Here is a 60,948-nt window from a genome sequence, read left to right on the forward strand (position 1 = left end):
CATTCAGTGCAGAACCAAACACACGCATATACGTATGTGTATATTTCCATGTGTTCACACTTCTTAAGGGTATTTTTATATATAGACCTTACCCTTGAAGTGTTGGTAAATTATTATGTGGCCCTTGCGTCAGATAAGGAAACAGTAAAAAAGTAAAAGTAAAAAACCCCATGAGAAGCAACAGAGCACGACTCGCAGGCCGGCAACAAATGGAAATACACACATACTTTTCCCATAGGATTTTCTATAAGCTGTATTATGAAACCAAAGAAGGTTTATTAAAATTAACTATAATGCACAGGAGCAAAGTTGTATCCGATACATCTCAACATTACAATGATACGTGCCATACGTGCCATTGTTTCTGGTGTTTCATGGAGCATTTTTTACTGGACTTGTTGATCCAAAGGTATCATTTAAAACATATATATATATAAATATTGTGCTCTCAATCCACGGCTATTGGGAGCTCCTATATTCTTTATCGATTTGTTTACTTTCCCATTGGCTGATGCAAAACCAAAGAGACATGGACACAAATCAAGCGTGTTCAAGGGGCAGAATGTTGCTGAGCTCACTTCCAGACTGTGGTTTGTTTTGATGAGTCTGACTTGCTGGGTATGTGGCTTTAATGGCTCTCGCATTTGAAGCATCTCCTTTCGGAGTTGCCAGAAAGTATAATGTGTCTGGCTCACGTCCCCGTGGTTAACACTCTCAGTCATTCAAACAGCCAGTGTGCTCAAAGGAGAGTAGTGTCAGGCACGAGAGCCCCGAGGTCGGCGTCGATGTGGAATCGGTTAAGATTATCTCAGGTAGAGTTATAAGAGGAGCCGACCTTTTGTCTGAGAGTCTGGGCCTAAAGCCAAGAGCTGGGCCTCAGTGCGGAGGGAACAACTTCCTTTATGACCCTCTCGCCTATAAATAAGCACAGCGCTAATGGACCAACTAGAAGACAACTATAAAGACAACCATTTAAAACCATTTATTCTGATCTATAAAATGCTGACTAAGTCTATTCAATGGCTCAACGTGATACACAGGTACATTGTACTGGTGCAAGGAGACGTATCACCTCAATATACAGTATATGGCCGTTACCTTTGGCATTCTAAAAATAATAAGTTATGATTTAAAAAGGTATTCTTCACAAACCGTTCACCTTATTTTGGGAACAACAACAACAACAACAACAACAACATTCCACCCGTCTCCCGACATCACAATGAAGCCACAACAATGAACCATAATAAAGGAGCCATAACAACGGCTTCTTGCTTGGAGCATCTCGTACTGAACCAACAGAAGCTGCCTTCCACAGCAAGTGTCCTCACAGACTGCGACGCAGGGAGGGGGGGGGGGGGGGGAGACATTGGGGGAGGGGTCCACAGACGTCGTCCCCGAATCATGCTTCCCCTGCTCCTCTTTTGGGAATTTTCACCAGAAAAACAAGGTGTGGTGCATCGAGGCGCCTCTTCCACGAACCGCTGCGTGTTTCGGCGTAATGACAGGCGGCTTAAACACGCTCATGCTCGCATACCCTGTCACCTTGAGTCAAGACACCATCTTCCGGAACACCCCCCCCCCCCAAAACAGGGGCCAACGTGCCTCGGTAGTGCACGTTAACTTAACGTTAACTGACTCCTAGTCATGCTACTGTTGTACCGTTAATTGTTCGCTTCATTTCGTCGAGGCTCTCTCGGCGTAGTAAACAGCTAGCTAGCGTTAAGTTAACCAGAAACAAACGGGACGAACACAGATGCCTTACCTTTGCCTTTCTTGAACTCGTTATTTAGGGACCTGGAGGTTTTCATTAAAGGTGCTCGGGACCTCGTAAACAGGATTAACGCCATGAGCTTTTCGGGTTGCACCAACGTTATCGTTAATAGTTAACGGTAGGTTACACGCTAAGATAGCCTGTTAGCTAGCTACTGTTTGTTCAAGATGTCGAAACGAAACGAGCCGTTGCACATAGAAATATCCAAAACCCGGGGAAAAACAAATCCTGGTGTACCTTTAGGACGCTACGACGCATGTATAACTGTATAAATGTAGCTCCATGCCCTTCCTTACTACGTAGCTGACAGCTAACCGGACCAGGCTCCCGAGTGACGTCGTACCGGTGTTGCGTTTTGTTAGGCAGCTTGCGATCGTGTGATGACTGACAGCTTCCGGTGTGTTTATAAAATAAAAGCCCGTGTTTCCGAGTCGGTGGGCGCTGCAATGAAGTTTTTCAACGTTTTGGTCTGTATGGAAGTAAAAATAAAACCGCAAAAAATTCAGAAACCAATATTGCAAGAAAAGAAAATGCCAATGCTTATTTCCAAAAGTATGGTGCTTTTATGTTTTCTCTGTATTATGTCATGAAATGTATACATTGTGTGTGTTTTTAATACACATAAGTATTACTTTCACCTTATTTAAAAATGAGCCCACCATTTTATGTTGAGAGACTGTTGGAAAAATTCAAATAAGGTTCAGAGTGAGTGGAAAGAATGCCTGTGACCTCTTGGGGGACATCGTTCAAATCAGTTCAGGATCAGGATAGTATCCTAGGAAGTCATTTTACAAAGCATACAAATCCTCGAAAGGAGGGGACACAGACACTTGTGACACCTTTGGATAAAAGCGTCAGCAATGTAATGTAACCCAAGAGTATATAAATCAAAGCCAAAGAAAGAATAATTTGAGTAAGCTTGAATCGTGACATGTATGTGTTACAATTTTGCTCAAAGCTTGCAAGCATTTAAGAAATGTCCTGTTCAAAGATTTCACGGTGGCGAATACATTTTTCTAACAGACACTAACAGGAGCCACACTCTTCACATATGTGAAAGGATGTTGTAACAATAGTTAGTAATAAGGGTCTAAATCCTATCAAAGAAGATAACTCTACTTTGAAAATATATTATTCATTATAAGCAACATATTCTAGAGTTTAACATATTAATCAATACGTGAGTAAATGAAAAATATGATCCTTTTATTGTTACAAACGCAATAACAACGGACATTTAACGATTTACACTGTGGCAATGCTTAAAGAGACTTAACAATGGTACTGTATTCGCAAACTAAATCAATCACTATTTTCCCCTTTCCTCATTACCACAACTGAAGGCCTTTGAAGCCCAACTGAGCAAGTAGAGCTCTCCAGCCACCATCAGCAACAGATAAGACTGCCTGCACTTAATCTATTGAGGTCACAAGAGGCCGCTTCTGATTAGGATTGTGGTGTAAGCAGATAGATAAAGGAATTGTAACTGATGAGTTTCCAACACTTTTTGGCGTGATCAAGAGCACTACTTGGAATTTGGGCCGGCTTTTATTTTGAAATACAAACGTGTGCAGGAAGTGGTTTGTTTCTGGTCTCAGGCTCCTCAGCGACCTCTGGTGGCAATGCAGCTCTTACTGTAATGTAATATGCATCATGCCTCGGATCAATGCTGATTCCGATCTTTTAAACGTAAGTACGGATCCTCAACACCGGTTCGGCCTCTGGTTGATTATGACCAGCGGATGTCACATCATCGAGGCCACAGAAGTCGTGACTATTTCCCCAGCTCAACAGTAAAAACCAAATAACTTGCCTAAAATAAACATAATAACTTGCTTAAAAGGAACATAATAACTTGCCTAAAATGACACAGATTGGACTGACTTATGGTTTAGGTTATAGGTATACTTGTAATTATATCATGCTTTCTCGGTACTTGTACCCCACTCCATTCGAAGATCAACTCCAATCAATCAATCACACTTTTATTTCAAAGTCCGGGTCGCATTTATTCAAAGGACAACATAAAATATGTTTTATTTTAGCGTTAAAACGTTATTCGTTCGATGACATCAGAAGTCACAGGTCGTGTACACGGTCGGAAACACATACATAGTGTTAGCGCGATGTGAACGGGACACACCGGGTCAGCTACTTCCTACGGTTGGGTTTTCTTTTTTTTTTTTTTGAAAGGACCGGTTGGAGCCTCTCTGAGCTCCCGACCAATCGGAAGTGAGTATTTTTCGCGCTGGTCCGCAGCAGAGTTTGAGTTTCCCGCAAGCTTTTGATTCGGCTTGAATGAAATCCTCCGCTTTTGCAGGATGAATACGGACTTAATCCCCCTTTAACGACCGAGAGGAGAGCCAACAGGTAACTACGGGAAAACGGTCTTTCATGTTATTGTCATCCTCGCGGATATTTGCCGGCGCGAGTTTTTTTCATGTGGTTGCAAATACACTTGTTCGCCCCGACCGACCATTTTAGCGAGAGAAGACCTGCTAGCTAGCAAGAGAGGTCGTGCTAACGCAAGCTAACTAGCTAGCAAGCTAGCAGCCTGTGCTAACGGTAGATGTTTTTGACTTGGCCTCACCGAGCTTGGGCTAGCATGGTTAGCTTCTTTTAAAACGGGCTGTCATGGCGCCTGCAAATCGAATGTGTATCAGCGAAACAACAGCACAACCATTTTAACACAACGCCGGCCCTCGCGACCATTGCTTTATTTATTCACGTAGTCATTTGTTTTTGTCGGGTAGTGTATAATAACTGCAGTTAGGTAGCTTTAGGGTGGCGGCCCGGGCTATTTGCTGGAGTGCGGCGTAATGGCTGACTGTATGACAGAGATGCGATTGTACGGTATAGGATAATGCTGGTCGGTCGATCCACGGCAGGCATCTGCGAGATTCCCACAACGTGGCTTCCGCCTCGCACATGAGTCGCAGCCCGTTTTGATGAGTTATAACCCGATTTGTCACGCTTCGGGCTTGAGTTGTTGTTACACAGCTGAAGTTAACGAGAATTACAAAGTAAAGCCCGTTACTCCCGTTACTTCAGAGCCGTCGGTAGGCTAATCGGCGTTTGCCCCGTGAACTGTACCACAGTGCGACCCGTTGGGCGTTTAACTCAAGTGGGATGCGTTCAATTCCACGAATGAATCGCCCTCCCAATTGGCATTACCCCCGACTCGTCAGCTGCTTCCATTTCCGCGGCTTTTCTAGCGGGTGATGTGTCGGTTCCGCAGCGCGGCTCAGCCACCCACTCGTCGGGCTGATCGCTGCATGCGGTGCAGCTCGCAGACGGACCTCCCGCATTCCCAAACTGCGCTTTCCCCACCCGTCTGCAGCCAGTCCTTCTTTTTCTAGTTTTCCCCGGGAGGAGGAAGAGGAGGAGGACTTATTAACCGTCTCGGTAAGAGGTTTTCGTCCTCCTTGAGTTAACCAAAGACGTTGTGCTGTGATGTCGTTGACGTCAGTTGTGATGAACTTGCATTGTTTTAGTGTGCGGAGACTTCGCTGCTTCCGACGGCTGGTCAGTTGGGTCTGGACTTTCTTGTTAGAAGCATCCCTGAGCTGGGGGGCAAGAGGGGGGGGGGGGGCACCGTGACAGGTGCATTTTTCTCTCTCTCGCCTCCGAGCTCTCTGTCCACGCTCCACTGGGGCAAGTGAGTGAGAGCCATTTTGTAGAAGGGGTAACGTTGTGCCTGTGTCCAATCATGCCCCACAAAAAATGCACTGCATTCAACAGTTAACTGGTGGAACCTGTGGAATAAGAAGTGTCTGTCCTTCCCTGCAGCTCAGTGAGCCTGGAGGGGGGGTTAAATGGGATGGAAAGCAAAGGTAGCTCCCTGCCTACGATGCCCGAACCAGCCAACCCGATCAGCATGAAGCAGCCACCGGAGTCCCTCAGTGTGCGGAAGGGCGGGGGGGACATGAGCAGTGACCCTGCGCTACTCATAATGGACAAAGCTGCTGCCCAGCTGGCCGCCACGCTGCAAGACGGCGTCCTCCAGAAGATGGCCGGCCACAGTCATAACAGCCACGGCCACGAGAGGCTCAAGGACCTCACCTCCCGGGTGCTCAACGGGGACCAAGACGCGCTGCCCACGCTGTGCGGCCCAGAGCCGCCCATGTTTAAGGGAGCCGAAGCCCCGGCTGCTAACGGCACCCATCAGCACAACGGCACTCCTCACGCCGACCATGAACTGAAAGCCACGGTACCGCAGGTGGTCCAGCAGCCCTCGTTTGAGCCACGCTGCGCCAATGGGACCAGTTTGTCCACAGCCACCGAAGATGCCGCGTCTGCACCGGAGGAGGAGGAGGAGAGGAAGAAGAGGAGGAAGAGGGCGGCACCTCACAAACCAAATGTTGGCTCTCCTGCTGTTCCCGTGGAGCCTCTTGACCACTCCAGTGCTGTAGATGGAACCAGAGCAGCTGACAAGGTTTTGCTTTTATTTCTACTTTTAAGAAACAAAGGTTCTGTATTTTTAAGCAAGCTCAGTGTCAGATGTATAAACTGCAATTATTCCAGCTCATACTGGTTTAAACAACAGCAACCCAATAGTGTGCTAAACTTACGCTGAGAAGTGGTCTTAAGACCGAAGGACCAGTTAATGTTGCAGTCTCAATATATTGTGTTTGATTCATTATTAACAAATACTTGCCGGTGTAAAATACTGGTATTGCACTGTGGGTGTGGGAACATAATAATTTCAGGAAGAAAGCGAGTTTGATCCTTGATGAGTTTCTATTTTCAGCCATTGATTGACAGATTGTCCTTTCTCTTTTCCAGCCCGATTTCCGCCCACAGTTGAAAGAGGAGGATCCCCGTCAAGCGTCTCCTCTGCTGATCAGTTTTTCTGTTGGCGATCTGGTTTGGACCAAGGTGGCAGGATACCCCTGGTGGCCCTGCATGGTGACCACAGACCCCGAATTTAACAATCACGTCAAACAGAAACAGAAAGGTGATCACCTGCATACGTTTGCATGAAGTGATGCGCTAAACTGTTCTATTGAGTCACTTTGATTTCTTCATTGTTTTGATCCATCTTTTTTTTTTCCTCTTCCAACAGTAAACAGCAGGATGGGCCCACTTTACCATGTGCAGTATTTTGGAGACGCCCCCGAGAGGGGCTACATCTTTGAGAAGAACATGGTGACCTTCACCGGGGAGGATCAGTACCAGGAGCTTCGCCAGGGCAGACAACAGCCGGCCTCTCGCGTCTTCCTCAAACGGGTAACTGGGCTTCTTCTGTCTTCCTGGGTTATGTGATGCGGGAGGATGTGGTTTACCGCTTAGAAAGACGCACTATTGGTCACGCCAGAAGGCACTTCCTTAAAGTGATTCCTGCAACGTTCTCCCGTAAACTTGAAGCAAGTGGAAAAATCAGGAATTACTGCAGAGGTTCTCGTTGCACAGTTATTGAAATATATAACATTAAAAGGTAAATCTGTGTAATTGTTTTGTTATCAAGTTCTCTCACACACAACGGTCACATGTTTTGAATTATCATTAAGTGTTGGTTTTTGACGCTCTCCTGGTAGCAACATGTGTTCCCCAGTTGAAAACAACGATGAAACCTTGCAACTTGTAGTAAAACGTTGCCGCTTTCTGCCCCCACCGTTCAGACGGCTCCCTCCGTGCCCCGAAAGCTGCAGGCTCAGTGGAACATGGGCGTCATCCAGGCCCAGGAGGCCTCCGGCATGTCCGTGGACGAGCGCTTGGGGAACTTTGCCTTTCTGTACGACGACGACGGGCCTCGCCTGAATCCCTGCATCCTGGAGAAGCTCAGGCCCAAAGGGAGCGAGGAGACGGGCCGGGGAACAGAGTCCAGGCTCTGCCCGGACCCGCCCCCACCGCCGGGGGCCGCCGCCGCCGCCGCCTCTCCGTCCCACGACATCGCTTCAACGGGGAAAAAGACACAAGCACGCAGAACAAAACTCGGCTCGGGAGAATGTCAAAGAAGAGGCAAAGGCCATGTAAATAATCTCATGTCCAATAAACGAGTGAAAGACGCAGTTTCCTCCAAAGAAACGATTCATCCACAGGAAGCCTCACAGGTTTGGACAAATTACTGTAATGTTCCATCTTGTTGTGTGCTGAGTTGTAGAGGAGAGCAGGAAATTGTATGAAATTATATTATTGATCATACTGGACCTGAAAGTTCTGAAATCAGTCAGTGGAACGTAAAACGGAGCAAAACAAACAAATGGTTCATCTTGTCATTTGGTTGTGTTCTTCATAGGATCCCACCACTTGTGCAGCTGTTCTTCAAGCTGAAGCAGTCGTACCTGAGAAGAAAAAGAGGAGAGCGCGACAGGCGCAGTCTCCCACGAAGACGGTTCGGAGGAGGAAAAACGCCTCTGAACCCGTGAAGAAAAGGAAACCAAAGCTGGCGTCTTTGACGGTCGATGTAACGGAACCCGTCCCACTTCCACTTTCAGGTTGGTTTCAAGTCCGGTCCCGGCGGGGGGGTGAGAATGCGGCCATGGCTGGTGTTTGTCTGCTGCTTTAAAGTGGTCAGGTCGTTGAGGAGTTGGCTTCATGTGACCAGTGTATTTAATAGAACCCTTTTGTTATGAGCTAAGAAAAACCAAAACAATGTGTTTGAGTACTTGATTTTTACTTTATAAATGATCATCTGTCATTAATCTACGTGTTTCAACATAAGTCACTTTTCTTTCATTTAATATGAAACAGGGGTTTTCATTCTAGTGAATCCAAAGCATAGAAAAGGCCTTTGTATGAAAATGTATTTCAGGAGCTCAGTTGGGTGCTTGGCCCATACTCTAAATATTATTCTGTGCTTTAACTATTAACAGCAAATCCAATGTCAATCTGGATCCAAATCATGGAGTTCTTAATGTTTTTTTTTTTTTTTAACTTTTGTTTTTAGTCAAGAGGCAACGGAAGAAGGCGGCTTCAGGGGACAAAGATGAGCAGCCTAAAAAGAGGCGTAAAACAAGCAAAGAAGCTGAAAAACAGGTGAGGTTCACCTCTAGTGAAACGTTGCTTCTGGGTCCAAATCCAAAAGAATCGGCGACATAATTAAAAAAAATGTTTTACCTACTAGATATCAGCACCAAATGGACAATAAACACATTGTTGTTGATTTCCTTGCTCACCTCCCCAGGACTCGGCTTCAGAGGCAACCGACAAAAAGCAGAGGAGGAAGAAACCGGACGGAGACTCAAAGGAACCCAAGAAGAGAACCGCCAAACCCAAAGCTCTCGTCCCCGGTAAACCACCGCGCCGAGGATCGGGGGGGGGGGGGGGGGTCAGACTGCGCTTCTAAACCCACATCTGAAGCCTTGGCCCCCACTTCATCTTCCAAACTCTTTAACTCCACAGAACACCAAGACGCAGAGAAACCAAAGCACAGTGGGAAGAGGGAGCAGGAAGGAGGGAACGAGAGCGCCGCCTCCAAGGCGAAGAGGAGGCGGCTCGCGCCCTGTCCCGAACCCGAGGTGAGTGACCCGAATGACCCCCAAATACGAGCACATTTAACTCGAGGAATGTTTGAAAGGTCACTGATGTTGCTGAACGGTTATTTTAAAACAAAGCCTTAATTGATATCATTTCCATGCTTATTACCCGAGTCGTCTTCCAGCGGGATCTCTGAACACGGTGAATTTAAGTTGCAATGACCGACGTGTCACTTACTGAAAGCGGCCGTTGTGTTGTTGGCTGCAGGGTTCTGGCAGCGAAGGACGTCCGGATTCTCCGAGCGACAGCCTGGACGGGACGAAGAAGGGCGAACGGAAGAAAGAGTTTGTCTGCCAGGTTCGTCTGTATTTGAATGTTGCTCAAGACAAATATGTTGGATCCCACAGTTCTGCACCAATGTGTCTACATCTGTGGAATGTGGACCTATTTTCAGCTGTAATGTGTGTTTTGAGGTTCCGTGTTTCTTCTCCCCTGCAGACGTGCGAGCAGGCCGGGGAGGACCTGGTGGCCTGTGAAGGCCAATGCTGTGGCATGTTTCACCTCCAGTGTCTGGGCCTGTCACTCAAACCTGACGACAAGCTGCTGTGTCAGGAGTGCAGCAGCGGTGAGGACCCCCCCCCTCCCCCCTTTTTATATTCCGACCCAAAGCGATCACCAGGATCATAGAAAAACTCAACATTTCTCCTCTCAGGAGTTCACTCGTGTTTCACCTGCAAGAAGACGGAGGGCGCCGCGCGCCGCTGCCACGTGCCGCACTGCGGCCGCTTCTACCACGAGGCGTGCGTCCGCCTCAGCCCGCTCACCGTGTTCGACAACAAGGGCTTCCGCTGCCCGCTGCACGCCTGCCTGAGCTGCCACTACGGCTGCCACAGCAAGCAGAGGGCCGCCAAAGGGCGGCTGACGCGCTGCCTGCGCTGCCCCGTGGCGTACCACGCCGGCGACCCGTGCGTGGCGGCGGGCAGCGAGGTGGTCACCAACACCGCCATCATCTGCACCAACCACTTCAACGCCAAGAAGGGCTACAGCCACCACAGCCACGTCAACGTCAGCTGGTGCTTCGTCTGCTCCAAAGGTTCGCCACCTCCGTCTCACCGAGAGCTGACCGTCCTTTTTTTAGCGCCGGAGGTTTGGTTCGTTCGCCGCTATCGAATTCTTACTCGTACGTCCGGACCCTTTTTCACGGGGTCAGGTTGAATGATGGAAGCGGGTCGCGATGCTATCGGATGTGTTTCATTCCCAGTAAATGACCCTTTCTTTTAATTTGGAAGGGCACCTTAAAGACACCGTATATGTCAATCAGTGTAAACCCCGCCCTGAAACGTCCCCTGCCTTACGGCCTGTTTGAGTCTCGGTGGGCCGTCATTTAGCGTCATGCGGTATTGAAGGAGACCTGGAACTAGAGGTGACCTCGTGGCGGCTCTGGTGACCAAGCGTCTCTCGTGTTGCAGGGGGGCAGCTGCTGTGCTGCGAGTCTTGTCCTGCAGCCTTTCACCCCGACTGCTTGAACATCGCCATGCCCGACGGGAGCTGGTTCTGCAACGACTGCCGGGCCGGAAAGAAACCGAAATACAGAGACATCATCTGGGTCAAGCTTGGAAAATACAGGTTGGAGAACCGATCCCCGGTGGGCCGCTGCATCCTTTTGTGAACTGGACTCATTGCTCTTATTCCATCCTCCCCAGGTGGTGGCCTGCAGAGATCCACCACCCCAGAAACATCCCCACCAACATCCAGCACCTTCGCCACGAGATCGGAGAGTTCCCCGTCTTCTTCTTCGGCTCCAAGGACTACTTCTGGACCCACCAGGGCAGAGTGTTCCCCTACATGGAGGGGGACCGGGGCAGCAAGCACCAGAAGACCGGCATCGGCAAAGTCTTCAAGAACGGTGAAGCTCTAGACATCTAGTCGTTCGCCACGACAGCCATTTTTAGGGTGTGTGGAGCTAACGAGCGTCTGGTTTCCTCAGCTCTGCTGGAGGCCGAAGCTCGATTCAAGCAGATCAAATTGAAACGAGAGGCCAAGGAAGCTCAAGAGAACAGCCGCAAGCCGCCAGCGTACAAGTTCATCAAGGTGGGGAACGGCAGAGAGAGCCTGTTCGTACCTTTTTTATGCCCCCGCGTGGATGAAGGTCCTCCTCACCCCGTTCCTCTCTCCTGCCCAGGTGAACAAACCCTTTGGTAAAGTCCAGGTCTACACCGCCGACGTCTCCGAGATCCCGAAGTGCAACTGCAAGCCGGCGGACGAGAGGCCCTGCGGCTTCGAGTCCGAGTGTCTGAACCGCATGCTGCAGTACGAGTGCCACCCCCAGGTGTGTCCCAGCGGGGCGCGCTGCTGCAACCGGGACTTCACCAAGCGCCTCTACCCGGAGACCAAGATCATCAAGACGCCGGGCAAAGGCTGGGGCCTGATCGCCCTGCGGGACATCAAGAAGGTGATTAAGAGCATTCCAATCGTTTGTGATCAAGGCTGATTTCTTCATTTTCATATCAAACGTAAGCATGTAAATAATAATGATGATGATGATGATGTCGTCGACGCCCACAGGGCGAGTTTGTGAACGAGTACATCGGGGAGCTGGTCGACGAGGAGGAGTGCCGGGCGAGGATCAAGTACGCCCACGAGAACAACATCAGCGACTTCTACATGCTCACCATCGACAAGGTGAGGCCCCGCCCCCTCGCCCGGGGAACCTGGGGGGATATCACACGGGGAGGGGAGGAGGGCTCCCGGTGTGTCGGGGATGCTGTTTGCCTGTCAGCAGTGCCGTTTCCACGGGAGCCAGAGCAACGCTGGTATTGCATTGGGAACGTTACACGGGAGGCGGGTGTAGCGTTACAGGAGTCAATACTACAACCCTGCAACGCCGTCACGCTGCATCATCACGCCGTGTCGCTACGAGACGTTTAACCCGCAGGCTCCTCTGCTTTTGTCTCTTTTTTTTTTTTTTTTTTCTTATCCATTTCGCTCGACCCGGGTCGGAAAAGGACCGGATCATCGACGCGGGCCCGAAGGGGAACTACTCCCGCTTCATGAACCACAGCTGTCAGCCCAACTGTGAGACGCAGAAGTGGACGGTGAACGGGGACACGCGGGTCGGGCTGTTTGCCGTCCGCGACATCCCGGCAGGTGAGTGTGTGTGTGTGTGGGGGGGGGGGGGGGGGGCGGGCTCTGACGGGTCGGACGAACGCGGTTCTGACCAACTGTTTTGGTGTTTGATTCCAGGGACGGAGCTGACCTTTAATTACAACCTGGACTGCCTCGGCAACGAGAAGACGGTCTGCCGCTGCGGCGCTCCCAACTGCAGCGGCTTCCTGGGCGACCGGCCCAAGGTGAGTGGGGGTGGGGGGAGGGGGGGGGGGGGGGTGTGGAAGGGGGGGGGCGGGGCTACGTCCGCAGTGCGCCGCTTACTAAACGCAGGAGGACATTCGCACCCGCGGCGCTCATAAAGTCGACGTCTCCACTCCGCAGAACTCGAACTTGGCCGAGGCCAAAGCCAAGAGGAAGAGGAAGTACCGGAGGAAGAAGTCCGAGGGGCAGAAGAAGTCCGACGACGACTGCTTCCGCTGCGGCGACGGCGGGCAGCTGGTGCTCTGCGGCAAGAAGACGTGCAGCAAAGCGTATCACCTGTTCTGCCTGAACCTCAACAAGAGGCCCTTTGGTGAGAGACCTCTTGTGTGTCTCAATTAGGGAGAGGAAGTCCCGCCTTTTTTATTCTTCCCCTCTGCATACCATTCTTTCCTCACGATGTAATCTCTCTTCCCCCCCCCTCCCCCGCAGGGCGCTGGGACTGCCCCTGGCACCACTGTGACGTCTGCGGGAAGAACTCTGAGGCTTTCTGCCAGCTCTGCCCCAACTCCTTCTGCAAGGCTCACCAAGAGGGGGCGCTGCGCTCCTGGCCCCCCACGGGGCAGCTGTGCTGCCTGGAGCACGAGGAGCCGCCGGAGGGGCCCAACGGCCCGGAACAAGGCGCCGTCAGCGCCGCGGCAAAGACCCCCCAGCCCGCTCCGCCCGCCCCCCCCCACCGGCAGCCGTCCGGCCAAAAGCTCCAAGAAGCCTGGAGGGGTCGAAGCGAAAACCAAACGCTCCAAAAGGAAAGCGGCAGAGGCCTGAAAGTGGCCTTTGAGCCCCCCCCCCCCCCCCACCACAGAGAGCCAAAGCCAAACTAGACTCTGACACACAAACCAGTAAAACCACCATCAGGGAAAGTCCTCCTTTGTTTCTCTTTCCTGCAACGAGCTGTTTTTCCACCAAACAAACTGCCTTTTTTCAGTTTTATTTCATGATTCTAGGAACCAAAAGAACTGTTTTTTCTGAGCCCCCCCCCCCCCCCAACACAAACCTAATATACGAGTGCATCAAAGACCACATCTATGGTGACTGCTACAGTGTAGGACATCAAGCCGGTTGTTTTTATTTGTGTATATATATCCTGTACATGTCAGAGTGAATATGGAAGCACTATGAAGGGCCTCAGGAGGCCGTAGGTTCACTTGACCTTTAGACCTTTGTTTTAGCTCAGTCTTGGTGTTTTAGGTTCAAATGATGTTTTGTTTGGTATCTGCAGTGCGTCCAGAGAACGAGGGGCTACACAGCGCTTTAAAAACACTACTGGGGGGTCCGGAGCTCCTTGGTTCCCTCTGGAAGCCGTCAATGAAGGAAAAAGGGCCCTTTTTTATCATGTTGAATTTGGGTCTTTGCCTTTTTTCTTTTTTTTTTTAATAGAGGTTTTTTCACTGAAGTGTCAAGATCTGAGGGACAAAGGTTTCTGGAGATTAAATCCAGATTCTATGTTCCTTAAAATCACTGAATACGGACCGCCGCTCCATCTGCTGCCAGCCTGCATCCTGTTGGTTGTTTACGACCCAAACAAAAGGTCAGCAGCACGAGGTGACCTTTGACCTCCTGCTGCACTTCTGTAAGTCAAAGTGCTCGCGCTGCTCCCGTGTCCACCTGCAGTAACCATGACCCAGTCGCCTCTCGTCGCCGCGGTTACGCTTCTAGCGGTTCTGCTGTCGGCCTTTTTGGGGTCCGTCTGTTTTTTTCGGCAGCGCGGAGGCTTCGTCGGTTCTGAATTTAAGTGCTAAAATTGACAAAACTGTTTTTGATTTTACGTTTTGAATCACTCCAGACGGACATCGTTCTCGTTTTGAAGCCACTATCTTTGCGTTTTCGCCCCAGAGGTCGAGGGGCCGTCGTGGTTCGCGTGCAGCAGGTCTACCAGTGTTTTTCGCCCTTTGTATCCTAACCTTGACGTGAATGTAGTCGAGCCGGTTTTGTGCACACTGAGAAGCCCCCGTAGAGCTTGACGTGTGAGTAGAGGTTTGATTCTGTAACTACTGTCCTAGTAAAACCAGAGACTAATATGTACATAATGTATAAGTGCTAATAGTGATACATCTATTGTAAATAACATGCAATGTTTTCCTTTTTTTGACGCAGTTCCGAAACACTTTTCTGCAGGATCTCACCTCTGTTGAATCATGCAATAAAGTGAACAAACTAATGTCTGCTGCACTTCTTTATCAAACTCTACAGCCAGCGTGCACACAGCAGGGCCCACAAGTCATCTTATTAACCTTCATGGCCAGAAACACGCATTGCTTAAATATTTAACAATTATTCCAAAAGTTAAGGTAACATGAGGACATCTTATTCAAACAATTCAGCGTATCAATAAAAAATGTTAAATGGTGCGTCAGAGACGTCACTCATTAACTTTATCAGAGATTGGAAAAGCAACATTTGGCACAGATTGTACAAATATTACCTGCTATATAATGCATGTGTCAAAAGCACAAATAGACTATTTGTAACATGTTTTTAATGTTTTAACCCCATTGCCCTCTATGGACCAGCCGCCACGGATAAACTGCTCATATTGAGAACTGACATCTATTTATGTATTTTTTGGCAACCATGATTAATCCAATTGTTGAAACGTCACTATTTCCCCGAGCTGCATGTTTATTTTCAGCCCAAAAACTGTTAAATAGTAGTTTGATGTACTAGCAAATTTGATTTGCTTGAAATATCACTTCACTTATTAAACAGATACCAAAAAAAGGTTGAGATGTAGAAAGTCGAGCTTTATTTCATCGTTAAGTTCCTGAAACAACATCAAGTACAGATCCCAGACCAGTTTTTATTCCTCTTTAAGACGACAAAAACAGGGTTCATTTTGCATAACAGTAGTACAGCAGCGGCCGAGGGTACAAAATGCTTTTTTTCCTTTTTTCAGTGTAAAAATAACTCTTCTCGTAGCTCCCACCTGTGCCGTCCTCTCGTAGTGCAAACGCTTCAAATCAAAGTTTAGGCACGTGATGGATACGATACGATCGCTGTTCAATTACACTTAAGTGCTGATGACGTCATTCTGAATTCCTTTTTTATTTGGGGGGGGGGGGTGTGTTTCCTCCAGTTCGTAAAGTTCAACAGTCGCAGACTGAAGGACGACGGCTGGAGTTTAAATAGCGATAAAAAAAGGCCAGTTTGACTGTCGCTGTTAATGTCGGATGAAGCTTGATTTTAAAAAGAGACCTAAAATTTATTTTTTTTTTAAATCCTATTTGGCCGACTATCTGCGTCAGCTTTGTATGTCCAAGTGCAACTATGTAAAAATAAAAACTCCATTTCAAGCTTATGGTCCCGAGCAACATTCTCCGCGCGAATCTGAGCGAGCGTTTCCGTGGCAACTTGACATCATTCTACATTTAAGAAAAACAAAAGCTAGCTCAAAATAAAAGTAAAGTATTTCCCAGATTTACATATGATACAAGTAAAAAATAAATATCAGCTCTGTTTTAACGTAGGCATTTTATCAGCTCATCAGGAGGCCAGCACGCCACGGCGGATGATGTCAGAGCCGTAGCGCCGGCCCAGCGGCGCGTCGCCCCTCAGCTGGCAGCGCTTCAGGCGCCGCTCGCCGTCGCTCGCCTGGGAGTCGGAGGCGTAGCGGTCGCCCACCGGCCCGGCGCGGAGGCGGGTCTTAGGGTACAGGGGCTCAGGCGCCTTGGTCAGGGGCCTCAGCTGAGGCGCCTCCTCCTCCTCCTCCTCCTCGTCATCATCTTCCTCCTCCTCCTCCTCGTCCTCCTCTGCCGTCAGAGGCCTCTCGCTCCTCTTGGGGATCCTGAACTTCCCCCAGCCTCGGAGATGTCCTCCTGCTTGTCTGCCGGGGGCGTGCGAGCCGCTCGGGGCTTTCCGAGGCCACCCGTCTGAACTGTGGTTGGCCCGCTGGGGTTTGGTCTTGGCCGACGCCTCCAGGGAGGCGGGGCTTCTCCTGGCCGCCGCCTCGCCCAGGAAGAAGTCGTCGCGGTCGGAGTTCCTGATGTCGACCAGCCGGATGGACACGGTTTTCTCCAGGTGCTTCAAGCCGAAGCGGTTCTTGGCCTGGCTGGGGAAGCTCTCCGTCGCCTCGCGACTCCTCTTCCTCTTCCTCTCCTCTGGCTCGGGCCCCGGGGCCTCCCTCCTGGGGCCCTTCCTGCAGTCGGCCCTGGGCAGCTTGGCGGTGACCGTCTCCTGGACGGCCTCCTGCCTGTGGGGCTTCGGCGGCTGGAGGTCCCGCCCGGCGTCGGCGGTCTGGATCTCGTCGGGTTCTTTGACTCGGGAGCTTCTGGAATCCTTCGTCTGCGGTGGCTTGCTGCCATTTTCCTTCCTGTGAGGGTCAGCGAGGCCCTTCCTGTCGCCGCTCTTCACCTTCTCCTGCCCGGACGCCGGCGGTTTGGTCTTCAGGCCGCAGCGACTCTGGGAGCCCGGAGGGGACAAGAGGCCCAGCGAGGAGAGCTCCTCCAAATCCTTCTCTGGAGGATCGCCTGCAACACACAGATGAGCCTTTATGTCCTCGGCACCGATGTTCAGGGTGATGACCTCACATGTATGCAAAAGTAACACATTTGTTTGAAGAACATAATTCTTTACTTTGAACATCATTACATTTGATCTTTCACACGTTTCGTCCTCTCAACCATCTCACATAACTCCATTTTGATTTGAAAACCAGGCGCTTTATTAAATGAGTCACCGGAGAGCAGCTGGTGGTCGAGCAGTAGGACTTGGTGCTGGAAGATCTGCTCCTGGACTCTCCACGACGAGCGCTTCATCTTCTCCCTCCGAGTCACCATGTAGGTCAGGTTACGGACCTGAGGAGCAATATCAACAACCTTTGACCCCAAAGACACAACGCCTTCAACTCTGCTTAAAATTGGGATGATCCGATGAAACTAAATCCTTGTGCATCTTCTATTAAACATGTGTTGCAGTAACTATAAATACGTATACCTATATTTATGTACAGTATATACACTATAATGTGGTAAAACCATGTAGCTCAAATCACCACTTCACAAGGACAAGTGCTACTAACTGCATCAACAGATAAACATGAACAAAGTGTGTCTTTCTAACCTTAAAGGCCAAGAGAAGTCAAATGAACATAGAATGTTTATGAGCAGTGGCCGTTGCCATGGTGACGTCACCAAATGGTTTCTAGAGGTTTTGGAATACGGAAAAGTGACTGAAGCTTGCTCTGCTTTATGTTCTATGAATGGACCTTAATTCACTAAATGAACATCATGCTGTATTGAATAAGACCATAAACTCATGTTTACTGAGCGAATAGGCACTTCAAGACCGAAGTGGACTTCTATGGGTCCAGATGATTTTAACATGACTTCCTGTCTCACCTGCAGCAGAACGTTTCTAATCTATTTCATTGTGGTTAAATGGCATCTACAAAAGCAAAAAACAAACTTCTCCATAATACATTCATATTTATTTTAACTCGAGCGGTTCCCCCTCCCTCCTCCTGGGGTCTCTCTTGTCAGGGTGCAGGTGAAGTGGAGACCTACCCTCTCCAGGTCCTGGCGCAGGTGGGTGAAGAGCTGCAGGCGGCGCAGCAGCACCTCGTGCTCGCGCCGCGCCAGGCTCTCCTCCTCGTCCTTCTTGGGCGTGAGGAGCGGCTGGTTGAAGTTGGCTTTGCGCTTCAGCTTCCAGTACTGGAACAGGAAGTCCACCGCCTCCGGCTGCAGCTTCAGGTGGTCGGCCACCTCCTCCGCCTCCACGAACTGGTAGAACTCCTCCTCCATCTCCTGCAGCTTCAGCTTGCGGAGGCTGACCCTCTTCTCCTGCTGGCGGCTGGCGAGCAGCTCCCGCTCGCTGGGCGCCTTGTCGGCGCGCCGAGGAGCCGCTTGGGTCAGGGGGCGGGGGGAGGCGACGGCGGCCTCCTCCTCCTCCCCCCCGCCTCTCACCCTGCCTCTCCTCCGGCCCTTCTTGTCTCTGGCGCTCTCCTTCTCCTCCTCGCCTCCCGAATCCCGCTCCCTGGACTCGGCGCCCTCCAGCCCGGAGTGCCGGGGGCAGTAGGACTTGAACTTGACCTCGTCCTCCTCCGTGAGGATGGTGTTCATCTCCAGGCTGGCGTGGAGGCCACACGTCACGTGGAAGGCGGTGCGGCAGTTGTTCGCCGAGCACTGCAGCAGCAAACACAAAATGTTCCTTCCATGGATTGTGTAGGTTTCTAGCATTCTAACACACACGTTATTTAATGCTGACATCACTACTATTAAAACACAACTTCGAAAGCACTTTAAAGCAAGTTAGATGCACCAATCTGGTGAAATCAAGAGGCTGGATGTATAAAAACTCTGCAGCAGTGCAGAGATGGTCGTCTGATTGAAGGTGGGACGGCCGGGCTGCCAACCTACATCTTCCCCCTTTTCTCATTTTGCTTGTTATTGTTGTCAAAGCAGCTTGTAAACACGCTCCACGCCATCACAGCTCAGCGAATCTACCTTAAGATTTATCCATGTCATTAGAGCTTTTCGGAGCGCTTGTAGTTGTGTCATTAGATCACTTATTAACAGTCCACATGCATCTCCGTGTGAGGGACATGTGAGGCTGTACCTGGATGCAGGCTCCCGCCTTCTCTTTACACAGGCAGCAGATCAGTGCCCAGCGGTTGCCGGGGATGTGCGACACGTTGGTGATCGGCTCCATTTTCTCAGGATTGCCGATGCTCACCTGCAGAGAGACGTGGGATTAGAGGCCTGTAGAGATCGTGGCGGCGACATCGCCGGTCACTGGGAAACTTCTTATTGAACCAACAGGAGGAAGCTTTCTGATGCTTTTCAGCACCTTCTAATTCTGATACATTACCAGTTACCAATTTTAAGAAGAAAAAAAATATTAGTAATTAAGTTCAATGTCAGAAGTAACATTTGAGAAAATGTTTTTTTCTTTTTAAATGGAGAATAAAGGCTGGAAACACATTTCCATTTGCTGAGTTGCTGTTTATGGGTTAGGGTTAAATTAGCCTAATAATCCAAAATCCAAACGAAAGAGTGACCTGCACCTAAAACATGTGACATAATAAATAACGACTATAAACGGGTAGATTTGAGCTTCACCTCTGGGATCCACAAGGCGCAGCTGACGTGCACCCACTTGGTTCCGCTGCGCGTGGGCTTCATGGCCCCCCCCTTCTTCGGACACAACTGGCACTTTGGCAGGATGCCCAGGGCACAGATGCGACACAGCCAGCTGCCCTTTGGGACCTTCTGGATGCCGTAGCACGCCTGGGCGAGGGATGCAGAGGGAGGACCGCTCAGCTCCAGCAAGCCGAAATCAATACAGCACCAACAGGAGAACGTGTGTGTGTGTGTGTGTGTGTGTTGACCTCTGACCTGGTGAACGCAGATGTTGCACTTGTCGCAGAACACCATCTCGTTGTTGTCCTCCCCGTCGGGGGACCGGCAGACGTCACACACCACGTCCTCGTCGTACTCGATGCCGAGCCCCTCCTCCGTCTCCATGGCGTGCGTCATGTTGTCGTGGCAGCGCCGCTCAAACTCCTCCATCACCCGCTCCATGGTGATCTCGTCGAGCGGCGGCATGGCTGGGAAGAAGGGAGCGAAAAGATGACCATTTGCAAAACATTAAACCAGTTATTTTGTTTCCATAGTTTTGTCCCATTTTAAGTTCCAGATGCTGCTCTGAGGATTAAAGTCCATTTCTCTCTGAATAACCAGCTGACATTTTACTACCAGCTTTGTGACTCACCCATCTCAGCGAACTCCTTGTTGGCGGTTTGCAGCCAGGCGACGTCCTCCTCGTTCAGGTCGTAGCGGCACATCCCCTCCGCTAGCGTCCGGATGTCCACGTAGCCCAGGGCCTCGACGCCCGACGTCCGGATGAGCTTCTTCGGCTTCACGAACATGACCTCTTTTCCTTTCTCAACCAGCACCCTGCAAGGGACACGTCAGGGGGGACACGTCAGGGGGGACACGTCAGGGGGGACACGTCAGGGGGGACACGTCAGGGGGACATTTGCATTTACAGTGCAACACTTTCGGGTTACATCAGTTTCTTTTGGAAACTCTTTTCTGAGACATTCTGTCGTAACATTAAAAGACTAATCAAAGAGCAAATGGGACCAAAAGAAAATGTAAAAAAATATTTGGCTGTCAGATTTACTTTGAGCATTTTTTAGGACCAGTCAGCTTACATCAAAATGAAAACATTTCACATTAGGAATATTGCTTTATTGCTAAATATATTTGAATGATTAGTCCACATCCATGTTTCGTTTCAATCGCTCTAATTTAGTGTTTGGCGGATCCCAAACTTTCCGACTGTGAACCCGTTGGTAGAAACTGAAAGTAGACAAAGTCTCTCTTTTTAAATTGGGCAACACACAAAGCGGGGGCATCACAACTCTCCTGCATTCTTCCTCGAGGACGATACGAGACTGAACAGGCGACCCTTCTGGTGCGGCTGCGTCTCGTCCTACCTGGTGACGGGCTGTGGGATGGACTGGGGGCTGACAGGAACCTGGACGCCCTTCTCCCACTCCTGCCGCCACTGGTCGGCGAGGATGTAGTAGTCCTCGGGGGTCAGCTGGTACGAGTCGTGCACCTTCATGGCGGTGATGAGGTCGGTCCTGAAAACCTGCATGAGAACTGGAGTCAGTGCGGTTTACAGAATGACCTTATGGTTGTTTCAGACACAAGTTATCAGACTCTTTAGTGCAAATATTCACTAAATACGTTGGGCTTCTGAAAATATCAGTGAGGAAAAAATAGAAATGCAGTGAAACCATCGCATAGGATCTTACAGGCCCTATTAAGCCTTTGTGGCTTCCACAACACTGGCACATGAACGTTGATTTCATCTGGAAGACGTATCGTCCTAAAGCTGACATGAGTCTAAAATACTGTGCAAAGAGGACTTGTGAAGTGTAAATAGTGTTTCTAACCACAGAGATAGTGGATCTCAGGGTTTACACGGGCTAAAGAAACATCCACGATGTCAAAACACAGCCAGGCCAGAAACGGCCAATCAGCATCCTGCTCAGGCCTGCGTCATTGTTTTGCTTTGATTTGATTGGCTCTTGGTCAGAGGGAGTGAATGGTGGCCTGCAGGGACCAAGTCCACAGCGTGCACAGTAGATAACAGCTTCACAACGTGGAGGATTAAAACAATGAAGGTGACAAATCAAGATTGGGGTTACAAACATCTCGTCACTGTCCACATTAATCCAAATAACCCGTGTTCATTAAATCATACAGATCATTATTCTTTTTTTTCCTATTCATTGTTTTTTTTCAAAGATGAAATAAATTAAAACATGACGGCAGAATGTGAGAATGAAAGCAGAAGGGCTGAACACATGTTGATCACAATCTGATCGACATCGCCACGGTGATACGTTTAGACGGGCGCACCTCGGAGGGCTTCTGACCGGTCCCCCTCCTGGGCTGAGACGAATGTTGCGACCAGCAGGTGGAATTACCTGCAGGAGAAACACAACAGCGTTACACGTCTTATTAGTCCGTTTCTGCTTCAATGAGCGACCTCACGTCCTTCAACACACGTGGATTTCCCTCAACTCCAAGGGGAAACTCGTCAATTGACATTTTCATTTTCACTTCTTCACGTCTCACTGATTGTTGTACAAATACTGACAGCGGCAGCAGTCACTTGATCTTGAAAATCGAATAATCCTGATGAGACCAAAGCCATAATTTTCACTACTCAAAAACCTGAATGAGTATCTCATTAAAGCGTTGAACTGTTCGTGTAGCTCAACCCTAAATCGGACCTTGGCTGAAAGCCCTTTAGAGCCACGGGACACAGGGGATGGCACATTAGAAGGATTGGATTAATTAAGTCAAACCGGACATTTACATGGCTTTCCGGTATCAACAACTTACCCGACATTACTACGGCGTGTTTGTTTGTGTCTGAGATTTTGCAGAGGGTGAAACAAGCGCTCCACAAAGTGTCTGCTGACATAATGTGCCCCAGTCTGCCTGACCTGCAGCGATGTCTTTAAAGGCCCACAGGCCCCTACTCTGTCTCCTGTCTCTCAGATAGTAGGCCTTCTTTTCTTGTTCCTTAATCTTTGTCCATCTGCTGCCTTTCTTTCCTTTCCTCTCTCTCGGTTTCCTCCCTGAACGCGAAGTACATATTTACTGACACTGACAGTAAAAAGGAGACATATTCAGGTTATAATCCATTACTGTATGATTTTCCTCAGGTTGCGTTTCACTTTTGCAGAGTTTAGCTTGATCTGATTTAGCTCTATATTTGGACCGAATGAGTCAGCAGGGACAATGTTTTTGCTTACTTCCATTGTCGGAGTCATCGCTGCTGCTGCTGGGGTGCCTGCTTCTCTTCATCATCGTGAGGGACACTTCTGGGACACAAACCAGACAGGAGGACAAGTTACAGACGAGATTGGGGACAATCTAAAAGAGACATGAGCTATTATTAACATTCATTCAACATTCAAATAACATTTGGAAGAGGGATTAAAAAGGTCTGACTTACATGATGTCATTGCACATAAAGAGTGAGTTTAGAACAGCAACAACTTTAGAAGACACAGACATTATACACAGTTACACATTACAACACTACACGTAGTTTCCGCCATAAATAAAAGCTCACGCATGTCATAAACATGATCGACACGTTGAAGCACTCACTGTGCCGCTGGAAAACAGTCTGTGTGCCGATTTAAGAACCGGTTTCATTATGAGCCAAACAAACCATCCCTGCAGATACACATATTTAGTTTTTTTGGCCGTAAACCGGGTGGACATCACAGCCCAACAGCAGCAGTGACTTGTCACTATTGCTCCTGTCTCCTGCCGATCCGACAGCTACCGGGCTCTGTATCTCGTGTTGATGTGCATACATACCACGGTGTCTGCTCAGCGAGGACAACGAGCCACGAAACGAAGCCCCGTATGGGTTCCGCTTACGAAGTGTGAAAAAAGCCCTTTAACAGTCCCGACATGCGGCCATATTTTAGGACGGGGGAAAGGTGCGAACCCTGGAGGTCTCTAGTTGGGCTAACAGCAGGCTAGACACACGGTTTGTGTGACGCCCCTTCTTCCAGTAAACATGCGAACGAAAGTATCGGCTAACTAGCGAGCGGCTAACTCAGGCCAGCGGGTTAAAGTATTGAAACCCGGGCCTTGTTGTTACCCTGGCAACACGGTAACAAATACAGGTTAATGTGCGTGTGATGTTAAGAACCTGCGCGTTAATTAGTAAAATCGGACCACGTTGCGCTGACCTTTTTGAATAACGATACAAATGCTAGCTAGGCTAATGTTAGCCAGAGCTAAGCCCTCTCACCACCACACAACCGTTACGCAACAAGCGGGCCCACCCACACCCGGCGGCCATACGCCGACATGTTTCTGTATGTGATAAGAAAGTTGCTACGCCCGTTAACTTAAAACATGTCGCGTAGCCCAAGTGGCGGTTAACACCCTATGGGTTAAACGTTACGTGGTGTTTGTACACGTTTGTCTACACGTTAAGTATAACGGTTACGTGAAGGCTGGTTGTTAGCAACATCGGCTAGCTCGTTAGCTAGTCAGCTTTTAGCATTAGCCATCGGCTGCTGACGTAGCGTTAGCTTCTGTGGGGCTAACGTTATTTAACGTTCCCTGGTCAGTTATTTGTCAAGGGTTAAGGGTCAACAATGGATTCAAACAAACTACCCAAAACGTGAACACGCTCGTGAATGAACTAACATAACTAACTAGCCATGTTGTTGTGCTATCTTTACGTTGCTAGCCAGCATGGTACAGTATGGAACATTTACCAGCAGCGGTCCACAGGCTGAGGTTAATCTTTGGCGCCATTTTAAATGACGATGTCGCGTTTTTCCGTGCGACCATTACTACAAAAACACATCGACTTGGTTCAAATCAGCCCGTTAAGAAACATCCACGCGACTTAAAACCTGCGTGTCGTTTGTAGGGGAAAAAGAGTGCACGGTACGTACAGAGGACTTCGGGCCCGACGAAAAGCCGGTGTTTTGAGTTTGATGCGTGAAGCGCAGGTTTCGGCCGTGAGTTCCGCTTGACCCGCATTCCACATACACACAAGCGGGGAGGCGGTTACCCGCGGCGGGCTGCGGGGGCGCCGGTTCGCCGCTGGAGGGCAGCACAGTCCACCGAAAACCGGAATCCAGTGAGCAGCTACCAATGCTTCACATGTACAACATTAAGTTTAAAAATAATATTAATAATTTGCAGCTGCGCGGTACAAACGCGCGTGCCCGGGTTTCAAACGTCAACACACGTGATGTGCGCGCTGTAACCGTAGCTCCATCGTCTCCTCTATTTGGAAAGTACGCACCGATCATTAGACACAATCATTGAAAACCTTAAAGAATGATATTAACTTGTTTTCAACTAAGTACATTTGAGGTAGCACTTCATGTGATTTATTCATGTATGTTTATTTATTTGATGTTCTCTATAATAATAAATAAGAATGCTTCTAGTTAGGAAACTGAAACCTTAAAAACAACATCTTGAATTAATTTATTAGAAGATGCGTTTAAGTCAAATTGAGCTGTATATTTAAATGTATGTACTATTTGTCATTGTTGTATTAGGTTTCTGTCTTGTTTATTTTCATTTGTAACGATTGGTATTAAAAGTATGATTATAATAAACACACACATTTTAGTTACTTACGAAATAAACAAGTTTACATTAGGTTGAAGGAACACAAACCTATAGGATTGTAATACAGAAGACTACAAGCAAGAGGATTTAAGCATTGTGTCTTTGATTTAATGTAATTATGAAATCAAGAGAACAGAACCATGAGAGGACTTAAAAAGGAGAGTTTTTCATCAGGTTTCCATTAGACATGTTGATATATTTAACATTCACACCTCATCTGTGACACAAGCAAAACACTTAAACTGTATTGTAGCATGTATTCAATGAGTAACATACATATTTAGAGCTGACATTATGTAAATCTATTTCTGTTGTCCTGGAAATGCAACAAACAAAAAAAGCAAAAACAAAAAACTTTTTTTTTTAAATAACCCTACGATGGTTTCCCATCAAACAGAATTTCTCACAACAAACAGACCAAATACGGGGAAAAGATCAATTGTGGAAGAACGACAACAATAATATGAGGTTTGTCCTGCACGCAGCTTGAGGGGGAACCTGAACACATCGCGGTGAAGACACAGTCACAACAACACGTTTATGCTGAATTCACTGAAGGTTTGGAATACTTCTCTGGCTACTGAATCCTCAAAAACATTAATAAAGGAGAGAATTATTACAATGAGAAACTTTCTGAAAATAACCTAATAAACCTCATATACTGTATCAATGCTGTAACTAAAATGGGTGTCTCAGCAAAAACTCAACACATGAGAAAATAATGAGAATCTTTAACTTCAGCGGGAAAAATAATGTCATAATTGAACTCTGATCTCTACAAATATGCACAAGCATGCGACTCAGGGAAAGACGAGTTTACCTGTAACACTGACCTCACTGGGGATGATCACATGACCACGACACACACGGTGAATCTACGAGACTGAACCCCAAGGAGCTTATACGTCGATGTCCCACGTCAAGGCCTCGAAACGCCCAACATGGCCGCCTCGCCCCCCCCCCCCCCCCCCCCTCCGACGCTCATCTGAAGGCCAGGATGGCGTCGTAGGACTTGCCGGTCCGGCACACCTGCACGTCGTGGAAGCCGGTCCTGTTGAGGAGGCCGGTGTACCCGGAGGGCGGGCGCTCCCGACCCTCCATCTGCACCAGCATGTTGAGGGAGAAGATCTGAGCCGTGACGGGGCCTCGTCTGTTCTCAAAGAGCATGGCCTCCACCAGCAGGACGCCGCCGCCTGGCCGCGGGACAAAGGAACCGGAACCAGTAAACAGAAGCTTCACACACAAGTGTTCCGCAGGCCTCGGAGGGATTGGATGGACATGGAAGTAACGGAGGGTAAATGCGTGCTCTTGGATCTTTCGGGGGCTGGGGGTGGGGGGGGGACCGTGCCTTCGGACTCACCTGGCTTGCAGGTGTCGTAGAGCTTCTTCAGCAGCGTGAGGCACTTCTCCTCGGGCCAGTCGTGGATGATCCGGGCCAGAACGTAAAGGTCAGCGGGAGGGATTTCACCGCTGAAGAAATCTCCTGCGAGAGGGACGGGAAGTGTGTGAAAATTGAAATACGACGTCGTCGTTTTAAAATCAGAGAACAAAGAGTTTGAACCCCGCGAGGCGTCGAGGCGTCGAGGGCTCACCGCTCTGGAACCCCACGGCGGCGTCCTCCTGGGGGAAATGTTTCAGCGCCGTCTCCACCACCTGCGGGAGGTCGAACACCGTGACGGAGGAGGACGGGTACGCCTTCGCCATCTCCCGGGCCAGAGCCCCGGTGCATCCTGGGATTTGTTCAGACGGAACCGTGTCAGTGTGCGGAGCGGCTGGAATGTGACCAAGTGCATTCGGCCAATTCATGTGCTTCAGCCTCCAAATGTGAGGTACTTCACTTTGATTTAAAATATTTAAACTAATTGTGTAACAATTCATCACTATTTTCACTATTTCAAAAAATAATAATTTTATTAAATTGGAAGTCTCAGATTAATATAAATAAAAATAATCTTAGTCAATAGTTCAAATGCCAAAAACCTCCGAGATCCACGATGTTCTGGAAGCCGGAGAGGTCGAAGGCCGTCGCGACGTCGTGTCCGTCCAGGACCCACGAGGAGTTCATCAGACCCATGAACCTCAGCATCTCCTCCTCGGATCTGTGCGTGGATCACAAAGCTCTGAGGGTTGAGTCCCGCCCCCCCCCCCCCCCCCCTCCCCCCGAGCGACGGGGTCAAAGGTTAAAGCGCATGCAGGCGGTAAGGCCGACGCCCACCTGTACACAGCCTGGAAGATGTCCTCCGGGGGGAGGCCGAAGGTCTTTTCGTTCTGGTTCTTTCCCTCCCTGCTTGGCGGGAAGAGGAGATGATGGTGGCTCTGTGTGAAAGAACACGAGAAGACACAATACAATGCACCAAAGAACCCCGGGTCACCTGACGGCGTCGGCCAGGTGGTTCCACAGCGGGTACACGGTCTGGGACTGGTACACGATCATGTCGTGGAGGGACTTGCCGCTGCCTCTGGCCAGGTACAGGTTGGCCACGTCGGTGCTGCTGTACACGGCTGCGGCAACGGACGACAAGTTTCACACCGTCAACGTTCTTCACGCCTCGGAAACGCAAACCTGATGCTCGTCTTCCTCGTCGCACACGAGTATTTTTCTGCTTGTTATGGGGGGGGGGGGTTCCTCCTCCTCCTCCTCCTCCTCCTCACCTTCCCCGTCTGAGGTCTCCACCTCCAGGATCTCCATGCCCACCAGCGCGTCCAGTAGCCGCTCCGTGCCGTCCACACTGGTGCTCAGCTCCCGGGCGACACGCCGCGCACTCATCGGCTCCGGTGACCTCAGCAGGAGGTCAAACACCCCCAGCTCACAGGCCGAGAAAATCACCTGCAGGGGTCCACATAGTGGATGTATAGCAGTTATATAGAATGCATGTTAGTGTATAACAAGTCTTAAAACATTTATTATTTATTATAAATGCAAAATATCAACAAAAAAGTATAGTTCCAGCTGAAATACATTATAGTCCTGTTTTTTTTATATTAGACCAAATATTTTTCGGTTTTAGGAGATGGAAGTGTGAACGGTGCCTCCTGCAGAAAGGTGAATAAATGAATCATGACGTCACCTTCGACACCCTGAAGCCGTTGAAATACTCCAGAAGTTTGAAGGGGTAGTCCAGCTCGCTGCGGGACAGATGCTCGGCCATCATCCCGGCAAACACCGCAGGAGTCCACGCCGGTCCCCGCGCGAGGGGACAAAACCACAGCGGAGTTTGTGAAATGAGCCCAAAAAGAAGAAGGAAAAAAAACAGCCAAGATGTCGGTGGTGCGTTCAGGGGCGATCAGGTAAAATGGTCGAGGAGATGCGTCCCCGTTCCGGATATTTAAAGAGAATCCTCTTCGTCCGGGGAGACACAGCAGCGACCAGTTTCACTGAAATACACGCACACACACGCGCACACGCGCGCGCGCACACACACGCACAGACAGCGTGAGATGGTGCAGTTCCGGGATCATCCGCAGCACTAGTGGGGGCGCTGCTGAGCTGTTTATTATAACGATAATATAAAGTGGCACAAAGCGTGGTCGTCCATCACGTCCATCCAATTCTGTTCATATAAATATACTATTTGATTTATTTAATTAATTTAATACCCCTTTTGTTTATTTACAAATTAAAAAGAGATTAAAAATCTGACTAAAGACAGCATCAGTACATTTGAGAGTAATAAATTAGAAGACTTAAAACACTTTGACTTACATGACTAATCTTGTTCTTTCTTGTACTAAGCAGTTTGCTAGTTTTAGATATATTTAGCAAGATCGTTCTGCTGCATATTGATCCAAATGACAAACACGAAAAGTGATGTACAATTGTACAAGTTATTCAATAAAGAAAGCATGATCTGTGAATTTATTATTTCATCTGATTTCCTGATTGACATCACCCAATATGAGAATATTTTATTTTTTCCGTTTTTAATCTGTATTTTATTTTCAAAGTTATATATATATATATATATATAGATATAACATTCTTAATATCTTACTTTCTGTATTTATATCTATATATTTTATTCTTTCTAGTTTGTGGCGTACGGTCTGAACTTATTTTTGGTTCGTGCTCAACATCTGGAGTTAATAACCTTTCCGCCAGTTGAACATTTTGTTCCTGGTTTTTCTGCACACATTCCTCTCAAGACAAACATTATCAAATATAACTCAGTTCAACAATATCCCTGTGATGATGAATAAATAAGTCGCTACCAACGGTTCAAATGCTTAATTAAATGTAAATACACACATAATAAATATAAGGATGATCAGTTGGGTGATGACATCACACACATTTGATTCTCCTTAAACTGAAATGAAAGTTTTCCCCCTCGTTTGGAACCGAGAAACAATCTGTTTCCAATCCTGCGAATAAACTCCAGACATCTTCAATTATTAACCAAATCGATTTATTATGCATGAACAAATCCCTTCCTGCCTCTCTCACGCAGACAGACACACACACACACACACACACACGCGCGCGCGCGCGCGCGCACACACCCAACATTTAAATACATGACGTGGTGGGAATTCGGCATAGCTCACTTTGTTGTTGCACATGCTTTAATAAAATGATAGATATATTTACAGGATAAGCAATGTCTCTGAACCAAACACGCGAGGAACGGCTCCCGGTCCGCCCAGCAGCACTTTGCAACACTCCTTTTTGTTGTTGTTTGTTTTGGGGGAAAGGGGGGAGGGAGGGGGGGAATTCTCCCACATTTAAAAAGAAGTTCCGAACCGAACCGAAAAGAAAAGAAAACAAACCCATGTTTTTTTTTTTGGCCAATAGGACAACGCAGTATACACATCTGGATCATCACCTACAAACATATGGCAGTAACACTGAGCGATTCATACGGTCTATTTACAGTTTGTGAAGTGGAGAAATATTAAAGTCTGACAGAACGTACATGCCTTTCTCTAAAGTCAGGGGACGCCTCCGTTCCTCCGCCCGCCTCCACCTCCTCCTCCTCCGGAGACCAAAGGCCCGACGCAACAAACTAAATAAGGCACGATTAATACTTGGACCATTTTTTTTTGGGGGGGGGAAGCTACAGACCTGCAGGCGGCTCGTGAGGCGTGTAAACAATGGAGTGATTGATTAGGGCCTTCATCACATTCCCTTTTTCTGTGATTCTGTCCGTCTGATGCGATTCAAAAACAGGTTTCAAATGGAAGAGACCGTAACCCTCCCCCCCCATCCTCCATCAGAACCCCCCCCCCCCCATCTATGCTACTCAACAAATACAATCACATGGTGACAAACAAAGAAAACTAGTAGTGTATACACTACAAACACAACAGGAAGATGCGACGCCCCGATCACTTCCACAGCAATGACTCTCAGGTCGCGGCGCCGCCCTCAACAGCGAGGGGACGACTATTCAATAACAAAAAAAAAAACAAAAAAAAACATTGATTGACAAGCTGTCCAAAGCTGAAGCAGAAGTTTCAGGTGCGATGTGACTAAACCGAAGATAAAAAAAAGGAGAACTCCCGACTCACCGATCGACCTCGACCGATGTGTCCCGCCACCTCGGACCACCCTCCACCCGCGGCGACCACACGCCGCCGCCGCCCCCCACGCTCCTGCCTTTTGGAGAAATGACTAAAATATTGTGTGTGTTTTGTTTCAAATCGGTCCGGCACCCCCCCACCCCACAAGAAAAAAAGCCGCGGCACCGGACCGGTTCAGACGGATTGAAGAGGGGAGGCGTTTTCGGGAGACGGGGGCAGGGAGAGAGGAGGAGGTGGAGATGTGGGGGTCGGGGTGGGGGGGGGTGGGGGTCCATCGCAGCTGTCTGGCGGCTCCCGGCTTTGGTCGGCGTGAAGGCGCCGCTCAGTCGTGCTTCAGGTGGTCTTTGACGTCCTCCTCGTCCGTGTACTCCGACGGCTCGTCTCCGGGTTTCAGCAACCGCCCGACGTAGTCGTACTTCTCTGCAGCGACAAACACGACCATCAGTTCGTCCAGAAGCCAATATCAGAAAAGATTATGTTGACCATCAAGTAAAGGAAAGAGACTTTGGATTGACCAGGCTGGATCAAGTGGATTTATTTATTTAAAAAAAATTAAAAAACATTAAATGTTTAAAATTAAGTAATTACATGACAATGTAAATGTTTCTACTTTGCAATGACGTGTAAGCAGAAAGAAAGACCATCTGAGAGGCTGAAACTAGCAAATGTTTGCTTTAAGTCATTTACTGACATCTTCTTACACGAGTTAATCAGACGCCGTTCAGAACTTCAAAATCTGCCCTTTCCAGCTTTAAAGGTCTTATCTCTCTGCTGCATCCACAGGCTCTTTGAGGGTGAAATGCAACACCCAGCATTCGACCAAAGGACTCTTGGTGTGTGTTTTTTTTTTTTTACATCTGAACCATCCACAAATTCCAAAGCGTAAAAGCATAAGAATAAAAATGCTAAACGCTGAGCTGTGAGGACATTTGCCCTCCTGAGGAAGCGTTACCCATGAACTGCATCTCCCACTCCCTCACGCTCTCCATCTGCACGGCGTTGAGGTCAGACAGGTCGTCGTACTCGTCCCGCAGGGCGTCCTTCTCCAGGCAGAAGGTGGCCAGTCCCCTCGAGGCGTCCCGGGCCGCGAAAATGCCGTAAGGGCCGTCTGCGGGAGGAGAGGAGGAGTCAGGATGAGCCAAGAGACAACGCCGCCTCCTTCTGGCAGACGGTCATTTATTTATCTATATTTCATATGAGTGAAATGAAACCAGTTAATGTCCAGGAACGAGTCATGTGACCACTGCTGCCTCACATTAAAAGCCTTCGAGACGGCGGGCGAGTAAACTCCTTGAATACAGCGAGTTTATATCGGCTTCCTCGTTCAGTCTGAGGAGCAGAACTTCAGCACCGAGCTTTTATTAGAGCCGGAAGCCGTATAAACACAGACATGCTGATACCGTGGAAGGCTCTTTAGTTCCTTGGAATTCATGCTTTGGAGTGAAAATACAGCTGGTGTTATTCTATTGCCACAAAATACAATAGAACTATGTAAAAACCTGATTCATGGCTTTTATTATTAAACCGCTTCCAGCTGTTCATATGAGCGGTTTCTTTGCTTTTATTCTGCTGATTTGGTTAAAACTCTGCGCTTTCATGTGATGTGACAAGAAGAAGTTATAAAATAGTTTCTTCTTCTATATATATATAGAAGCTGAATATATATATATAAACTGAATATATTCAGATTAATGGGCAGATGTCATTTACCATAACCCACTAATCTAATATTCAAGGGTATAAATTGTCAAACTAATCAATACGGATAAAAGCTTTAATTTGCAGCTTCAATAATAATATTATTGAACTCTTGAAGATGAGAAAAATAAAATATTCATCATCAGGGAGGGTCCGCAGGTTAATGTCTGTCTGGTAACTTCTACCAACATTTTCTGCCTTTCAAATATTTGCTGTAGCAAAATATAAAGTAAACATCTACCCATCAATTTCTCAAACAGCATCACGAGGCCCCGCTGAGGATTAATTTTCCTTCAGAAGAACATCATCTGACCAGCATGTGAAAACTCTGCTAATATTTGTGCAACAAAGAAAAAAGAAAAAGGCCCAGAGTCCAAACCGCCGAAGCAAAGACGCCTTATCGCCTCAAAGATTAGATGTGCTCCTTGCGTCAGAACCAGCATTCTACAGATTAAAAAACGCCAGGCTTCAGTGACACGAAAACAGCATACCGATGGAATTAAAATTTCTATTATTAGAATATTTTATTAGAGGAGTGTCAAGACACGGAAACAAACCAGAATGTATTCTGAGTCATGGAAAAGGCGTGACTCCTGCAGCTTGACTCTCGTCCAACTAGAAAGTTCAAAGGTTCCGAGTCAAACCCTAAACTCTACCCTGAGATGGGAAACTTTAATTTAAAATTCAGAGTATGAATGAGGAAATTAAAGAGCGCTTTGTCATTGGCTGGCTGCTGTCAGAGGGAGGCGCTTGTGAAAGAAACTCTGTTTATTGCAGAAAACCTGCTTCCAACCAGGTGAGGTTCACAGGCTCAGTTACCATAGCGACTGACCCTGAGGTTCAGGTACCTCGCTTTCTGAAACAGACAACCCAGAGTTTCCCTCATCTCAGGCTTAACAAAGCCCAAGTTTACACTAAACCTGCTTCTTGAAACGGACCCCCTGGTCTGCAACCAACTACTTCATATTGTAATTACTTTATTAATCTCTGGGTGCAAAATGTAAAAACTATGAATGAATCCACACCGAAAAGCCCATCAAGGAAAAAAACAGAAACGAACCAAAAAGCAAACTGTCACATTCTAGAAAAATGGACCAAACTTTAAATTTCAACAAGTTGAACACAGATCGTCTGTTTGTTTGTGAACACAAATAATCAGTAAGTCGCGAGTCACTCCCCAGCGTGACGTCACTGGGACCAACACCAGCTGGACGTGCGATGACTCCTGCACACCCGTTCTATAACACCTGGATACGCCCCGCCCCCCCCCTCCCTCCCGGGGGAGCACCGGTCCGGGGCTCCTGGGCTCGGTGTCGCGTAGGAGACACACGAGATGGAAATAATTATAGTTTATTACAGGCTGGACGGGCGCGTCGAGGGCCCAGGGGGGGACGGTAAGGAGGGAGGAGGGTAAGGAGGGGGGTTGTTGATTAGCCAGTTGGGCTAACGCTAGCTCTGCAGAATTAAGAAGAACACGTGTGCAGACTGAATCCTTTGTGCAGGTTAACTATTATGAGCTTCTCGGAAATGTTGTTGTCCTTCTGAATTAACTTCCACTCTGCACAGTGGCCACGCCTGGAAAAAAAAAAAATTAGCTGCTACGTTGGAGAAAAAGAAAAAAAAAAAGGAAACTGCATCGACTTTTTGAGGTTGAAACATGGGAGCAGAGATCCCGATGTGCGTGCGTGATGACTCCCGGTGTAAACAAGAGGCGGCTCGGGACCAGACACCCAGCAAAGGGAGTGCGTCTCCACGTCAACAAGCTAGCAGGCTAACGTCTAGCGGGCTTAACTCAACTTTAACTAAAAAGTTCCACTGGTTCAGGGTTGGGACAAATAAAGTTAACGCGTGTTCAGGCGTCATCACAACAGTCAAGACGACCCCCCCTCCCCCCAACACAGTAGCGCCAGTTAGCCAACAGCTAGCATCCCATTCAATAACACGGACAAAGCCAAAAGGAGCTAAGCTAGCTAACCACAACCGTTTGCGCCCAAAAAAAAATGTGTTCGGGACAAACTCATAACAAGCGGGGACGTGTCAGCTCACCCGCCCGCCCGCCGGGTTGCTCGTTCTTCACACCGGCACCTCTCACCTTTCCCGTAAAACTTTTTTCCGCTGGTCACGTCGAAAACTTTCATGTTGACCGCCATCAGGATGCGGGGGCTCTGGAGCCCGTCGTACTCCCGCAGCTGCTCCAGAGTGAAGTCCCGTCTCCTCATCTTGGGGAGCGCCGAGGCCTGGTCGCCCTGGGCCGCGTTGGCCACCAGCCGCCTGCCCCACCGCCGGTACGCCGCCACACAGGCCGCCGCCACCACCACCAAGATAGCGATATTCAACAACATCGCGCCGAGGCCGAACCCGTCCGACTCATCCGCGACCGCCTGCCCGCCGCTCGCATCAACTGGTCCGCTCGAACTGTCTCCATCGTCCGCCATACTGCACGGTTAGCGCCTACCCGCCCCTGGCCAGATGCTGCGTTCAGGTGCTAGCGGGGAATGGCGGAACCACTAGTTGCGCGAGTTGTTACATTGCGTTGAGTGGCGTAACGTACCGTTGTTCACTTACGATGACTTTCACTTCTCGGGTTACAGTTCCTTTTTAATATTAAATTAATAATTTGTTTTGTGTAATAGACCTTTTCAGTGTTTTTTTCCATGTCACTAAGTGTGTTTTAAGTATGAAGTTAGGTTCGACTTACCATCTAAGATGTCTATGAAACCCAGAAAATATACACTTTAGAAAAGCTGCAACCTATGAGTATTTACTAAACACTGGACGCATTTATTTTTTGTAAAGACACTAGTTTGGGGGCGCTGGGATGAATTGCTCTGCAGCCGACGACAGTACCGTTGCGAGCCACTTCTTATAGAGCTAAGGTTTACGAGCGTACATGAAGGCATCGAAACACACGCCTTCCTTGGTTTTAATTCCAGTCATTGTGGTTTTTGTCCCTCCATCGGGACCCGTAGTGTCCCAAACTTGTACTAAATCCACAAATTAGTATAAAAGTATTTTTTAACGTCCGTAATTATATCCTGGAATGATTATATCCGTTTCTAAAAGGAGTAACAAAAGTATTATCATGTCAGAAGTGAGTATTTTCAGACAAAAATATCACTTATAATTACTAGTAATACTACCAGCAAATGCAAAGCTCGTCATTGTAATAAACGTTTTACTTATTTCACTAGTTGTGTTTGGTTTTCGGCTCACAGCTCACACCCCTCCCCCTCCCAGGAGTGTTGCCCTTTTATTCAGCAGTTATCTGACTGCTTTTTACACACTTTGCGTAAAAACCTTTCCCTCCAAACTGCTTGTTTACTCTGCTGGAACTGATAGCGGATGAAACGCTCTTGGTCAAAACCAAATCCCTCTTATGATTGACAGTTGATTTCAATCAGACATCTGCATCCGATATATATTTCTCCCTCCCCCCCTCCCCCCTCCTATGCGAATAACAAAAACCTGCTCATCAGGCTCGGCCAGGCAACATCAGAGAGAACAGTAAGGAAGCAGGACAGATCGCACCAACACACCTTCATACAATCAACTGTTATTTTATATTTTTTTGCATTTTACAATTCAAGACTGTGGCATTAACATGCATTGCATTATCCTAAAATACACACTCAAAACCACACTACCGATGAAACAAATCAATTCTCAAAATCAAAAGGAATAATTGAATAGCAAATGATTTTTTATAGTATTTACATTTTTTTTTTCTTTAAACTCTAAAAACCTCTTAAGTCCATTGATCAAGTAAAGGAAAGTTAATGATTTAAGCGCTCTAGAGCACAAAGCCTCAAACATAATATGAAGTAAGCTAAAATATACCGTGGTTTTTATGATGTGAGCGTCACAAACACACAACTCCAGCAGAAACATTTCAAATCAAGTAAAAACAAAAACAAGAATAAAACAATAAATTATACCACCCACGGGCGTAAAAACGGAGGTTAAAGTAAAGCCACTTTCCCCACTTAAAATTTGTCATCATTCCTGCAGTTGTTAATTGAAACCCAACGTGGTAACTTTGGCCGCGATGTCCGTCAGCGTCAACATCGCATGTCGTTGCACGTTTATGAGCAGCAGCCTCCGAGTCCTTCAAATTTATGACTGCAGCCATCAGATTGATTGTCATGATAAAAAAAAGAAGTAAAAGGTATTTACGTCTTGGGAAGAGATTAAAAAAATAAAAACCTATAAGTGGTGTCAGTTTTAAACGCGTTCAAAACAGACATAATGAAATTTGGACTTTTTGTCCCCCCCCCCTCTACTGCTGAATCGGATTAAGGCACGCAAGACAACCTGAAGGCATCTCCTATCTTGTCAAACTGGATCCGTACAGAACCAGAGCTCTTTACAGATTGTGCTCAACAAAAAAAAAAGATGTTGAAGAGTTTTGGCATCTGAGAGAAAAAATAAAAAAAGGCAAAATGCAGAGAATGCATTTTTTTTTGTTTTTTTTTGTAAACATTTACGAGCTGGCGCACAGATTTGGGCTCACTGCCGACGCTTGCTTGCTTGCTTTGCAAATGAAATGCACAGATAGAAAACAAAAAGAGAAACAATCAGACCAAGTGGACCGCGCTCAGCGTCTCTTCGTTCCCAAACGGATTTTGACTGCTGAAAGGAGCGAACCGCTGATGTCAGAGCGGCGGTTCGCTGCGGCCGCCTCGCTCCACGCGTCCCCTTTTCCAAAAGCCACACCCGACACCAGGGAGCCTCATTTGTTGGGCGCGACACTCTCCTTCTTTGCGGCGCCGGTCTCGGCCTTCTTCCCCTTGCTGGCGACGGCGGCGGCGGCGGTTTTCTGGGCGTGGTCTTTGGGCGCGGCCTGGGCGCCGCTGGCGGCGGAGGGCTTGGGGGCCTGCGCGGGCTTTGAGGTAGTGTTGGAAGGATGTCGCCGACGCCGGCCTTCATCCCCGGCCGAGGATGAGTGACGTCTCCTCCTGCCGCCCTCCTCTCCCATGGGGGGCTGCCGACACATAGATGGTTAATTTTGAGACGGGGGTCAATCAAAAAAATGAAAAAACATCCCTGAAATGATTTCATTTGTTCGTGGTCCAGGCTGCATTTTGAGTGGTTTTGCCATCTTTGATTATTTTTCATGAAGAAGAGTGACGCATCACCTGACTAAACCTCACTAAATGAACATCATGCTGTATTGAAGACTTGAAACTAAAGGGACCATAAACTCATTTACAATGTTTACTGAGTCGCCCCCTGCTGGTCACTACACAGAAGTAGAGTCATTTCCTCATAGACGTCTATGGGAGCAGAGGAGTCGCCCCCCTGCTGGTCACTACACAGAAGTAGAGTCATTTCCTCATAGACGTCTATGGGAGCAGAGGAGTCGCCCCCTGCTGGTCACTACACAGAAGTAGAGTCATTTCCTCGTAGACGTCTATGGGAGCAGAGGAGTCGCCTCCCTCGGTAAGACTGGGCATTTTCAACTGAAACACGTGACACTCAATGGAAGTTCATGTGAGAAAAGGAGACTCACCACCACCCTGAAGTCCTCCAGGTTCTTGAACTGGGAGAGGTGTTCCTGCAGCTTCGGGTCGATCGGCTGCTTCTTCATCTTCGAGTATTTCAGGAAGGCCCAGAACTTCTCAAGTCCATACAGCTGACCTGCAGGAGGGAGAAAACGGCACAAACGACTTGCATGTGAACGTTGACATTCCAAAGGCACGTCGCGTCCAGCTGACCGGCCGCCTTCTTCAGACAAAAGCGGCGACGCGTTGAACCTGCAGAGCGCGCGCTGACGGATCGGGTTTGAATCGGAAACTGAACACCGAAATAACTCGGCTGGAAATAAGTGGCTCAAATAAGCGATCCTCCGTTCTGCTTCAGCGAGTCGCTCGGTGGAGAAATCGACTTTAATCCTGGTTTGTTTTTTCTCGAGCTTAGAGGCTTGTGTGGATTTATTATTCCAACAATGAACTTTTTATAACACACTGTACGATTGTTAGTAATTACTCTTGCAGCCTTGAAATAGAATTACAAACAAGTGTCTGTCTATCACTCATGCATATATACATATATGGGTGTGTGTACCTTGTCTGTGTTAAAAATATAAAATAAACCAAAGTGTGTTTCTGTGTCATAACAACGCCCGGTTCTTTTATTCTGAAAACCCCCGGGGAAGCGGTGGAAGCGGCGGATGGAGTTGAGGACCACTCGATTACGTTCTGGTGCTCATTACCTCTCTCAAAGTCCTTGAGCGTCTCCTCTTGAAAGTCCTTGAACAGATCCAACCTGAATCTCTTCTCCAAACCGTAACTGTAGTATCTGAAGAGACATTCCAGGCCGTACCTGCGGGACACACAAGACACCTGTAAACAGTCTGAGTGAGGCGCCTCACGATGGCGGAGACGTGGGGTCGTGACATCACGCCAATATCCCACATGCTTTATTTTCTGCAATAATCTAAAAACGTTCACGAGGAGTTTCTAGAGAAAAGAAACCGGTCGGGGAGGCTGTGGGAAGACGCGTGAAACAGGCGGCGGCTGTGTGAGCAGGTGTGACCACGACATCATCATCATCATCATCATCTTGACCACAACCGGGCGTTTCCTCGTGGTGGAACCAGACCGACGGGGTTTTTTTTGTCCATTGTCTCCATTTTCTCTCTTTGTGGGGATGTTTGAACACTCGATAACAGAACAACGTAATAAACCATCAGCAACATCACTTCTATCTCTCAGCGCCTCACCTGTAGTTTTCTTTGGCGTCTTCCAGCGCACGCAGTTTGAACTCCTCGTACATCTTCCTGTTGAAGTTGTCCCTCAGGAAGAAGGACCAGAACCTGAACAGAGTGTTCATCTCCTGCGACTGGCCGATGCCTGACCGCTTCCTCTCTGGGGGGGGGGGGGGGGGGACACAGGACACACACGTGGTCAAACGAGGCCGTGGGGAGAAACGGCCGAGCGCCGCCGCGCCGCTTACCGTTGAGGCAGCGCCGCAGGTACTTGTGGTAGCCCTGCTGGGTGAAGCCGTTGTCCCTCAGCAGGTCGTGGGAGGGGTGCCAGAATTTGGGCAGCGAGTGGGGGGTGCAGCCGTAACTCCCCGAGAGCGGAGCTCCTTCTGAGGGGGAGGCGTTGGAGCTGCTGTTTGGGGCGAGAAGGCGAGAAGAGGGGGGGGGGTTTAGGAAGAGAAGAGGGCACCACGTTGGAGATCTAGAAGCCAACTGGAAGAACTGAAAAGACACCTGATGGACGAGGAGCGCGGGCGGTGCTCTCTGGAGTCCATCACCCAGCCGATGTGGGCCTCCTGGGGAGGGTTTGAACTGTGGCGGGTCTTCTTCTTCCTCGGCGTCTGCGGCAGGAAGCAACAACAAAAACGAGAACAACGGGTTCATGTTACAGAGAGAGAGAGACCTTTGGCCTCGTGGCGTTTCACGTGCAGGTCAGTTTGCGCTCTCTGAAAAAGGCCCCGATGGTAAAAGGACGCCGGTGGAAGCAGAAGCGTCGCGGCGCCGAAATGCAAAGCAGAAAACAGCAGTAAAGATCCAAAGGGAGCCGTTCCAGTCATAACATTTGAATAATATTGTCCATTGTTGCTTGTCTATTTTATGACGTCACTATGGAGCCGTAGCTTATAGAACTTTTATAGTACGTAGCTTATAGAGTTTATTTTGCTTGTGATCCTTTAGAGAGAAGGAACGCCTCCTTGCGACACGTTACGATCTGCTGTCATCAATAAACCAAAAGGTCATTTAAAAGACTTGTGGGAGCTACGACTTAAATTAAAAGCCGCGCAGGACGTTTATTTTGTGTTGGTTCCAGCGCCCCCTGTGGACTAAAGTGGCAGTGAAGAACAGACCATCTTCTCTCCGCTGCTCTCGTTGGCCGACGGAGGCCTGAAGATGATCAGATCACCTGTCCGTCGATGGTGCCGCTCTCCTTCATGACGGGGTAGAAGCGCGGCGTCTTGCTGGGGTCCTGGCGTCCCGGGGTGCGCGGCGTCCGGGGGGTCCGAGGCGTCTGTGAGACGGGCGACTCCGGGACCGTTGTGGGCAGCGAGCGAGCCAACTCTGCTCCGCTGTCCACTGAGAGCACACCTGGATTATAACCACCACCATCATCATCATCACAGCGCATGCAGGTTCAAGACAAGAATTAAAAATACATTGAATGCGCCCTTCCCTTAAAGAGGTGGTTATCAGCGGGTTCAGTAAGTGCTGAAATGCGCCCAAGGTGTGAAAGAAAAACCCACCTGGCGTGAGAGGAGGCGTGGCTTCCTGTTTCAGGTCAACAGACACTTTGGGGGTCAGAGTTTCAAACTCGTCTTGACTGATGATGTTTATCTTCTTAAAGTTCTCCACTTCCTGCTGGCGTCACAGTTAAAATGCTGGTAAATATAACAACTTATTGTAATACACATACGCAATTTAACAGTTAAAGACATTCACCAGTTTCCAATCAATTACAATTTAATTCTAATTAATAATCATAGTTAAATGAAATGCTGTAGATGCACCTCAAAATGTGACTTGTTCTTGTAAATAATTATATTCTTTAGCACAGTTTAAAGAGATATTTTTCCGGTATTGTTTATTTCTTTGGTTTTATTACTGATTTTATGCTTATTTTGGCTCATTATCTTGGGACTATTTTTCCCATTTTTGTATAAATGTGTATCTGGCAGCATGGACTTAAACGCCATGAAAAGCTTGTGTGACACACAGCAGATGTGTTTTAACTTTACACGTCAGCGTTAGAAAATAAAAACCCAGCTGACCTTCATGCGATTGTGTGTGTGTGTGTGTGTGTGTGTGTGTTCAGGCGTGACATTTCCCACACGCGGCGACATCACTGACAACCTTTGAGCCGAAGAATGAGCTGACAACTACAAGAACGCAACGTCAACAACCAAAAACAAACAAATGATTTCCCTCGAAGCCTTTCAGCGGTTTGGGGTTTTAGTTGATGAACGATGTTCTTCAGGCTGTAGTTAGTAACATAAAACCTACAATAAGACGTAAAACAATATCACGTGTGTGTTGGTGGTGTTGTAATAATCTGCAGAATAAAAATCACACTGATTCAACTCGTGCTGAACTTTGTCTTATATATTCTGAAGTCTGAACATTGTGACATCACAGCAACACGTGGTGGGTCAAAGGTGATTAAATGTCCGAATCAGGACCGTGACTTAGTCTAAATCAGTTTAAAGTTATGAAGAGATTATGAAAATGGATATACAAATGTAAATAAATATAAGGTTTTAAGAATAAACTGTGGAATTTTAGGAATAATATTTTTTTTGTTAAAACATTACATTACACGTCATGATGAAGTCAGTGAAAATGTCCAGTGAGATTTAGAATTGGTCTCCAAAAAAACAGCAACAATTTAAATTGTGTAGTTCTAACAAGCTCTAAATCATTTAATCCCACACGGAAATGACTGAATGAAACGTTAAAGATCTTCATGATTCTGATGTATTCAAAATAGTTCTTTTTAAGTTCTCTATTTTTACTCTTTTCCCCTAATGTTGTTACTTTTTATACTGTAGTCTCTTATTATTTCCATCATCGTGATCATCAGAAGAAAGAAACGTGACATAAACGTCCTCCTCAAACATCTCAAAGTTCACGCCCTGCACGTCTCTGCTCACCTTGGTGACCTCCACGGTCTCCTCCCCCTTCCACAGGTCCTGCTCGTAGTAGAACAGCCCGTCGTTGATGGCTTTGGCGAGGTCGGTGGTCAGCTTGGCGCGCGACTCGTGGTTGCCGGTCCGGTCGCCGCCGGGGTGCTTGCGCAGAGAGGGCGGGGTCTGCGTGACGATGAGGATCTTGTTGACGTCCTGGTCGTCCAGCTCGTAGTCCGAGTCGTCGTCGTCGTCCGACCAGTCGGTGAAGCGGTTCTTCCGCGGCGCCATCTGCTCCATCTCCTCGTCGAACAGGAAGTCCAGCTCCTCCTGGTCGGGGAGGGCCTGGTGAGGCGGCTGGGGGCCTCGCGTGGAAGCGTCGCTGCGCTCCTAAAGGACGAAATATACATGTCAAAAAAACATGTATAAAATGACTCATTTTTAAAGTTAGCAATGGGAATGTTTGTCCGGTTTCTGCAAGTAAAAAAAAAAACCTCATGACAGGAACTGGATTCTACAGAAATGAAAAAGCAGAAGGGAGATAAAAAAAAGGAAAGGAGGGAAAAGGTGAACGTGAGGAGAGAAGAAGTGAAGATAAGATGAAGCAGAAATAAAGCGCGAGGAGGAAGGAGACGGGAGCCCGGGGACGATGGCGGGGGACGATGGAAGGGACGGAGGTACCTTGGCGGCGGGCTGTCGGTGGCGTTTCTCCACCTGGATCCAGACCTCGGCGTCGGGCGGGGGGGGGGCGTCCCTGGCCGGCGGCGACTCCTGGCTGGAGGAGCTGGGACCGGCGGAGTCCTCGGGCTCGTCGGACTCGGGGGGGGTCTTCTTCTCGGGAGACGAAGCTGAAAAAGGGACACGTCACGGGGCTTAGACGGCAAACAGGAAGTGATGAAGCTCTTTCACCAAATCTCCTAAAAACAGATCCTCACTGCTGGACACAAGGCAGCATTTTGGGGACTATTTTCAGCGGCGGAGGAATCCGCTGTTTCTAAAAGGCCTCGCTTTGCCTCGGAGGAAGAAGAGACACATTGCACGGGTTCTTCCTCCTTGACTTTGAAAGAGGAGAAGCAGACGCAGGAGGTTCTCACACTGACCAGAGTTGGAGGAGCTGAGACTCTGTCGGGGGACGAACTCGGGGCAGTTGATGAGCTGGGAGAAGTCGGTCCGGGGGGATCCCACCACGAGCGGGGCGGGGATGGGCCAGCGCTCCGGGTCGGTTTTACAGCGGACCTTGTTGTCCACCACCTCCACCTCCTTGCTGCTCTTCAGCGCCTTAAATAAATGTAATCTCAGCGTCACAGACTTATTTATCGCAGTAAAAACTGAACAATTAAAACATTAAGAAACCAAAAAAAGAGGGTGAATATCCGGTAGGCCATTTCAAAAGGGGACGGAGAGACAGAGGGGAGACAGACGGGAGACGCATACCTCGAGGATGAGGCTGACGTCCATGGTGAGGGCCTGGACGCGGTGGAAGCTGGCGATGAGGGAGACGGGGAGGAAGCCCTGAACGTCCATCTTCCTCCTGAGGAAGAAGTCTCTCTCCAGGTTGTGGAGGCTGAAGTAGTATTCTCTGGGGGAGGAGACGCTTGTGAGACCTTTCAGCTGCTAACGAGCGTTTGAGGTTACTTTGACGCAGACGGATTGTTTCTTAGACGCCATTAAAAAAAGGACGTGAAGGTCTCACGTCGAACGTCTTTCATCTAAGAAGTAAACCCAAGACTTTATTGATCCCTGGAGGGGAAACAGAACTATGATGCACCAAAATACTATGTGCCACTTAACGTTGGACTCTAATGCTCATTAAAAAGCACATTTTGAATTATTCACTTATCCAACCAGGTGACAGTGTTGTGCTTTTATGCTACTGACACATTTCATGTGTATTTGAATAATTCATCACATGTTCATTTCTGGGAAAACTGTCGCTTCATAATTCTGCTAAAAGGGCAGCAATAAATGTAAAATGTTCTGGCTGGTAAAACTGAAAGAGCTCCCTGTCTCTCCCAGTTACACCACTTAATGACACACACACACACACACACACACACACACACACACACACACACACACACACACACACAGATCAGGCTGCAGGCGGTGGGCTGACGGAGTGAGCCGTCTGAATAACGCGGAGAGACAGGAAGACAAGAATGTCCTCCTGTCCTCCTCCTCCTCCTCCTCCTCCCTCACTCCAGCCTGCATATAATTCATCCCCTGACCCCCCTCCAGGCTATATTTAGTAGTCTGAAACGAGGCCAGTGCGTCAGTCAGCGACACAGCGCCACCTGCAGGGCCCCACTAACAGAACACCCCCCCCCTCACCCACCCGTGGTGCGTTCGCTGCAGGTCAGTCATTCGGACACTCGCCCCTGCTCTGCACAACAGCAGTTAGTTACATTAAAGGGGAAATATTAAAGCAGATGAGCGCTTTAACACACACACAGTGTGTAGAAAAACATTAAAGTATAATTTATATAAAAGGCAACTGGGGATTTTTTTTGCACTAAACACAATATTCCTTTTTCATAATGTTTTGTTACAGTAACTTTTGTACCTGCACCTATGAAGGCATTTCATTATAAACTGAACAGCATCACAGTATATCGTTGCACTTGCTGCTTGAAATACTCACATTTGCCGTTTGATGTATTCCTTCAGCAGCTTTTCGTCCACCGAGTACATCTGCACCTTGCTGCCGTCGTCGTAGTAGTAAACCATGTTGGAGCCAAACTCCGAGGAGCCCTGAGCAGAGCCGTCGGACTGGAAGTCCCGGAAGCCCTGAGAGTTCTCGTAGCGGCCTGGAGGAGCAGGGAAGAAGCTTTGTGAATGAAGGACCAGCACCTTCTGCTGGAGGGGAAAAAAGACAGCTGAACTTCAAAGATAATTCTCGTGTTGTGAAACAAGATGGCAGGAAGAAAACAAAAAAAAATGTAGACGCAGAACAACGCAGAGGCGTTTAAGAACTACCTCGCCCGCGACCTCTGCCGCGGCCGCGACCTTTCCCGCGGCCCCGCGCACCTCCGCGGAGGCCCGCGCCGTCGTCCCCAAAGTCCCGCGGCTCTCTTCTCCAACCTGCTGACGAAGACGACGTTAAGAAAAAGGAACACATGCCTCACATCTCGATTCTCTGAAGTCCAAAATGTTAAAAAAATGAATACTAAAGTCTCCTAGAAGTTAAGCCCCATAAAGCGACCTTTAATCGGTCCGAGTTCTCAGATTTTGGGCCATCTGTTCGGTTGGTTGTAACATTTAGATTTTTACACAGAAACCCCGATACGAGGATCCAGTAATATTCCTTTAACCATCAAGTCGAAATCTAAAGATGATTTTATCATCACCTTCACAATCATGAAAACACGATAATGGTATTTATACATCATACATGATCTCATCGTAGCGTCTGAGATATTAAGAATAATAGAAGAACGTTAGTTTTTTCCTCAAATATAGGAATAAAATCTGATTTATTTCATTTTTAATTCAAGCATCGCTGGTAGAAAAGCTCAGCATGAGACCAAACACCCAGAACCGAACCACCGACTGGGACCACTTACTCCTGCTGCCGTCATGCGCCCTGTTACTAGGCAGCGCGTGATTGGGCGACGCGGGGTCGGCCGAGTCGCCGGTGGACGCCGCACCTGGAGGACCCCCGCAGGGCGCCTTCTCGCCGTCGTCCCGGGACGCCTCCTCCATCGGCAGAGAAACCCACTTACGTTTGTTACCTAGCGATGAGTGCACACCGGGAAAAAATTAAATGAAAAATGAAGAAAAAGAAAAAAAAGAGGAGCAGGAAGAGTTTGGGTCCAAAAAAGAAGAAGCGATTTGTGGGTGTTTCTCCTCAGAGCAGAAGCGTGATCGGTGGCGTCCGGACGCCTTCCTCTACGCTACATAATAACAACAAGAGAGAGAGAGAGAGAGACTGTCCTCACCTTCGCCCCCCCTCTTCTTCAGGCCGGCGCTCTTGGCGTCCTGCTGTCCCGCCTTGGACTCCCCGCCGTCTTTGGGCGACTCCCCCGGCGTGCCGGGCAGAGCCTCCTGGTTCTCTTTGCTCTCTTCGCCGTCATGGCCGCTCGGCTCCTTGTCCCGGCGCGCGGCGGGCGGCTTCTTCCCCGTGTTGTTGAGCACGTTTTGCTGCTGCTGGGCAGACGGGGGGAGGGGGGGGGGGGGTGTGATGCTTATTCTCTCACGTCTGTTCTGTCTCTTCTTTTAGATTCTAAATGTGAATCTCCATCAAAAAAAAAGGGTTTGTTTCCGAGAAGGTTTTGAACGTTGAGTTAAAGCTTCTTTTGGCTTTTCTCAATTCCTCAAATCTTAAAGATCAAACTCATCTGGTTGGTGTGACAAAGGTGCGATTGGTTATTCCTCGTCACATGACATTGTTCTAAAAGTTTAACCGTTTTATCTCGATTTCACGACAAAGAAGTCACTTTGCATGTTTTAGTCTAAATTAATTATTGTTCAGGACCTCCTAAACATGCCCAACAAAATCAATTAAAACCTTTTACACTGATTAGCTTTCGTCTGTTAGTTCTTAAAAAATGTGAAACCAGAAACTTTGAAGGTTCACACACACACACACACACACACACACACACACACACACACACACACACACCTCTTTGGCGAGCTCCCCGGGTGTGGGCCAGTTTGTGATGTCACTGAAGTCTCCTGACTGTAAAAACATTGAGAGAATAAAAACAGACATTAACAACCAGTAATGATCATCTACAGGCCGAACAATCATTCGGAGGGGGGGGGGAGGGCTTCAGGGGGAGTAAGCGTGCCCCCCCACCACCACCCTCCCACTCCCATAGAAACCACCTGGACGAAGGAGGAGGTCAGAGCTGCGATAAAGCCGCTCTGTGACTGTGGTACATTTGGACAACCTGATACGAGATGAAGGTCACACAGGTGGAGCGACTGAAGTTCAAGGTGTTCTACTGTTTTTAGAAAACACTCACTGATGCATGCGGAGCGACTGCAGTCCATTCGATCACAAAAGGGACAAATCACCCAAATCAGAGAAGAAAAACTACGGATGTTTTTTTTTCTCACATTAGAACAATATGAATGTCTGATTGCATCAATGTGTATATTCTGCGGATGTTTACAACAAACAATGCAGAATGTCACAACCAGCAGCATCTTAAATGTACCGCACACTCATAAAAACAACCGCGGTGGGAAAATCTAGAAAGCAAACAGCCAACCAACAGACGTCCATTTCACATCTGGCGTGTTTGTGCCTGAAGGAGAAACACCAGCGAACACGTCTGTTTATTCACAGGCGAGGAAGGAAAACGTCACACATGACTTGTAATTAGTTTGGACTGAAAGATTAAATAAAAACCATCAATTGAAAAAAAAGACAAGACATTAAACAACAGAACAAAATGGCAACACGTGGTGCTATTAGTTAGTAGTTGCTTTGGGCTTAAATATTACGTCACATGTCATTTAGCTGACGCTTTTATGCAAAGCGACTTACAACAAGTGCATTTCAACCATAAGGATGCAAAGAAGAACAATAGATAAATATGCAGAAACAAAAAAAAGGTTTCCTTCTCACCTTGCTGGATTTTCTCGTTCTGGGTTTGCTGGCACGAACAACTTTCAGGGTGTTTTGTTGATCTGCAGAAACAGAAGTAAAAAGTGACATCATCACACTTGAGAAGACAGTTTTTTTTTTCTTTAACACCCCCCCCCTCAGCGAACAAGCTGTTCCACACTGCAGCTGGGACATCGTTGGAAGTTTACTGTCAGCACAGGGTGGGGGAGGCGGGGGAGGGAGGGAGAGCGGGGGTGAGGTGAAGCGACTGAACTAGTCGGGGGGTATGCGGCTCCGCAGCCCGCTGCATGCTGGGAGTGGCCGGCTGCAGGCTGGCAGTGCCTATCGCTCTGCAGGGGATGGTTGGGGGTGATAAGAGTCGCCTGTTGGGGGGGGGGCGGTGGGGGGAGAGAGATCCCACATGAATGGGTGTGCGAGCCGACATCCTCCCTCAAAGCCGGTTGTAAATCGATGCCGGCGCTCTCGTCAGAGTCGAATATAGCCTCTCGGTGCTCGGACACTCAGCCGCTCGCTCGGCCCCGAATGTCCCGACTCAGCAAAGAGCCCGATTCCATTTAGGAACCTGACGTCTCGTCAATTAATGGGGTTTAAAAAAATATATAATTGTATTACTTATTTTGCACAAGTTCTGCCACTTTTATTTTTTTTACAGATTAAAGTTTATATCCTTTCATTTTTCATCTAAAATACAAAAAGCTTATTTAAAACATTATCGGGGTGCATTGACTTCATGATTCACTTCCATTTAGTTCCCCGTAAGAGACTTAGAAATGGTAAATGCGGGCAAAGGTGGCAAAGACATCCAAAAAAAAAGACACTGGATCTTACATCTCCCACAATGCAACACGGTCTGCCATTACAACCTCCACGCCCGAAAAACAGTCACAGCCTTAAAACTCCAAGAACTCCAAGAAAGAAGAAGAGTTTGTTACAAATTAATGTTCTGCGCAGATGACATCACTATGGCGAGAAGTTCATTTCGTTATTTGTCAAATTAAAAACACTAAAAACACTGTCAAAACCTTTTATTCAAAAGAGAATTTTCTATTAATCTGTTGTGTTTAAACGTTTTCTACGACGCTCGGCTCGCTGTGGAAAGCAAAAAAAAACGTCTTAAATGGGAGTACAACCTTCTTTTAGGTTCCAGCTTTAAACGCATTTTTCTTATATTAAACTGTCGCCACGAACAAGACACCCGATGACGTCACGTGGGACTTTTAAAAAAATGGTTCTCTTTTTTGTGATATTTGTACCTAAAAAAATAATCCATGAGGTAAAAATGAAAAATTTGAAAAAGCAGTAATGAAAAATTATTTTAGGACTCATTCATCACTCATTTGGCGTCAACGACAGATGTAACAAACCCCTGATGACGTAGCATCGTCATGCTTGTATATTTTAATGTTTCTTTTGTAGTGATTAAAAACCCTGTAAAAAAAAACACAACCACTGGTTGGCCGGCCGGACCCGTGCGCGACACCGCGGTGACACGGGAGCGCAGCGGGCCGGTGGGAGGACCTGCAGGAGGACCGGCCATTGGACACGCACAACGTGTCTCCACAGCACAGCTAGCTTAGCGTATTATCGTGTGTTCTATTCGCAGAGTCAGCACCGACGTGGGGCCGAATCCGGGCCCCCGGGTCTGTTCTCGCTTCCCCCCTCCCCCTCCCGCTGTGGGTCACCGGGGGGGGGGGGATTACGGAGTGAGAGCCAGGCTGCTGGGAGAAGTTTCAGGTAGAACGAAGTAGCAGCGGGCAACACGTGGTGGTGCAGGTGGGGGGATGGTGCACGTACAACACACGCCTGACATTCAAGTTAAAAGCACGTTCTCCCCCCCCCCTCCTTAACAACAACAAAAAGAAAAGAAATGAGCACTAAAGTGAGGAGTGACAGCGGATTAAAAAGTGGTTTCAAGCGCAGAGGCGCTGCAACCACAAAAAAGCTACCCAGCATGCTCGCACCGCAGCTCCTTCATCGGTTTATAGTCATTACGTTTTTTAAAAGCCCGACCGCTCACCTTTCTCCTGCGGCCCGGGGCTGCTGCTGCTGATGGTGGTGGTGGTGGTGGTGGTGCCCCCCGGCACCCTGCCCGTCGTCCTCTTCGTCCACGGGTTGACTTTCGGCGGAGGAGCCTCGACCACTTGCCGCTTCACCACCTCCGCGGCCGGGGACGCGTCGGCGGCGTTGCCGCTCTGGTCGTTCTCCTTGTCGTTCTCCTTGCGGTTCTTGTGCGTGTCCGCCGGGCTCTTCGACTCCTCGGAGCCGCGGTGGTGGTGGTCGTCCTGCCTGTCGGAGCCCCTCTGTGGCTTCTCTTCGGGATCGCGAGGCCCGTCAGACTTGTTTTGGTTCTTCGGCTGCTCCTCCGCTGTCAAACCCGAGCCGAGCTGACTCCGCTCGACCTCAGTGGACATCCTGCTAGTTTCCTAACAGCGAGCGGTGTTAAATCCAGTGTGAATACTTAGTCCTGGCTCTATTATCCACGGAGAAAAAGTCGCGAATAGCTCTGGGGGTGGGGGGGTTTCGAGGGGGGGGGGAAGAGACCAAAGCCACAAACTCGGGGTAAACAACTTTTGGGCTGGACCTCGCTAGCCCAGCTAGCCACGTAGCTTCGGAAGCTAACTGTTAGCCAGCTAGCTAGCGACCATGCACAAGATAAAACGTTGTTGTTATCCGGCCGGATCGATCGCTTCACGTCGACAAGTAGTTACCTCAGGGTCCGCAGTCGGTCACCGTGTACACGTCGCACGCACAGCTGGTTCTCCCGCGACTTTTCTGTCACTTTCCGATAAAAAACCAAACTACCGCAGGGACCACCTCGCTGTCTGTCTCTGGTCTTACTCCACGCTACCAGCTACGGGATCGTGTAGCCAGCTGCTCGCGTGCCTGTAAACAGTCTCTGCCGCCCCCAGCGGCCACGCGGCGGTACTGCAGCGCACATGCTTCAATGCGAGCACAAAGCTGCATTGGATGATGTTTAGGTATTCCTTTTTTACTTTAAGTATCAATACCACAGTGTGGCACTATTACTCATGGTAAAGTGCAGATGTACAGCAACAAGAGGTACTATCAAAAGTAGAAGTATTTATAAAGCAGAGTACCTTGTAAGTGGTAGTGGAGAAAATAGGTACCTGGGTTTCTACTTTATTAAAAGTTGCAGTACTACTCATAGTAAAGTGCAGATGTACAGCAACAAGATATACTATCAAAAGTAGAAGTATTTATAAAGCAGAGTACCTTGTAAGCGGTGGTGGAGAAAATAGGTACCTGGGTTTCTACTTTAGTGAAAGTTGCAGTACTACAGTTTAAAAACACTCAGTTGCAAGTGAAACTCATGCACTCAAAATATAACTAATACAGAAGTATAAGCAACGAAAGTAACACATGAAAAAATACTCATGAAGAAGTAATGGAAGAGTTATAGGTACTCAGATATTTTATCCTAAGTATCAACTACAAATATCAACTCCACCCGTTATCTGCTGGTGGAGAGAAGCTGCGTGATTCAAGTATTTAGTTTGTCAGCAGGGAAGAGGTGTTTACTTTATACTGTACTGTAAGCATTCTATATTCTATCTCTACTTTCTAAAGTACATCCTGCATAAACTGGAACGAAACATATCCATCAGGCCTTTAAGTTATTTAGATAACAAAACATGTTATCAATTAATTCATTAATAAAAAGGTATCACCATAAAGTAGTTATTTTACTGTCAACAGTGTATTGGTGCACACATTTTAACATCTTGTTTAAACACAAATGTTGGAATAAAACCAAGATTTGTCGTGTTAGGGAGAAGTTTTATTGGTGTTTGAATAACCTTCCAGGAACATTGATATCTTTAACCTTTGTAGTCATCAGTGGAACCAGAGCAGTCGTAAACTAGCGATACTCCTTTTTTAATAATCATCTTTTACTCTTCAAACATGTGGATAGTTTTAAACACTACTTTGTGTTAATATTTAAGATTAAACCATGCACATTTGAATTGAGAATTATTAACTTATTTGTTTGTTATTTGTCAAAAGAGAATTTTTAGAAGTTTACTTACTAGTTTTTTTCACAGAGCTTTCTTTTTCTTTAATTATTAATGATAATAGTTTGAGGCAAACGTTAAAAGTTCAACAGGACAATTTTAAACGTGAAGTAGTTATTTAAGTAATACTATTATTCTGTGTGCTATCCTAAATACTGAGAAATGATGACTTGGGATCTTTATTTTTGTATGACTGAGGCGACCACGGGCCTCTATAAATGATGATTTATCATGAGCCAGGAAGGTAAACTGCGGGGGTCATGACGTCACGAGCGGGGTCACGAGCGGGGTCACGAGCGAGTTGACCTCAGGTGTGTGTGTTTCTTCTTCAGTTCTTCAGGTCAGTTCCTGCTGAAGGTAAACAAATGGATTCAGCGGCGGTTCGCAGTAAAAACATGAAAGATGTGAGCGAATTGAAGCGAGTAAAATGTCCGGACACAAGAGGAAATATAACGTACGCTTCCCTCCGGTGAGTGTAAACTTTATTTGAGTGTGTTTTCGCGGGTCAAAAGTCAGGAAATGACTCGAGCTAACGGTTAGCTGCGTTCACCTAGCACGGACCGCTGCGTTCAGGGACCGTCGTACATCTGGGTGATGGTTGTTAACACTTCGTCTGTCATCCGTGGTTTTTCAACATACCCGGGTTAAACTCGGGATATATTCACCACCGAGAGGATTAGTCGCCATTAAGGTTAATTCCCAAGATTCAATTGGCACTATTAAAATGGCAAAATGCTCTATAGGTTAGACATATTTAGATTTGGTTTTGTTTGGGTAAAACAAAATGGCAAATTGAAGCAGTTAAAAACAAATGAAATTCCACACACGAATAAGAAGGTAAAAGTAAAACAATAAGAAATTATGATAAACTCCTGGATCGGTATGAAGAGCAGTAACGTACAATTGTAACAAACTGATGTTTTTTCTCTTCTCATTTTGTCTGTTGATTCTTCTAAATTAATGTATTATATGTAAACGTAGATAGGGGTACATTTATTAATGAATTAATGACAAATCTACCATTTAGTGAAATGGCCATCAAAAGTTCAACCAACATCTATGTTATAATTCTAATCAATTAGAATTGTTGTTTTTTTTAAATATATTTGGGACGCTAGTTTACGAGCAGCCTTTGAATGCAACGGTTAAACTTAAAGTTATGGGACGTGTCTGAGAATGGTGTCATCTCTGTTTTGTTTTTTTGCTCCCAGAGTCGCATCAGAAAGATCATGCAGAAGGATCCCGAGGTGGGGAGGATCGCCACGGCGGTTCCTGTGATCATCTGTATCCTTACCCGCTGCACTCTCTCTCTGTGTGTGTGTGTGTGTGTGTGTGTGTGTGTGTGTGTGTGTGTGTGTGTGTGTGTGTGTGTGTGTGTGTGTGTGTGTGTGTGTGTGTGTGTGTGTGTGTGTGTGTGTTTTAACATTATTGCTGCAGATGTGATCAGCTCTCTAGAGGTTATTATGAAGCATGCTGGGAGTTGGCCTTGATCTAATTCTTTTTTTAGTGTTTAAATTATGAAAAAATATTATGTTGAACCCTTAGAATACCTAAATATAATACAATGTATATGAATATATATAATACAACTCAAAGTATTTAATCAGGATCAGGAAACGTTTATTGCCATTATATGTTAGACATACAAATTGACTTAGTGCATGACGGAAGTGCAGCAATAAGATAAAAAATAAAATAAAAGTATAATAAAATATATGCTATGGGTTAGTACGCTAAAGATATGGGTTAGTAAGTAAGAAGAAATAAACATAAAATTAGAAAAAGATAAAGTGCACCAGCCTCTTCTCAAAATCACAGTATCACCTCTGAAACTTTATTGAAACCATCTTCAGAGGACAAAACTCTTCACTGAAACTCAAGCGCATTGAATTCTAAAATCAGGCCTTATTAATTTTTTAAAAAGTGCTGCAACAGTAAATAATTCAACTAACAACAAAGAAAACCCCTGCAAGCAACACCGTCTGTTCGGTGCTGAGATCCCGGAGGGAAGCACCACCTTCAGGGAGGGGGGGGAGAGACACATGCGACGCGTTGAAGTCCTGAACCTGCATCGAGCAGCTCGAGCTGTGGAGATGTTCCTGACGTCTCTGCTCACTGGAATCTTCGCGATCACTCGGTCGAAGCGCGGCGCCGCCGTGTCGGTCACTCACATGTGAGTTAAATCATCTCACTATTATGAACCTCTCTTTAGTATGGCTGCTGCAGCCAATCCACGTTCATTCTAAGGGAAGACCATGAATGCGTCCGCGTTGTATTTCCCTCGCAGAAAGCAGTGCGTGGAGTCCGAGAAGCTCTTCCACTTCCTCACGGAGCTGGTGGAGCGAGCTCCGTCCCCGGCGGGCCGGCAGGAGGACGCGGGGATGAGCATGTGGCCGATGTTCAGGTAAACAGAGGCGATGACGCGCAGCAGAGCGGCTTCCTCGCACCGTTTGACGCTTTGAAGTTACAATGAAATGTCGCGAGAGTAAATGTTCATTTTAAGTTAAACAAGTTCAAGTGTCCTGGTGAAATATTGAGTAAATCTATATCGGGCTGTTATGTTTTTAATTTTAGATTCTACCTATATCCGTAAAATAAATTATAAATACAAAACACGTCAAAAAACCATAAATCTCCACGGAAATGTTTTTGCATTAAACCAAGAGATTTTCCATTCATTTACTAATTTAATTAATTAATTAGAGTTGTGTTTGCTCTTCTCGTGACGTTTCCCTCAGGACCAAACGCCATGAAATCTCCGTTAAAAAGACCGAGGCGGTAGAAATGGCGCCGCGGCGCGGCCTCGACTCGCGGGACACAGACTCCGACGTACGTATGAACCCGTCGCGACATTCGTCTCCTCTCAACACACAGTGCGAGAATCCGCGCAGCAGGGTGCAAGGTTGTTGCTCAGAGGCACTTCGGCAGCAGCTTGTGTGGTTGTGCTGAAGGAATATTTTTTTTTTAAAAAGCTTCCGGTTACAACAGCACCTCCGCGAGGCCGTATTGTGCATTACAGCTTCTCTCGTTAAAGCGTTCATTCCTTCGCACGCAGTCAGTCGTAAAGAATTATGTATGTTTGTTTCTTCCAGGAGTCGGAGCTCTTCATCTGCTTGTGAGAAACGGACTTCCTTTCATCACTGTTTCAATGATTATCTTCATTACTTATTAGAATACATGTTTTTTTTTGTCATCTGGTGGGAGGGGAAACATTTAAGACTTCTGGCTGCTTTGATTTATTTTATGAAAATATTTATTTTTGAAGCCTGTTCTTTTTGTTTCTATCAGATTTAGTTGATAGACATTTCACTGTAAGTTTACACCTAAGAATTAACTTATTGACCTCATGCAGTTTAAATTATTTTGGCCTTTGAAGTTATCTTAGAGCTTTGTTAATGAGTTGACTAACATTCTCTTATCATTTATTTCATGCAGCAGCATTTAAAACTACATTTGTTTTGTGGAATATGAGTTAGAACGTTTTATCATCAAAGCACTTGTAAATTAACTTTTTAAAGGCGGCAAAACTGCACAGATGTAATAAAACTATAAATGATTTAGAAATCTGTGATTTAATGGGAAGTAGAAAGGTCACATGAATAAAAAAAAAACAACCCAAGAGCTTACAGTGACTGGTTTATTCCAAGAAACTAATCTTTTTACATCGTGAGGTGAAATAATGAATAAATAGACTTGTCTCATTCTGAAAACCATTTTTTCTGAAAATGAACAGGATAAAGCCTAATATAGCAAACCGTTGCCACGCTAGTTAGCTGCTTAGCGACAGTTCAGCCGATCTGGTGACAAAGCGACGACTTCACCAGTGAAGTTCAGACCCGGTGGCCCTCGAAATGAAAACATGCATCTTCACTACAGTTACACTTGAAAAGAGTATAAGTAGAAAAAAAAACATTTATATAGATTTTTTTTTCCCCAGTAAAAGAAAACCCAAACATTTAATTTTAACTCTTGAATAATTACATATTTATAGAAGTGGAGGCCAATTAGGGGTTCAAGAGATTCTGCTTTGCTTTATGGAATCCAGATTCCCAAAGGCGGGCTCCATTCACGCTCCTTTTGAACAACTGACCGAATACTGAAGGGGGGGGGGGGCAGGGTGTCTAGATTTAAATACGTCAAAAAATTAAAACATTTACACTTGGCTCCGTGGTGGAATCTCCTCATCGTCTCTTTGAGTTTCACGACGTGACGTCCAACACCAAAAAGACCCGAGGATTTTAAAAACACCCAAAAACGAGGAGAAAAAACCGACTACAGTGGGAGCTTCTTCTGAAGTAGGAGGAGCTTCTTCAGTAGCAGATTCTCCTTCAGTAGGAGCTTCTTCGGTAGAAGCTTTTACTATAGGAGCTTTTTTTTATTTTTATTTTTTATTTAGGAGATGCTTCTACTGTGGAAGCTTCAGCAGGAGCTGCTTCAGTAGAGTCGCGCCCCGAAGCCGAAAGTCTGTTTGATGGCTTCAAAGTAGTATCTCTTCCAGCCCTCTCTCGTCCGCTCCTCCTCGTTCTCCGGGACGCCGCGACACTCCACCTTCAGCTCCGTCTCGCTGCTGCGGTCCCACAGCGACATGGTGATGGTGGCGTAGTGCTCTGTGGAGCAGCAACACTTCCGATATCAGTTCACTGTCACCGTCATTGAGTAAGTAAACACACCTCCAAAAAGTTTGTTTGGTTGTTCCTGAATAGTAGAACATGCAGCAGATACAATTTAATTGTTTCTGCACTTATGTGTTGATCAAAATATTCATACGTGAAAACCTGATGAACCTACATGTTGATCATGTGTTCTAAAAATAACAAATGTAAGTCTATATATATATATATATATATATATATATATATATATAGTCTATATATGATATTTTTGGGGCGGTGAGTCAGAGGTTTTAAAAACAACATATAAAGACGTAAATGAAATGACATACCGGAGGGCCAGTTGTTATACCTCCACTTCATAACTATTTTCTCATCAGGTATCTGGTGGAGAGAAGATACAACACACGTATGACAGACATATTCCATGTTGCCGTTTGGCTGGCTGACTGAAATGGCTTTGAAAAATTGTTTAAAATGCATATAGAAATTTGTGAATAAGCTACAATTGAGTAAAAAAAAAAAAGAGCTTTCACAGCAATTAAATAATGATGAATAGACTCACCAGTTCTGTGAATTCACCAAAAACATTTCCATCTAGCAGACGGAACTTTCCGCCTTTCTCTCCGTCCACCACCGCTGCGGCGTGTGTGAAGGCCGAAGTCATCTGCAGATCAACCACAGACAAACAAACATGAAACCAGACCTCTGCATTTAAGATTTGTATTTGTAGGCTGATTCTTTCAGATGTAAAATACTACTGTGGTCTGGTATTAAACCGCTATGACGCTTATTAATTAAGCTGGATCCCGTGTCAGTGACATCACACCCGTCACCCGTAGCCTCGTAGGAGTCATGACGGGGCGGCGCTCACCTCCTGGTTGAGGAAGACCCGGTAGAGATCAGACGGGGAGGTGAGGAACTTCTCCTTCATGCTGAATTTGCAGGTGGGGATCTTGACGCCAGTGTTGACGGGAGCAGCTGTGCTGCCGGAGGAGGAAATCTGTTGCACACAACAAGAGCAAGAGTCTGGTGAGGCGAGACCCGCGAGGACGACGACGACTTCACAGTTCGGTTACCGTGAATAATTTAGGGGCCCAGAGGCCTGTCTGAAGGTGTGAAGCATACCCGAGTATTGTCCACCGTGGCTTTGGACTGCGACGTGGACTTTGTCACTCCGTTGGCTGTCGGCAGGATCATTCCCTGTGTGAACTCTGCAGGGAGAAAAGGCCCAGCTCAGAAACACCATCTTATCCTCATCTTTACTGACTATTAGTCAATATTTAGTTTAAAGGGGGGGGGGGACACTACTGTATAACTTAAATGTTAACCTCTTAGAGGTTTAACAAAAAAATTGTTTAAAGGCCATATTAAAAAATGATGAGTCAAATCATTAAAGAGATAATTATTCAGCTTCTTAGAGAAATGGTTTTATCTAGCTATTACTACATTTTCCACATACATGTGTATAAGACACACACAGTCACCTGTTTTTAAGAACCCGACGTAGCTTCCCAGAGCTTCGCGGATTTTCTCCGCTCCGCTCTTCTTCATCAGGTTGGTCAGAGGAGTTTCCGGTTCGTCTTTGTTCAACGATACAGAAATCTGCAAGTAAATAAGAATGACCGCGTCGGCCGTCAGCACGCTGCCGCTACTACTACTACTACTACTACTACACCACCCACGCAGCGAGAGAAAGACCAAGCACAAGATCTCTGGTGAAACTTACATCGAGGTCCTCCATGTCGTTCTCGTCAGAAAGGTTGGGAACCTCGATGGTTCCGGTATACTTGACTCCTGCTTTTGACTCTCCTGGGAGAACAAAGACCGTACAGACATGAGCAGAGATTCAGCGCATTTATTCACCCCCCCCCCACAAAAAGTCAGCAAACGTATGACCACTTTCATTCATATCAATTTAACTAAATTTCCCTCCAGAACAACACAGACAGGCACCCCATACCGATCCAGGTGGCCTTCAGGTTCCATTCGTAGAAGAAAATGAGTTTCCCTTTGCGGTTGTTGATGGAGGCTTCTCCCTCCACCTTGCTGACCTCCGTCACCTCACAGCTCCCGTCGTCGTTCTCCACTCTCAGGCCCAGGAGCAGGGATTTTAATTTGTCTGACGACCAGGACGTGGCGTCTCGTTCAGTCCTGCGAAACGAGCACGTTGAAATATGGTAAAACCGCAAAAAAAATAATTTGCACATTCTTGTTCTTTTTAGTTTGTATCTCTATGGTTGAAATGCCCTTATTGTAAGTCGCTTTGAATAAACGCATCAGCTAATGTTTGTGTAATGATGGTAATTGAAACTAACAGGATGATTGTGCGTGTATATATATTGTGGGTCCACCATTGAAATGAGTCTATTGTCTAAAGAAACTAAGGAGGGCATTATCTCAGAAGCGGTTTTTTAGATTCTAATTGATACCAACAGTAAATTCCCTCAGCAGCATTTACTTCAAATGAAGACCACTCTTAATAAATATAACAAATATTATTTGACACAATACAACCTAGAGACAGTTTGCATCGTTAGATCAGACCAGGGAAGAGTTTCTGAACCGTTTCGTGTTACCGTGGAGATGAATTAGGTTGCCATGGTGAAATCCTGGGGAACATTCAGTTCAGTGGCTATTCGGTACACCGGATATATGCAGTGATCCCGATGCTTACGGACAATTCAACGCTTCTATGTGATAGAAACAACTGTCTGATCACCGAGATCTGTCAGCAATTGTAAAGTATCGTTTAGCGTCAACAAATTTAAAATAAAAAAAGTTAAGTCACTCGGTACATATGGCTAACCGTAAACCAGTATGAATACGTTGTTTTACAACGAAACACGTGTGTCCACTATGGACGGCTAACAGCCTCTTTACAGTAGAGGCATAAATAGAAGCTACAGTAGCTAGCAAGCGATGCTAACTAGAAGACGGTAACGTTAGCCCGACTTAAATCCCTCGAATGTTACAAACCTTTGTTTAATTAAATATTCTACATATCACACTCGAAGCTGTTTGGGAATACTTTTATAACTTCAGTTAATCCACTTAGAGAAATAATATATAATAAAAATAACAGCAGCTATCTTGACATAAATATGATCTGTGTGTGTGTGTGGTGTTAGCATTGGCAGGCTAGCTAGCAGCCAGTGTCCTTTCATCAAATCTCACCAGTGCCAGTTGTTGACATTAGTCGCGTCGGCTCTCTCCTCCACGATCCAACGAGGGTCTCCTTCGCCCCATTTAGCCATGGTCAGCCCGTCGTGTTGAGGTCTGTGATGTTGTGTGCGGCGAGCAGGTCGGTTTGCCGGCGACTCTTCCCGGTGCACGTTGTTTCTAGAAGCCTCTAGCTGCTGCTGGCTTTCTGGCGCGGTGCTCCTGCGTTTGTCGTCCGGGTGCAGAAGTTGCTGGAAACGGAAGTACGTCACGCCGGGCGAGATGGGGGGAAAAAGAAGAAAGAAAAAAAAAAGATGTCCCACACTCCTTTTGGTTTCTTGCGAAACAATAGTTCCGCTTTATTGAGTTCGATCTGTTGAAATAAGGAAAATGTTTTGAAACAGAGAAGGGTGGAGGAAGTAGTCAGATATAATAAGTAAATTATTTTAAAGTCCTGTACTGAAAACGCTACTTAAGTATTTGGATCAAAATATACTTTAAATACTACATTTTATGAGCCCATTTTGGAGTTATGGGTTATATGTTTACATAAGTTTATATTCATGTATCAATAATTAGGATTCAACAACATGTTTTTTATGTATATATTATGTTATGTAATATACATATTATGTTATGTGTTTGAATCGTAATTATTGATACATTAATCTTTCAAATAAATACAAGGGAAATTTTAACTGCTTAATTTTCTGTAGCTTTGTTTTATAATTATGAATCAATACACAATAAAACTGTGTAACGTCTTAAATATATTTGCTGATTTTATTTTGCATTACTAATATCAAGCTGGGAGTTTTTTTTAGTCTTAACAAATAGCTGTATAGCTGAGTTTGAACTATCTTCCAAATTTTAGCAGGGTAGAAGTATAATTTGTAAAACAAAATTGCATTACAAAATTGAAATACTCAAGTAAGTATCTAAAAAATAGTTGAGTATATGTACTTTGTTACATTACTGCTGAAGGACAAAATAGACTTTGTATCTAATTGATGTAAAATTTGCAGTATTGATTAATTGATGTTTTCATAACTACACCTTTTTTGTTCATTTAAATCTGCACTCTATAATTATGCTTTTTCCTGCTTTGTATGGAATGCAATTCACAGTAGATTCAAAGAAATCCTATCATATATATATTGGTTTTTTTTTATTCTGGGCAGTTAATTCTTATGTACTTAATATGATGAATTTACTGAGTGCTATTCACCGTCCTCTGGTATTGATGATTGTCAAATTAAATAATGAATGGAGCATTTACATGGCTCACAGTAAACACACTCCACAACGTTTACATATTAGACGGTAAGCAGGCAAATGAAGGGACCGTTACGTACTCTCCAGTTTCAGACAGCCTGGGCTTCTTTTACTGCCTTACGTATCCCTGGGTACTGAGAAAACATATTACTGCAACTTTTCCACAGGATTTTCCAACGTGGGAATGTAGTTGAAGGATCGTATCGACTTACTTTCATTGCTGCCATCAATAGACCTTTGTCACGGTCGACATTTGGACTTTTTGTGGCAG

The 60,948-nt window shown here is 46.9% G+C and overlaps 8 protein-coding genes across 26 annotated transcripts in view; 2 read left to right on the top strand and 6 right to left on the bottom strand.

Moving 5' to 3' along the window:
• Window positions 1-2,145, bottom strand: part of letm1 (leucine zipper-EF-hand containing transmembrane protein 1) — a 14,330-nt gene extending 12,185 nt beyond the window's left edge. For all 4 annotated transcript variants that reach the window (XM_037487251.2, XM_037487250.2, XM_037487249.2 and 1 more), the window contains exon 1: window positions 1,766-2,145. In XM_037487251.2, coding sequence (XP_037343148.2) covers window positions 1,766-1,850 — 85 coding nt within the window. In that variant the 5' untranslated portion in view covers window positions 1,851-2,145. The remainder of the gene's footprint in view (window positions 1-1,765) is intronic.
• Window positions 2,146-3,739: 1,594 nt separating this feature from the next.
• nsd2 (nuclear receptor binding SET domain protein 2) lies at window positions 3,740-13,542 on the top strand. Its single transcript, XM_037487239.2, is given in 22 exon segments — window positions 3,740-4,144; window positions 5,564-6,209; window positions 6,560-6,731; window positions 6,840-7,003; window positions 7,396-7,827; window positions 8,013-8,211; window positions 8,664-8,752; window positions 8,901-9,006; window positions 9,119-9,234; window positions 9,461-9,550; window positions 9,692-9,818; window positions 9,906-10,286; window positions 10,663-10,819; window positions 10,897-11,099; window positions 11,181-11,284; window positions 11,376-11,645; window positions 11,759-11,875; window positions 12,199-12,340; window positions 12,437-12,543; window positions 12,683-12,872; window positions 12,992-13,227; window positions 13,229-13,542. Coding segments are annotated over 21 exon segments (4,113 nt in total). The 5' UTR covers window positions 3,740-4,144; window positions 5,564-5,594; the 3' UTR covers window positions 13,325-13,542.
• A 1,737-nt stretch (window positions 13,543-15,279) lies between these two features.
• jade1 (jade family PHD finger 1) lies at window positions 15,280-24,651 on the bottom strand. Of its 8 annotated transcripts, none has more exons than XM_062557169.1 (13): window positions 23,410-24,597; window positions 23,194-23,262; window positions 23,036-23,078; window positions 22,833-22,909; window positions 21,928-21,995; window positions 20,994-21,151; window positions 20,264-20,448; window positions 19,888-20,099; window positions 19,612-19,779; window positions 19,109-19,225; window positions 18,058-18,675; window positions 17,232-17,349; window positions 15,280-17,022 (listed from the first exon to the last, which is right to left on the bottom strand). In XM_062557169.1, exons 3-13 carry the CDS (start codon window positions 23,050-23,052, stop codon window positions 16,040-16,042), a joined length of 2,721 nt encoding a protein of 906 aa, XP_062413153.1. In that variant the 5' UTR covers window positions 23,053-23,078; window positions 23,194-23,262; window positions 23,410-24,597; the 3' UTR covers window positions 15,280-16,039. The 8 variants fall into 8 exon arrangements, with proteins under 8 accessions (XP_062413153.1, XP_062413154.1, XP_062413150.1 ...); XM_062557170.1 differs by having other exon boundaries at window positions 24,510-24,524; XM_062557166.1 differs by lacking the exon at window positions 23,194-23,262 and having other exon boundaries at window positions 24,510-24,637.
• A 635-nt stretch (window positions 24,652-25,286) lies between these two features.
• Window positions 25,287-28,607, bottom strand: asmt2 (acetylserotonin O-methyltransferase 2). The gene is made up of 8 exons (XM_037486935.2): window positions 28,269-28,607; window positions 27,853-28,027; window positions 27,573-27,702; window positions 27,416-27,484; window positions 27,181-27,299; window positions 26,793-26,930; window positions 26,561-26,683; window positions 25,287-26,393 (listed from the first exon to the last, which is right to left on the bottom strand). The coding sequence occupies exons 1-8, from the start codon at window positions 28,350-28,352 to the stop codon at window positions 26,182-26,184; spliced, it is 1,050 nt and encodes a 349-aa protein (XP_037342832.2). The 5' UTR covers window positions 28,353-28,607; the 3' UTR covers window positions 25,287-26,181.
• Window positions 28,608-29,497: 890 nt separating this feature from the next.
• On the bottom strand, window positions 29,498-34,913 carry pgrmc2 (progesterone receptor membrane component 2). Its single transcript, XM_037486936.2, has 3 exons — window positions 34,511-34,913; window positions 31,673-31,828; window positions 29,498-31,140 (listed from the first exon to the last, which is right to left on the bottom strand). The coding sequence occupies exons 1-3, from the start codon at window positions 34,851-34,853 to the stop codon at window positions 31,043-31,045; spliced, it is 597 nt and encodes a 198-aa protein (XP_037342833.1). The 5' UTR covers window positions 34,854-34,913; the 3' UTR covers window positions 29,498-31,042.
• A 1,046-nt stretch (window positions 34,914-35,959) lies between these two features.
• Window positions 35,960-50,468, bottom strand: larp1b (La ribonucleoprotein 1B). Of its 8 annotated transcripts, XM_037486539.2 has the most exons (20): window positions 50,305-50,467; window positions 49,614-50,099; window positions 47,597-47,658; window positions 46,643-46,699; window positions 45,957-46,164; window positions 45,582-45,749; window positions 44,995-45,099; window positions 44,660-44,825; window positions 43,453-43,597; window positions 43,119-43,296; window positions 42,700-42,866; window positions 42,046-42,408; window positions 40,642-40,756; window positions 40,305-40,486; window positions 39,635-39,741; window positions 39,373-39,533; window positions 39,140-39,284; window positions 38,630-38,739; window positions 37,928-38,055; window positions 35,960-37,399 (listed from the first exon to the last, which is right to left on the bottom strand). In XM_037486539.2, exons 2-20 carry the CDS (start codon window positions 50,005-50,007, stop codon window positions 37,148-37,150), a joined length of 3,213 nt encoding a protein of 1,070 aa, XP_037342436.2. In that variant the 5' UTR covers window positions 50,008-50,099; window positions 50,305-50,467; the 3' UTR covers window positions 35,960-37,147. The 8 variants fall into 8 exon arrangements, with proteins under 8 accessions (XP_037342436.2, XP_062413219.1, XP_037342440.2 ...); XM_062557235.1 differs by having other exon boundaries at window positions 40,305-40,474; window positions 40,642-40,753; window positions 49,614-50,468; XM_037486543.2 differs by having other exon boundaries at window positions 40,305-40,474; window positions 49,614-50,468.
• Window positions 50,469-51,911: 1,443 nt separating this feature from the next.
• Window positions 51,912-55,266, top strand: LOC119227995 (dr1-associated corepressor). 2 transcript variants are annotated; one of them, XM_062557345.1, is made up of 6 exons: window positions 51,912-52,099; window positions 52,842-52,914; window positions 53,689-53,803; window positions 53,918-54,034; window positions 54,369-54,459; window positions 54,723-55,266. In XM_062557345.1, exons 1-6 carry the CDS (start codon window positions 52,058-52,060, stop codon window positions 54,747-54,749), a joined length of 465 nt encoding a protein of 154 aa, XP_062413329.1. In that variant the 5' UTR covers window positions 51,912-52,057; the 3' UTR covers window positions 54,750-55,266. The 2 variants fall into 2 exon arrangements, with proteins under 2 accessions (XP_062413329.1, XP_037343132.1); XM_037487235.2 differs by having other exon boundaries at window positions 53,710-53,803; window positions 54,723-55,265.
• Window positions 55,267-55,270: 4 nt separating this feature from the next.
• Window positions 55,271-59,682, bottom strand: ahsa1b (AHA1, activator of heat shock protein ATPase homolog 1b). Its single transcript, XM_037487234.2, has 9 exons — window positions 59,418-59,682; window positions 58,204-58,394; window positions 57,970-58,052; window positions 57,728-57,845; window positions 57,369-57,454; window positions 57,115-57,243; window positions 56,806-56,907; window positions 56,573-56,624; window positions 55,271-56,237 (listed from the first exon to the last, which is right to left on the bottom strand). Exons 1-9 carry the CDS (start codon window positions 59,495-59,497, stop codon window positions 56,065-56,067), a joined length of 1,014 nt encoding a protein of 337 aa, XP_037343131.1. The 5' UTR covers window positions 59,498-59,682; the 3' UTR covers window positions 55,271-56,064.
• Between the last annotated feature and the right edge of the window lie 1,266 nt (window positions 59,683-60,948).

The sequence above is a fragment of the Pungitius pungitius genome, chromosome 14 (genome assembly GCF_949316345.1).
Source record: "Pungitius pungitius chromosome 14, fPunPun2.1, whole genome shotgun sequence".
Taxonomy (NCBI): Eukaryota; Metazoa; Chordata; class Actinopteri; order Perciformes; family Gasterosteidae; genus Pungitius; species Pungitius pungitius.

Coding starts and splice junctions, on each gene's coding strand:
- jade1 (XM_062557166.1), bottom strand. CDS start 24,597: ATGCGGGTCAAGCGGAACTCACGGCCGAAACCTGCGCTTCACGCATCA. Junction 22,910..23,035: donor TTTATGTGCAATGACATCAT/GTAAGTCAGACC, acceptor CTGTCTGGTTTG/TGTCCCAGAAGTGTCCCTCA. Junction 19,780..19,887: donor GCAACATCTGCGTTCACCAG/GTCAGAGGTCAA, acceptor TCCCTCGCCCAG/GCGTGCTACGGCATCCAGAA.
- asmt2 (XM_037486935.2), bottom strand. CDS start 28,352: ATGATGGCCGAGCATCTGTCCCGCAGCGAGCTGGACTACCCCTTCAAA. Junction 28,028..28,268: donor ACGGCTTCAGGGTGTCGAAG/GTGACGTCATGA, acceptor GGACCCCTGCAG/GTGATTTTCTCGGCCTGTGA. Junction 26,394..26,560: donor CTACGACACCTGCAAGCCAG/GTGAGTCCGAAG, acceptor TCCCGCGGCCAG/GCGGCGGCGTCCTGCTGGTG.
- pgrmc2 (XM_037486936.2), bottom strand. CDS start 34,853: ATGGCGGACGATGGAGACAGTTCGAGCGGACCAGTTGATGCGAGCGGC. Junction 31,829..34,510: donor AAAAAAGTTTTACGGGAAAG/GTGAGAGGTGCC, acceptor CTCCTCCCGCAG/ACGGCCCTTACGGCATTTTC. Junction 31,141..31,672: donor GTGGGAGATGCAGTTCATGG/GTAACGCTTCCT, acceptor TTGTCGCTGCAG/AGAAGTACGACTACGTCGGG.
- larp1b (XM_037486539.2), bottom strand. CDS start 50,007: ATGTCCACTGAGGTCGAGCGGAGTCAGCTCGGCTCGGGTTTGACAGCG. Junction 46,165..46,642: donor CCGGGGAGCTCGCCAAAGAG/GTGTGTGTGTGT, acceptor CCGTCTGCCCAG/CAGCAGCAAAACGTGCTCAA. Junction 37,400..37,927: donor TGGAGGACTTCAGGGTGGTG/GTGAGTCTCCTT, acceptor ATGTGTCGGCAG/CCCCCCATGGGAGAGGAGGG.
- LOC119227995 (XM_062557345.1), top strand. CDS start 52,058: ATGTCCGGACACAAGAGGAAATATAACGTACGCTTCCCTCCG. Junction 52,100..52,841: donor ATAACGTACGCTTCCCTCCG/GTGAGTGTAAAC, acceptor TTTTGCTCCCAG/AGTCGCATCAGAAAGATCAT. Junction 52,915..53,688: donor GGCGGTTCCTGTGATCATCT/GTATCCTTACCC, acceptor GACGCGTTGAAG/TCCTGAACCTGCATCGAGCA.
- ahsa1b (XM_037487234.2), bottom strand. CDS start 59,497: ATGGCTAAATGGGGCGAAGGAGACCCTCGTTGGATCGTGGAGGAGAGA. Junction 58,053..58,203: donor CCTGAAGGCCACCTGGATCG/GTATGGGGTGCC, acceptor TTGTTCTCCCAG/GAGAGTCAAAAGCAGGAGTC. Junction 56,238..56,572: donor GTATAACAACTGGCCCTCCG/GTATGTCATTTC, acceptor GCTGCTCCACAG/AGCACTACGCCACCATCACC.